The sequence below is a fragment of the Vespula pensylvanica genome, chromosome 17, assembly GCF_014466175.1.
Source record: "Vespula pensylvanica isolate Volc-1 chromosome 17, ASM1446617v1, whole genome shotgun sequence".
In the NCBI taxonomy this organism is placed as follows: Eukaryota; Metazoa; Arthropoda; class Insecta; order Hymenoptera; family Vespidae; genus Vespula; species Vespula pensylvanica.
The window spans coordinates 1501465-1558827 of record NC_057701.1 but is presented as its reverse complement, the minus strand read 5'-3'; the positions used below and the strand labels follow the sequence as shown (position 1 = coordinate 1558827).

The following is a 57363-nucleotide window of genomic DNA, read 5'->3' as shown; positions in this document are numbered from 1 at the left end:
CTCTCTATATATATATATATATATATATATATATATATATATATATATATCTGTCTTTATAGTTCTCTGTGTCAACAATTATAATTACTTCAAATTTTAAATCGATCGATCAATTATGTTAATTCATCTCGTTGATTAATTTGACAGATGATCGATAAACAATTGTTACCGCATGCTATCTACGTTCGTCTGTTAATTACACATTATATATAAGTATGACGTATATTATATTCTCTAATTGGATCATTATAACTTTTTCATCGACAAATTATTATCAACGAAAGAACATAGATTTATTATCTTTATCTCGTTTAATTTCCCATCGTTTGAAAGACCCTACAAAAATAACAATAAAAAAATAAAGATATATAATATTTATATATATATATAATAAAAATAAAAAATCATAGAAATGAATAATACGAATGAGATAATACATTCTAAAGCAATTATCATTTAAAGAAAAAGATGAAAAAAAGAAGAACAAAAAAAAGGGAAAAGAATGAAGAAGAAGAAGAAGAAGAAAAAGACGAAGACGAAAAAGTCTGTAAGTTATGAGAAAGTCAAGTGATATAACCGTCGATGTGTCAGACAGATGGGGGTTGAGATTGAACACGTCGATGTGTCGAGAATGAGTGAAAGCGAATAAGGGCGAGTGGTGGTTGGACGGTCGTTGTCGTCTGCAGCTGCAACCCTCCTAAACCGTTTCTTCCAGCTCATACACACACCCACTTCTGAGGCAAACTCTTTCTCTCTCTCTCTCTCTCTCTCTCTCTCTCTCTCTCTCTCTCTCTCTCACTTTTCTCTCTGTTCTGTATCGTACTCCCTCTCTTTCTCTCTCTCTCTCTCTCTCTCTCTCTCTCTCTCTCTTCCTCTCACTCTTCTTTCACGCCCTTAGGCGTTTGGCACATCACTCTACTTTTCCATCTATCTCTTTCTTTCATTCTCTCTTTCTTTCTTTCTCTACCCTTTCTTCTTAACGGCAGAGACCATTCCCATCTACGTGACTCCAAGGCTCGATTTTCCTCCAAAGCGGTATGCTTTGTAGTCGCTCTCTTCTCACTTATACGTGAAATATATATATATATATATATATATATATATATATATATGAGTGTGGGGGATGGTTAGTATCCGTACGTAAATGTACGTGTACATGTATACGAACGTGTACCAGTCATACATTCGCTCTTAGTCGAATGGAGGCCAGTTCCAGGTCTGCCCCACGGGAAAGCTAGATAAAGGGGTTTGGCGAGTTGGTAAGCGACACTCTCTCTCTCTCTCTCTGTGTCTCTGTGTCTCTGTCTCTCTCTCTCTGTCTCTCTCTCTCTCTCTCTCTCTCTCTCTCTGTCTGTCTGTCTGTCTGTCTGTCTGTCTCTCTCTCTCTGTCTCTCTCGGTCTCTCTATTTGACGAGGAGACAACTACCCTCGAACAAAGGGGCTAACCTGGCCCAAGAACATTGATGTCACCAATGTACTGATCGAACATAATGATATGTCACCACTACACACATATATATATATAGATATATACCTATCCATACATATATACCTATGATCTACGTGTATTTTCTGAGAAAGACAAATAATAGTCGTCATAGCGCATATCTAATTATATTGTACATCTATCCATCCATATATATCTATGATCTACGTGTATTTTCTGAGAAAGACAAATAATAGTCGTCATAGTACGTATCTAATTGTATTGATATTCCTATAATCACTTGAACAAACGGAAGAAGATTATCTAATGTTTCTCTTATTAGTAGCGACAGGACAAATGATTACGTATAAAACAAAAGAAAAGAAAAGAAGAATAATCTCGACGAACGATTAATCAAATTGTAATATTATTTGATTATTCGATTATTTAATAATCTAATATATTCGATTGTGAGATATAATCGCCGTTGGAACATGGATCTTTTGGAGTATTCAAAAATTTTCATAACTATAACAAATTGATCCTAGACTGATCCTAGATATGATATCGTCGACGAGTTTGTACGATCTTCTTTGTTGAAAGTAATCGTGGCTTATCAACGTAAGCTAATCCTTTATTGCCACTCAGGCTAAGCCGTTTCAGGATTTTCTGAATCTCTCTCTCTCTCTCTCTCTCTCTCTCTCTCTCTCTCTCTCTCTCTCTCTCTATCTATCTATCTCTTTCTCTCTCTGTCTCTGTCTGTCTCTCAATCTCTTACCACTACAAATTAATTGCTAGTCGACACTCGTTACCGACGTGAGAGAGAGAGAGAGAGAGAGAGAGAGAGAGAGTTTTAAGCACGCAAATTATTTCGATGACAGAAATTTCAATAGCCTCGTTGCTTGCATAGGCTCTCATATTCTGTCTCTCTCTATCTACCGCACCTGTTCACCACCTCACTCCTCTTTCCAAAAATTCATGCATAAAGATGAAGTCTCGTTACGTAACAAGAACGAGATACGAAGATGAAAATGAAGATCTATCGTTTTGATAGAGAGAGAGAGAAAAAAGAGAGAGAGAGAGAGAGAGAGAGAGAGAGATCAGCTGTTTCTTAATATATAAAAATACCCTATTTTTTGTTTAACGACTCTTCCTTTCGAAAATTTCTCGTTTCTCGACGAAAATTCATATCTTTTAACTATTATTACTTATGCAAATTATTTTACCACTCTTCTTCTTCTTCTTTTACTACTAGAGATTTACTCATCCTTTCTTATCTTTTAGCATACCATCCTCTTCAACCCTCCCACGAAGTTTCGAAGATCTTCGAGAACGTCGGCTGTATAATTTATTCACCGTTTCATGAAATAGAAAGAGAGATAGAAAGAAAGAGTGTGTGAAAGTGAGAGAGAGAGAGAAAGAGAGAGAGAGAAAAGCTTGCTATATATACAGAGTGGGCCCAAAGTTTCAAGGTGAGCCAAAAGTTTCTAGATGATATCAAAAAATCAATTATTCCTTTTTTGGAGACATTTACAAGCTCGTAAATTAGTCCTGCAGTTTAACCATGCTAGAGGTATTATTGAACAATCAGATAAACATAAAATTAATCTAAAAAAAGGGGTAATTGATTTATAAAAAAATCATCTATAAATTTTTGGTCCACCCTATACATATACCCTCTCTTTCTTTCTTTCTCATTCTCTCTCTCCTTCTCTCTCTCTCTCTCTCTCTCTCTCTCTCTCTGTCTCTCTCTCTCTCTCTCTTTCTCTCTCTGTCTTTGTCTCTTTTACAAGCGCCAAAAAATGTTCCTACAACTTTTGTTCGAGTAGAACGAAACAAAAGGGGAGATAACTTTTTACTTTTCGAACTGCTGCTGGCTGTTTGCCGTCGTCAACAACAGTAGAAACTTACTTTTCGTTTCTTGCTTTCTTTTACGAGAATCGTCGATTTCTCTGTCGGTGTTAGTCGTTTGCTTTAAAAATTTTATCGAGCAAGATGACTTATCAATTATTATCGTTTCTACATTGAAAAATATATACCTGTGTGCATTTAACTCTCATAATGGAAATAAGAGATATCGTGTCGTTTTCACGAGAGACTTTATAGTATTTTTTCTTTTTCTTTTCTTTTTTGTTCTTTTCGTTTTTTCTTTCTTCATAGTTGACGCATAGAAATTTTAGAAATACTACTTGCAATCTGGGTGCCGTTAAGTAATAGATATTTAAATTATCAACTGATGATTTTTTGTTTATTTAGAATGTATAAAAAATTTATTAGATAATGAAAAAATGATTAAAATTTATAGATAATGTAAAAAGAATTTACTTACACTATAATTTTATTTAAATCAACTAGCATATTTAGATATTAACATTATTATAATTTACGTATGAGTATTCATATTACGTACATAACGTATACCCTTTTAAAAATAAATTCAAACATTTCCAATAAACCTCGAACAAATATTTCATCTACGACCGAATGAATATAAATTATTGATTTTTTCATCATTAAACGACGTCCGAATGTACTAAAAGAAGCCAAAGAAAATGTATAACTTTTTTTGTTATTACCTCCGTTCTGCATCGTCGATGAAGCATAGTGCAGTCATCGTGAACACACTTTAGCCATTATGTATTTTCATTGTTAGTCGATGCCAAAGCTTATACATAGATGTACATAGGTACATACGTGTAACCAACGCGTTTCGAGTTCTCGTTTAATTGATCCACCCGTAATCTGGGACGAAAGCTTTTCATCCCTTTCTTCCAACCCCCGATCCTTCACACATTCCCGCACTTTCAACAGAAAATTATACAGGGTGGACCGAAAGTGTTACCACATGGTTTTAAATATCTCAATTACTCTTCTTCTTTTTTTTTCTCTATTTTTCTTTCTCGAGACTCTTTTTGAGCTGTTCCTTTTTTGTTCCGTTCTCTTTTTTTCTTTTTTGATTGACATCGTAAAACTATAACGCGAAATCTAATTACGAGATTAAAAAGTTTCGAGAAATACAGCAAACAATTCATTTTTTCAAATAAAATCAACGATTTTATGAAATAAATCAAAAAAAAAAAAAAAAAAAAAAAGAAAAGAAAAAAAAATATTGAAATAGAATCAACCAACGAACGTCGAACGGACCCGATCAAAATACTAAATAACCAAAAGCGGAAAGTCAAACCAAAAAAAAAAGGAATAGAAAAAAAAGAAACAAAAATAAAATATGAATACAAAAAGGAAGGAAGGTACACAAAAAAATATACATATATACATTGCTTTTGCCACAACGTCACGCTACAATAAAAGATATACGTAGATATAATATCCATCTTTTATTAATAAAATGAAATGTGTGATAGTCGTACGTCAGGTTTGCCGTTCGAGCCTATCTAAAAAACTTTTCAACCACCGTGTATCACGACGGCATGGTCATTGAATAATACAAAGCAAGTAGTCAATGAAAAAGAAAGAAAGAAAAAAAAACAGAAAAAAGAAAGAAAGGTACACGAAAAAAAAATTGTTTTTACAATGGAACCCAATAACACATAAATACATATAGATATGTATATATATATATATATCTTTCATTAATAAAAAAAAACGTGTTAAACGTGTAGTCGTCCATTAGGGGTTCGTTAGTCCAGTAGTCACAAACTATTAAAGTCAGATTTTACATAGCCGTAATGTGATAATAATGATTATGTGTGCCTGATTCTTCGTATTCTTTTATTTTTTAATCCCATAAACGAACGAAGAAATAAAAAAAAAAAAAAAAAAAAGAAAAAAAAATGTGCAAGTTGATATAGATTATGATCCTTAGACTTCGTACTTGTCGTCTTCGTTCGTATATAAAGGCCAAATTCATGATTGCAATGTGAAGAAAGTTCAACAAGGACAATGTGGATGAAAGCTTTCCCTTCGTTCTCCGATTCAAGTATATTTTCTATTTCGAAAAGGGTACATACCTCTGAGCGTGTACATACATATATCTGAGTAACATAAAGTAAGAAGAAAGAAAGAAAGAGAGCGAGAAAGAGAGAGAGGAAGAGTGAGAGAGAAAAGAAGAAAGGCTTTCTCAGTATACATATAAGAGAAAGAGAGAGATAGAGAAAGGGTCGACCGATCATCCTCTTCTTTTTTCCTCTCTCTCTCTCTCTCTCTCTCTCTCTCTCTCTCTCTCTCTCTCTCTCTCTCTCTCTCTCTCTGCCTCTGTCTCTGTCTCTGTTCTTCTCTCCTTCTCTCTCAAACGCGAGTATCGTCGAAGAAAGCTTGAAGCTTGCATTATGGATATCTCGACATTATCGTAATGCTGAGAGTTTCAATAGACCGCACTCCATTTTATATAAAATGATCCTTTGAAATAAGAAGATTAAAAAAGAAAAAAAAAAAAAAAGAAAAAAGAAAGAAAGGTGGAAGAAGAGTAAAAAGAAAAAGCAATACAAAAAATAAAAGGAAGAAAGTAACAAACAAAAAAGAAGATGAAAGGAGATTTAAAAAAAAAATAAGGAAAAATGTAATAAAGCGACGATGACAACGACGACGACTACGACGTCGTCGGTGGTACAACGAATTGTCTCTTTGAATTATTAATTTTTCTTTTCCACTTGAATCCTTTTTCATTTTTTTGCCGTGTTTTCTCTTAAAGAGATCTTTCATTAACCCAATCCACCTTGCCTTGCGAAAGAAGTTTAAATATATAAATTATTACAAACTTTTCGGGGGAAAGAAAGAAAAGAAAAAAGAAAGGGAACTAAAGAAAAAAGAATAAATGTAATAAGCAGCTTAAAAAGTTTGATATTTTAATCCTCTCCACGAGGAGAAGAGAATTTCGATCGTTAATTCGAAATCAGCTGATCGACTTGTATACTTCTCTTTCGATCAAGACACGACCGATCGTCCCCATGTCCGACGTATTTTCCATTTAGATCTTTGTGTACCTAAGATTAATTGGATCCTGTTAACTATATATATTTTCGTCTTCCTGACAATATGAGAGAGAAAGAGAGAGAGAGAGATATATATATATATATATATATATATAAAGAGGATGAGAGAGGATAAGAGAGGATAAGACAAAGACTGGATGAGACAGCGATGTCTTAACGTGTTAAAGAGATTAATCTTTTGAACGAAACTTCTACAAGAACTTCTTGATAAATCGAGCTAACATCTTGTTATTATTCTCTTCAATTCTTTTCTTTTATAATCGATATAAAATTTAAGAAGAAAAAGAAAAAAGAAAACAAAAATAAGAAAATATGCATATCATATGATTTCTATCTATATATGTATCCGTCTATATATAGTTTTTTTTTTTTTTTTCATGTCGATCGGTATCTTGTTCTTATTTATTTATTTTTTCTTTCGTTTGTATATAAAATTAAAAAAAAAAAAAGAAAAAAGAAAAGAATAAAGAAATATCTTTTTAATTGGATTAAGAAGAATATCTGTAATATTTCTTTTTCTTCTTTATAAGTTCATATCTTTGAATCTTTGTGTTTTTAATAAAAATTTGTATATATATATATATATATATATATATATATATATATATATACACACACACACACACAATATATCTATCGTGTTTGCGCGTTGATTAATTTTACTTTATATAAAGTAATATTAAAGAAGAAGAAAAAACTGATATTGCATCAACATCGTAACAAATAATTCTCTATATTTTCTTTATATTTGTTTAATAATATCCTTAAGAAAATGAAAAAAAAATAAATAAATAAATGCATATACTTTATAAAAGATTAAATAATAATTGAAAGACAAAGGATCGTCTTATTCTTTTTTCTATTTCTTTTTTTTTGTTTTTCTTTGTATTTCAAATTTTTCTCCACTCTTTTCCATTTATAATATTATACTTGTTATAGATAAGACACACAAAAGAAAATTTCTATATGTTAACGATACTAACTCATAGTTTTCAATATCATAGCGTAAGAAATCGCATTATACATGGAATCGCAAAAGAATTTCAGATTGATAACAGCAAAGGTACCCACAGCGATTTGCATTGGTTTTTGAGCCCTTTGAATGATGAAAATACCATCTTTGTTGGCTCTAATGTTATCAGATTTCCAACAATTGGTATCGATCGCTTTGCTAACGCTTAAGCTTGCACTATAAATCATTTCCCCGCTATAACAATTGATAAATAACACTGGGATCATTGCCATCAATACGACGATCATTTTCATCAAGGTCAATCTGTTTTCTACCTGAAAAAGAAATATCGTTATAATTGTTTTCCTTTCATTTCTATATTCTTTTTTTTTTCTTTTTCTTTTTCTTCCTCTTTTTTTCGTATTCTTTTATTTTCTTTACTTTCTTTTTGTTTCTTTTTTCTTTTCTTTTTTTTTTTTTTTCTTTGTCTTTCAATATTCGTACGAGCCAAGAGAGTTCTCTAATTAAGAAAGAGAACGAGAGCACAATGACTAATCCCGTTTTCTCGTTCGACCCATACCGTGATCCCGTCTAATCTCTTTCGTAATTAGTCGATTGGCTTATACCCTGCCTCTACGAGCACCATTAATTGATTCTAGGAGCCAGTTGAGCTTTCAGCTTTCAGCTTTCAACTATTGAGCTTTCGTCTATTCTTCGAGTATAGTTTTTTATGTTATACCCATTATTTTTTCTGTATTATTTTTCTGTATTATTTTTCTATATTATCATTACTGTATTATTATTACATTCTGATCTTACGATTATTAAGTCTCGCATCATTCTACTATCAATAAAAAATAATTTTTTTCAACCACCTTCTACGGCTCTTCTTAATGTTAATACTTGCAAAATATTTCCGTGTATTATGTATTATCTTTTAATCCTACAAATCACATGTCATTTTGATTATTAATTGAATATTATTTTTCATTAACTATTAATGTTATTATTTTGTAATTAAATAATTTTACGTACATTCATAGCCAGTGTTTTATAATAATAATAATAATAATTATTATTATTATTATTATTATTATAATTATTGCTATTATCTATAAATGTGTATTCGTTAGTTGAAGAAGAGTTCGACAAATAATTTGTCAGACCCTTCTTGATAAATACGTCAGAATGTTGTACGCTTTAATAATTTAATGAAATTCGTTCTGACGAAATCACATCGATCATAAACCTTTTTGGCCAGCTTATAAGCAACCTGGGCACAACCCACAAGTTTATACGTGACCGATTAAACGGGAACAATCTCGGACGACTTAGAGAACCATTTGAAACTTGATGATCAATCAAGATCGTAAAGTAGGAAGAAAATAACGAGCCTTAAGGAAGTTAAGAACGTGTATATGAAACGTACTGTGTCTACTAACGCAAGAAAATTTGTTACCACACGCGTGTGTTGTATTTATAGGTGTGTGTCTGTATGTGTACTGAGAATCGCTCAATAATTCTTCTCTCCCTCCCTCTCTCTCTCTCTCTCTCTCTCTCTCCCTCTCTCTCTCTTTCGCTCGTTAGTCTCTAGAGTACATTCGATTATTTTTCGAGGAGGATAATTAATATAACTGGATCATTAATCGTTTTGAAATATGCATTTTCTACGATTGTATGATCGATGATAAAAGGAATTAAAAAAAAAAAAAAAGGAAAAAGAATTGATTAATTGATTTGAAAAAAAAAAAAAAAAAGAAAAGAAAGAAATAATCGATTTTTGTTCGCGACAGAGATAATCTAAATCGATGATTGCCTTGATACAATATGAACGTTTACGAAATCATCGAGTTGATTTTTAAAAAGAATCAATTTTTTGTTACGCAGCCATAAAGATAAATTATAATACGACGTATGACGAGTTCGAATCTTTAAACGCGAGTTTAAAAGAATATCGAATTAACTCCATTATTAGAAAGATCAAGTTCTTCAACAGATACGCAAAAGAAAAAAAAAAAGAAAAAAAAGAAAGAGAAAAAGAAAAAACAAAAATTTTTCAATCATAACATAATTATCTCTAATCGCTCGATGAAAATTCCACGTATATGCACGACATGCACGCATTTAAAAAAAAAAAAAACGATTAAACGAGTAATTATATTCTGCTTAAAATAATGATCCTACAGTGGTCTCTCTCTTTCTCTTTCTCTCTCCCTCTCTTAATTGATAAACGCATACCGACGAATTAATGGAATTAGCAGCTTGAGATAGAAAAGAAAAAGGAAAAAAAGAGGGGAAAAAATAAAAGAAAGAAGAAAAACATACGGTAAAGAAGACATAGCACGCTAAACAGATCGTCATCGAGCAGATGCAATTCTGACCGAATACCATAACTGACAAGGCTCGGCATACTATCTCTCCATAATTTAGGGACGAGATGTGTTGGTTAATGACATCCCTCAGGCTGCATTCATCGTCTCCATATTGTTGCAACAAGATGGCTGTTCTATGCAAGTCGTTGCATAACTGGCAGACGAAGAGTATTAGTACCACGTCGCAGGCCAATGTATTCGTGACTGCTAATAAGGTCAACATAATCTCGCTGACATATATCAGCTGATACCTTCGAAATGTAACGTTAAAAATTATTTCTTCGATTCTAATTTTCTTATTTTCTTTTGCTTGTTTCTCTTTTTGTTCTTTCTCTTTTTCTATTTATATCGTATAGTTATATTTAATTCGATTATCTCCTTATACGTTCCATCTATTCTATTTAATATTTATTTATTTATTTATTTATTTATTTATTTATTTACTTATTTTCTATATTTTTTATTTCTAATTAAGTTAGTTCTTGTTTTAATTTGTTCTATTTAATATGGATATCGAATATTATAGTGCGAGCTAGATAATAGAAAACACGATCAAATATAAAAATGAAAGAATAAAGAATGATATAGCAAGGGATTGTTTGTAAATCTTGTTTCTTACAAACCGTCTTTGGCTTTGTTCCATTTTGAAGCTTTAATTTTCGAATTGAACTTTCGCTCGAGAGAATTTTGTGACAAGAGTTGACAATGCTCTACTAAACTCGTCGAATGGCAACTCGACAATACATCAAAGTCCAAAACTCGATACAAAAGGATATCGAACAATGGAACATGTGTTGGATCTAATCGAAGTCTTTATAGACTTCCTTTCTAGTTTCTAATGCTACAGTTTAAAATACCGTAAATGTTTTAATTAAGAAATTTTTATATTTTTCTCACGAAAGTTTTTTAATATTTTCGCTTTCGATTAAATCTTCCTTGCTTTTTAAAATTTTATGTGACCTTATATTACGAAAAAAGTACGAGCAACAAAAAAAAAAAGAAAAAAGAAAGAAAAGAGAAGTACACGTCGTAAAAGTTATTGAACGAGCAATATTAAAATTTGATTATGATTATCGAAAATCAAATAGAAATCTTTTCCGGTTATTACGATTAAAAATACATACCAGGGATCTTGAAAGAAAATTGAAGGAAAATTTCCTTGAAAAGGTAAACTTCTTGCTGATAGATACAACGGTGATATTATATAAGTGATAGTTAATATAACATAAACAGCTGTGAGAAATTTCGTTGCCATTTCTCGTCTGGCTAACCAATAATCAACCATCTTTCCTCTTTTCATTTTCACCAATAATATTAATATAGTATCTCTGTGTATATATATATATATATATATATATATATAAAAGAAAAAAAAAGAAAAGAAAATTAAAACGAAAATTAAAAACAAAAGGTATTTATCCATTTAAAATTTTTCGTATCGTAGCAATTATGTCATTATACATTCATATTAACCGAATAAATTTAATTAGAAAAAAAATAATTAAAATGAGAACGAACCTTTTCAAATTAAATGACAAACATTTGGATAACATCAATGACCATCCAACGACATTAACCGAAGATCTGTCCGTTGATTTCCACGAACAAATATAAATGAATGAAAAGAAAAATTATTAAGTATCACGATATGAGATTAGATAAGATAAAGGATTTTAATTAATCTTAAAAACGAAAGAAAGTCAGTAGCTTCTAAATAAAAAGAAAACTCATTATGAGTTATACTGTGTGTGTGTGTGTGTGTGTGTGTGTATTCTTCTATTTGTTGCTACGAAATGATTGCTACGAGTATTTGAAAAAAAATTCACTTATTGGTATTAAGTTCTACATAATGTTCAATTCTCGATAAATCAATAGCACTTACTCTATAAAAACAATAGTATCACCGACAAGAGTAATTTGTGCAAATATTACAAAACTCGTACCAAGAAAAATAAAAAACACTGCGATATATCCCTTCAATCGAGATAACGTGTAATTATATAAATTTTCACTGGGCCAAAAGCCAAAAGTTCGAAGAACGTATTTATTTGGCTTTAAAATTTCTTCGACTTCCATCATATCACTTTTTATTATTATTGTTATCTTTTATTATTATCGTTATTATTATCGTGCACGTTCGTAGGATCTAACAAAACTGACTCTAACTCAATTCCCGTTTTCTTTTCTTTTCTCTTCAGCTCATTTTAAATTCTTTTTGAACCGTCCATGAAAAAGAAATGAAAAGGGAAAAGAAGCGGAAAAAGAAACAAAAAATACAAGACAAAGAAAGTAGAAAATTTTTATATCGTTCCTCCTTAATAATCGATATAACAATCGAGTATACGTTATATTTATTTGATCTATTATCACGAACGATGATTACAAGGAAGAAAGTTAATCTTCTTTTTTTTTTTATAAATCATTTGGATACAGTAAGTATGTGTCTATATATCACAATATGAAAGAAATAAAGTTAAGTGTTTCCAGTACATAATGTAGAGGTATCTTTACATAGAACGTAATAATTCGTACGAATTCTCATTTGATATTCCGTAGGGACAGATGAAACACTTCCGTTTCCTTTTTATCACAACCTATGTTTGTTTGCCGCTTTTGAATTTTTTAGAGAAGGAAACGTAGGGGAAAAGAAAAAAAAAAAGAAAAAGAATATGAGTACGAATTTTCCACCATCGGTATAAACAGAATTTAAGATTAGAAGGAGAACGATGAAGAATTTTTCTCTGAAATGTCTGAATGATAAATGTAACATAAAATATAAAAAGAAATTAAAAGGTGGGAAAGAACGATACGTTTTATCAATTATTTCCTTAATTATTAAAACCACGAATCTTTACGGAATACATTCTTTTTTTTTTTTTTTTTTTTTTTCTTTTACTCAATGAATCACGCGTAACGAACAAAAACGATGCGAGAAGTGATACTGTATGATCAATTACGAATCGTTTGCGAAAATTATTTTCTCGATGAGAATTGTAAGTATTTTTTAATATTTATTTATACGCTTGTGTTGCGTCGATTTAATATTATTTAACTTTCGTTTTCCTTTCCCCCTTTTATAGAAGTATAAATAATATAATTTACTTACAATGACTTTTTACTTCCCTATTTTCTTTTCTTTTCTTTTCTTCCATTTTTCAAATAAGAAATTTTTCAAATACAAACCAGAAAAATAATAGTTCAATACACAAGACGTATATAATTAATTCATAATTGTTCCTCTTAACGAAGGATCGACAAGGGGTGCACCTTTTCATGAATTTACGAGTGTACCTATCAAATTTCCTAACGAACGAGGCACAAAGAAAAAAAAAAACAAACAAAAAGAAAAGAAAAAGAACAAAAAATATTGCGGAAGAGAGGGGGAAAAATATGGGAAGCTTCTCGACCATTCGCGTTGCTCCGGTTTCACCTCTTTCGTTTCTTTTTTCCACATATTCAGCCGTGCGGATACATGAATGTAAAGGGTGGGTGAATGAGAAAGAGAAAAAGAATATATATATATATATAGTCATACATATATATACATAATCCCTCTTGACCCTCTCCCATATCCCTTGAAGCGAATTCACTCTTGTTTACTTTTCACTACTGCGGAAATCTGACACACGCGATTCGTGTTGTTGTAAATTCAAAAAGAGAGAGAGAGAGAGAGAAATGTGATTATAAATAATAATTGTAAGTAATCGTAATGCATTCGTTTTCCTTTTCCTTTTTCTTTCGTAAAGAAAAAGCATGAGATGGATGGAAAAATAGAAAAAAAAAAAAAAGTGGACGCAATGAAAAAACAACTCGACAACACGGAGTCATATCGTTGTGTCGTCGCAACATTTTTTTGTCGGATGACTTTCTTTTCTTCTTTTTCTTTTTTTTTTTTTTCTTTCTTCGTTTCTTTTCAAAATTACAATCGTACGAACAAGTTGGAAAAACTTATGGAAATATATTGTAGAATTGTTGATAATTATTAACGCATGATGTAAGCATTAAATATGAAGCATTTGAAAGTTATATTAAAATGTAACATCATACATATATATACATATATATATATATATATATATATATATCGGATTATTGCGATCATTGATAGATTTTGAACTGAAGATCTGTTTATAGATGATCGCAAATAATTCGTCACGTTTCTAGTCTCTTTTCTTTTCTTTTTTCTTTTTTTTTTTTTTTTCTTTTTAAAAGGAGAAAAGAAAATGAAAAAAAGCTGAGAGTAGAAGAATAGAAACGAAGTCTTGAAAATCGTCGAAAAGATCGATGAGATATAGAGTAAGATGAAAGAAAAAAAAAAAAAAAAAGAAAGAGAAAGAAAAAGATAGAGAAGACTGTAAGATGAAATATGACGAAGTAAAGTTAGCGAGTTTCTCGAAAGATTTATTACAGTATTCCTCATGAATTTTTGTCTGACACGAAAACGTGACGATTTTCACAAGAATCGTCCCATTCATTTTTAATCGTGAAATTTGTTTTTCGTTACTTCTTCTTCTTCTTCTATTTCCTTCTTTTTTATTATTTTTTTTTTTTTCCTTTTCCTTTCTTTTTCTCTTGAAGAGAGATCTCACGAGTCGATTATCCCTAGGGAGATTTTTATTTCGTTCGATTATAAAATTAATAATAAATGTAAACTCATTTCTCACTCGTGTTTCGTATGTTTGGAATCTTTAAATATCGTAAAAAAAAAAAAAAAAAAAATGATAATAAAAATTTTTTTCTTTATAAAGCAACGTTTTTATAAATTATTTGCACTTGTTCAATATATGATGGAATATTGTAAGTTATTGATAATAGAAAATTCTAACGTGAAACAAATTAATTTTAATTCTTTTTAATCATCGTTAGAAATGTTATATATATATATGTGTGTGTGTGTGTATGTATTATCAATGTCAAAATTATTTTAATATATCGAGAAAAAGTTCAGGCACAATTAACGAGAAACAGAAAAAAAAGAGAAAGTCATAAAATATCATCAAAAAGGAACAGCACATGATTTTCTCGAAAAATATTGTATTACTAAACACGTAGTTGACCTAGATTTAGGTACACGTTCCACTTTCGTCTAGGTAAAGTGTTCTTCGTTTCGTTAAATAAAACCCACACACGGATACAGGGATACGTGCAACGAATTTCTCTATCTTTTTTTTTTTTCTTTTCTCTCGAAAATTTCTCCTACACAAAGCATAGGATACGAATGGCGATCATTGTATTAACGAGTCTAATTTTTAACGTAACAGGAATCTATATATATATATATATATACCCTTTGATGTTTTTTTCTATTTCGTTTTGCAAAGAATGAAACGATGCATTACGCTTTTCAACGAGTAATACAATTATTAATAATTTGCTTACTTAATCTTGCATCGCAATTGCTCAAATATTTCGATAAAATTTAATTCGATATTTAATTAAATGTCATTATAAAGAACGTTTCATGAATATTTAAATATACGATTATTTCATTCTTAGAAAAAAATATATATATATCTATATAAAATTGAAAATATTGACGTGCAATAACAATTAACATTTAAAAAAAAAAAAAAAAAAACTGGTGCTTAAAAGAAAGGAAGTGAAAAAAAAAAGAGAGAAAGAAAAATAATACCAAGACCCGAATAAAAAATTTACAATTAGTTTACGAAAGACAGGGAATGATCATTCTCCCTCTCAACGATCTAGAACTTTAGTGACTTCCGTTGTTAAAGAGTATCTAGCTTACGACCTTTTGCAATTAAACTCACTTCCGACCTTAAGCACCGGACAACCCTTTGCGAGTCCTTCGTAAACATGAGACCCGACCGACGATGTCGCTTACTTGAGAACCGGTGCTTCAGTAAATTAAAAGCAATTAAAGCATGACTTTTTTTACCTACTGTGTTTCTACCATGTCAGAATAATATCTCTCTAGTATATCTACATGCATACACATAGAGTTACATGTATCTATGTACATACATATGTATATACATACATATCCTAAAGGCAATTTCTTTCAAAGCGTCGAAATGGAATAAAAAGGAGATTAAAAATTTGACTTTCTTCTCTTTGACGACGATATAAACAATCATAACACTTTTTGCACGAGGAAAAAAAAATGCAAATCTATCTTTGCTTTAAACAAACACATCTATTTATCTATGTATCTATATATCTATCTATTCCTTTTTTATTCGTTCCTTTCGATCCTATTTGATTCTATTCGATCCTATTGCATTCTATTCGGTCCTATTTGGCCCTATTCGATTCTTTTCGATCCATTACGTTCCTATTCGATCCCATATCGGCTGTGTGTGTATTTCAGAACATTTTCAGAGTGAAAGAATAAAGATATTTTTCCAACAGCCGAAAAAGAACAATTCATCTTTCTTTTTACTACTTTCGATGATACCATTCTTCGAAAAAGGACTTAATGTAATATCAGTCTCTTAGGGGAAAAACAATTCATAGTGTTCGTCTTTGGACCGTACCAAAAATAGAAATCTACATCGATCCACTCGGTTATAACAAAGAGAATACCAATCTCAATTTGTTCAATATCATATTTCAATAACTAATTGAAACGAATTCGTTTGTAAATTATTCACAAAACTCTAAAATCGTATTACTCGATGAAAGCTTTGCGAGAAGTATTAAATAAATAAATGTGATAACATTACAACAATGAAAGAGATTCTTTACTCAAGGGAAATGATAATTATCGTTAACAATTTAATAAACAACGATGTAACAATCGACGTTATTCAAAAAAGGATACTAGGAGATGCATAAGAATATACACATAAATGTTTTGCGGTGAAACTTAACCCAATTATACGGGCAACCCTTTGGCGTAAATAGAGGTAACAAGCGTGGTGGTTGTCTCAAGGGGTAGAAGGAAAACAAGAGAAAGAGAGAAAAAGAAAAAAGAAAAAGAAAAAAAAAAAATATATATATATATGAGATATCATAAAAACTCAATTACAATAAACAACATCTTTCTATAAAGAACTACAAACGTTACAAATTTTTTGCGATATGTCTACTTACAAAAAATTCTAATATGTTTTAATAATCGATATTAATAACAGATAAACGAGATGAAACATAATTTGATTATTTGATTCTCTAATAACAAAAATAAAAAAATTAATTAATTGAAAAAAAAAAGAAGAAAAGAAAAGAAGAAAGAGAAAACAAAAAAAAAAAAACAGGGCAGAAAGACGAATCGAAAAATGTTAATGGACGAAAGAGGGAGAGACCTCTTGATGCACTCTTAAAGGTATCTACAGTTTTTCCAATCAACGAGAGACCGGATTTGCCGTTTAAGGGCGCGACGGAGGCTTTTATCGTGAACGACGACGCTTCGGTAAATTCATTTTAAAATCGGCTTAAAGGGACGGCCACCTTAAACGAAAGATTTCGATGGATGTATCAAGGTAATTGAGAAGCATTTTAAGGCTTTCTCTCTCTCTCTTTTTTTTTCTGTCTTTTTTCTTCAGGATTAAGTATATTCACGTGGACTTGAATCAGGCTCACACAGTTCTCTCTCGGTAAGGGATTATACATTCTATCTCTTTCACTCCTTTTCATTCCTTATTCACTCATATATCCAGCCTACTCTTAACCATGGCTGAAAGGCTAAGATGAAAAAGTAGCCCTTTAATATCGTCTTACGGCTTCCTCGAGGGAACGGATGTATTAAAGTAATACGAAAACCAGAAAGAGACACGTATAATTACAGAGAGATTATTTATTCGCCAAGAATGCATTTTAACGAATAATCGAATTTGTTTTTGTACAAACACGAACTGAAAAGTCGATTCATAAATATGTATGTGCCGTTATAATTAAGAATTTTAATACAATGAACATCATTCTTGATAGAAACTCGAATAAAATAAAATTTCTAATATCTCCAAGTACTAATGTAATATAAAAAAATGTCATTGTAAAGTGCACTGTAACAGGAAAAAAAAATTATCGTAATATAAATTATTTATTGTCGATCGATCGATAATACAAAATTAAAAAAGAAAAAAAGAAAGAAAGAAAGAAAGAACGTCATATATATAAAGAAATATATTATTTTTTTTTGTAATCAATCTTTTACACATAATTATTGCCGTAAAATATTCTAATCTTTTTATAACAAATTTCTAACTTATAACGACACTTTATTTATGTTAAGATTTCGACTATATTCCCCGATGATCATTGTCATTATAATCAATGTTATCTCTTTGTAAAACGTCTTGGCAAAGTCAATTCAAAGAGAAGGAGAAACGTTTTTGATATCGAGATAAACTTTGAACGTTCAAAATCAATCTCAAATATCACGTCGTTTCTGTCATCGAAGAATACACACGTACACATACACATGCACGAAAAAAGCACCGGACTTGTCGTCGTATTTTTCTGGCACAAGATAGGACCACAGGGACATCGCACGTCGCCGTCGGCACCGCTCGCAATTTGTCACAGGTTTCTCGATAGCTTACAAAAAGAAAAACGAAAGAATCAGAGAGAGAGAGAGAGAGAGAGAGAGTCGTTGCTACATCACAACAAAACATAATTGAAGATTTTATTGCAAACGTAGATATACACGAGAAAAAAGAACTAATAGAAAAGATAGAAAAATATTAAAAATGAAAAAGCAAAAGTTCCAAAAATACACAAGTAACTTTACGCAATCGAAAAAAAAACGTATTTACTCAAAAGAAAAAAAGACTATATTTATTCAGATTATATTTATTCAAGATTATATGTCGACGAAATTGTAAGTATTGTCCTAGAAAATAGAAACAACCCCTTCCAAGCCCCTGTATATAGAGTATACCTTCTTATATGCATGAAGTAACGGGTTGCATATGACATGGCGCTTAAAAAATGCGACATTACCGACGATGTATGAAGTAAAATCTACTCTCAGGCGTGATACGACTTAATTCTGTAATAATTGAACATGAGTATAAACTTTCTCGATTATTTTCATTTGCTCTAAAAAAAAAAAAGAAAAGAAAAGACAACGAAAAAAAAGCTTCGTCGTACTGTAATGATTAATTAGAGATCAATAAAAAGAAGAATCAAGTATCGATGAAATTGAATCTACTTAACGATAATGAATGAATCCCAGTCGTTAGATCGAATTAAAATATGCTAAAAAGTCACTACTATTACTAACATTGTCAATAAATTGATAGTAGTCGCGAGAAGTAATAGTGAATGGGTTGGACGACGTATATCTCTGGTGTAATACGCGAACAATGAAGAATACGAGATGATTGGGGCTTGCAGCGACAATGCCTTCGTACTAAAGAGACTATAATATTCCTATTATGCCTACTAGTAACCACCAACTCAATCTTCCACCATTCTTTCCTTTTTCAGCTCTCTTCCTTTCTATTCGAGAATTTTATTTGAGATTTCAATATCGTTATTATCATTATCGAAGAAGACCTATTACGATATACGGGTCCCTTAATCCCTTTCGTTCTACTTTCATCGAGTATATTTACGTCGGGATTATACATATCTTTCAGAGAAATATTATCAAAAAAAAAAAAAAAAAAAAAAAAAGAAAAGAAAGAAAAAGGTTCCTCGTTATATGGCTTTGTGTGTAGTACACACACAATTTTCCTTTAACATTTTTATCGAAGCGTGTATACACACATAGAATGACCTACGCTGCACTGACCTTATAAATATGTCAAGGTAATTAAATATATGTAACAATATTGTCATTATAAAATTTCACAGGTATATTAATGAAATTTTATACCGATATATTTTCATAAATTCTACAAATTTTCACGTATCGTCTTGATTAATATTATATAAATTTTTCTTTTTGTCCTTCTTTTTCTCCTTCTTCCCTTTTATATATATATAAAACTTTTATTAACAACTTTCGCTTTCATTTTCATTCTTATTTGCATTTTCTCATTGTTATCGCATCTATAATATTATTAATCGAAAATCCTGTTCGATAGATATTATGTTGATTTTGGATAGAAGCCAAGGTACCGCAGATAACGAATGAAATTCATGTTTCACTATGGAAACTATGCAATGCGCTTAATACTCTTCCATCCAAGTTTATATACTCTCTTGCAAATTTCCATTCGAATTTTTGCGCACGTGCCAATTCGATCCAAGAATTGATAACAATTTTGATTATGATATCAACGCGCACCGTGCTTTCTAATTCATAAAATGAAATTTATGAGAATATTATCAACGAGAGCATATTTTTTGGTAATGTCATTTCCTATATTATCTCCCAATGTTTTAAAGAATTAATATAATTTAAACCGATAATAATTTTTAAATATTATAAATTTTCTATTTTATAATTAATATGAAAATTATTTAACTAACGTTTCCTCTTCTTATTATTATTATTTTTATTGTTATTGTCGTTATAATTAATTTTCAATCACAAATTATTTCCTCTCTACTCTCGTTTTTTTTTCAAACTAGTACTACTTTGATCAATCAGAAAAAGAAAAAAGAGAGAGAGAGAGAGAGAGAGAGAGAGAGAGAGAGAGAGAGAGAGAGAAAGAATTCAACTTAATTTCGTTCATGTTAATTAAAAAAAATTTCTTTTTTAATTTGTTTATATTTTTGGTCCATTCATTCGATCTCTTAGAAAAGGGAGCGCAGACAGATTGTCCTATAGGGGACAGAGGACTGTCTTTAAAAAGACAGACTGGTCGGTGAACGACATATTAGATTAACGATTTAATGGATAACTCGATGAATGACTCTCTATGTACGGTGCGTGTCGGTGCGTAAATTGAACAAATTATAGAAGAATGCCTTTGGTGTTGAGGACACCCTGTATGCCCCTATATGTATGCAACCGTACGTATATAACATGTTAGCGCCATTTTCACGATGCACGGTCCTCCATCTCAAACGATCCAAACGAAATTTTACTCTCTCCCTCTCTCCTCGTTTATTATTTTATCATCTTTGTTATATCGTCGAAGCTATTACTATAATTTAACATCTTATTGCATTATTTCGTTTATCAATTGTTTTTTAAATAATTTCATAATATCATTACATTAATGTTATATTAAAGTCGGAAATTATTATATCGTAATTCCATCATATTTAATAAGAAACTAAATTGCACATTGTATTTATTATATATTAAAGTTATCAACGTATCGTTATTTATTCGTCAAAGACGTTCGATTATTTAATCTAATTAATACGTTTTATAATGTTTCATCATGTCATAATTTTGTTTCATTGAATTTAATAAGAGAAATAAATTGTGTTTTATTTATATTATATATCAAAATTATTATCTTAGAATATTTTAGTAAATCATGTATTTTTTGCGATAATCAGAAACTTTAAATATTAACGAAGTTACTCGATATTATAATGAAAGAAAGAAAGAAAGAAAGAAAGGAAGAAAAAAGAGAAAGAGAAAGGAAGAAAGAAGATGTTATTCTTAACGACGTGTAACATGAGCGTCTCTAAATCGCACAATGAACAAGTGGTCATAATTACAACAGCAACGTAGCCTCTCTAAATTCTCGCGCGCATTTGTGAATGTGTGTGTCTGTGTAAGATTAAGATCGAATGAGAAGGGATCTCCCCATCTTGAAAGGAAGATCAGTGTCCACTGAAAAGTCTCAGAGATCGCACGCGAGATAATATCGATTATTATATAACTCGATTTTTAATTGTTTGTGTATGTGTGTGTGTGTGTGTGTGTACGTTCGTTTCATTTTTATATTAATATCAACGATAAATATCTTCGTTAATTTTTCGATCCATCTTCGAAATCGATATATCGATCGAAGATGACACCTGTTTCTTGGATTATCTACTTGTTTGCAATGGGTATGTTAAAAAAAAAAAATTGAAAAGAAAGAAGAATTATTTTTAAATAATTATATAATATAAGATAAACCTTTTCGTATATTCTATGTTTCTTTGATAGATCTTTTAAATCATTTTAATGATTATATTACATTTTTACCGGATCGAAAAGTGTCGATAATGATTTATATCTTTAAAAAAAAAGAAAGAAAGAAAAAAAAAAGACGGAAGATAGAAACAAATTTGTTATGTATCATATATTAAATCGATTCATAAATCAGTACAATTTTTTTGTATAAAACTCTTAAAAGCTTAAATTTTATTATAATGAATTGAAATAATTTCAATCAAAATTTAAATACCCGATCATATTGCATTCTACATTAAATCATTGATCATCATAATCGAGAAGAATTGAATATCAATGAAATTAAAATGATTGAATATGTGTCTACTAAATAATTAAATCAACGAAATTCATGCAATAACATAAATTAAAAATCAAAATATTATTAATAAAATTTCTATAACATTAATGCGTATACTTCGTATTTAATTAAATGATATATAAAAATAAACTTAAGAAAAAGATAGAAAGAAAGAGATAAAGACTATTAAATTCACTATATAAGATAATAAGAAATTTAATCATGATATTATCACAGGGAGAAGAAGCATATGGTAATAATTTAACAAGTTTGAAATTAACAATACACTCGGGGCAAAGTTAGTTAGTTAGTTAGGTGTCGAGTATTTTGCCTCTACGTATAAAAGTTAATCTAATTATAAGAAGACACCGGTTCTATATAATTACACGATAATGTACAAGATCTTAGAAATTATGTGTGGAAAAAAAAATCGTTTGTTTCGTTAACGTGTTCGCTATGAATCTCAAATAAAAAAATCTTATTGCATAGTATGACTTGGATAAAAAAAATTGATCCATTAGAAATAAAAAAAAATATAAAAATCAGCCGGTTTTTTTTTTTTTTTTTCCCCTAAAAAACGATATATTAAAAAATGTAATTCCTAATAAATATTACGTGAGCATTAAATGAACAAAGAGAAATGAATTGATTAATGATATTTAGAAATAAAAATAAAAAAAATAAGATGATCGATCATCGATTATATTTTTCGTTTCGTTAATTTATTATTAGGAGTTCACGCAGCAATGAATCAAGGTTTTACAAACCATCCGACGGTTGTAAAGGTCTTTAGAAACGACTCGGTTTTGCTACCCTGTGATGTGCAAGATCTCGGTGAGTAATCAGCGTGAAATCGCTCGTTTTAATACAAACCCGCATATCCGGGCAAAACTTTTCGATCGATTTTATTCAAAGACTTTCAAATAATACGAGAATACCAAAAGTATTCTTAATTTATTATATACATATATATATATATATATATATATATATATATATAAAAATTAAATAACTTAATCGCTTTACAAAATTAAAAATCTTATTACTTCCCATAAAATAAATACTGAAATTATTATGTAATAGTTTTGTTAGAAAATTTTTATCGAAGATAAATAAAACTAATTAATTTGTATATATATAACATGTATGTAAATAGATGTAAAATTTAAAGAAAATATTTAGACTCAAAGTTGGGTAAAGGAGTTACATGTTTTATTATGTATTTCAGGGGTGCAAACTAGGGTAAAATGGTGGGGAAAAGGAATTCTTTTGGCTGACAGTGACGATCCTCGTTTGGTAACACCCGAAAGAATTCACCTATGGTATAACGGAAGTTTACTGATTTCTAACCTACAGCCAGAAGATACGGGGGAATATGTATGCCAAGCGTCCCGACCAACTCCTTGGGGATATGTTACGCATGTACACGATATCCAAGTTATGTGTGAGTACACACTATAATACTATCGCAAATAAATAGCTACATGTTACCTTCGATCCCTTAACATCGTCTTATATGTATTATATAGGGTGACTCAAGAATTATTTGTATTATCTTGTTTCCTTTTTTCTTTTGTTTTTCTTCTTTCTTTTTGAAAAGTCAATAATTATTAACAATTTTCAATTTGTTTCGATCAATATTAAACAGTATTTGAATCTAGGTTACATCTCTTACTGTTCGATATTTAAATTTATTATTCAATATTTAAATAACTACTTGCGTATATTGACACACACGACTGGCATTAATAAATCGTCTACGATTTTTTATTACAAATTATCAATCGAATGAATCACGCGTCACAGTTCATCTGTTAAGTAAGTTAATTATTGATTCACCCCATACAACCTTTCCTATCAGTTGTTGATAAATGAACTGAATAAAGAGTAGTCAATATGTAAAAGAAACAAACAAAAAAGTATATGAAATATGTGATTAAAGATATTGGAACGTTCCAACATTTTAGCGATATTTTCATATAAAAAAAAGTCATCCCCTTGGGTAAATCTTCCCTTTCTTTTTTCGTTCTACGCTTGACAATGAGTCAGATCGGAATCATACCGAAAACAAAAAGAAAATAATTTTTAAAGATTGATCGTTCCCTTTACAAATAATATTCACACATCGATGAGAGATTCGAAAACTCCTATCGATCTTCCCCATTTTTTATTTTTCGTTATTATCATATCGTTGTGATCGAGATAAAGAAAGAGAGAGAAAAAAGAGAGAGAGAGAGAGGTCACCAGGGTCCGATCGCTATATTGGTCCAATTGGAAAAAAATAAAATAAATAAAGAATACGAAGATGTGTGCGTGGCATACGCAGGAATTTACAAACCGAAAAAAAAAGCTTCTTTTGTCATGAGTCTCTATGGAATTCCTAGGCTGCTCTGTTGAATTTAGTGATTCCATTTCAGAAGATATATACAGGGTGATCCATAAGAACTAAAACCTATCAATATCCATATGCCAATGAAACGATAACCCTGAATATTATTATATATCGTTGAAAAGTTTGTTTATTTTCCTGTAATAAAATTTTTCCAAGATATAAATTCTTCATACATTTTTAACGAATTAAAAATAACGTCCGATAAAAATAATTAATCCTTCGATATTCAATCTAATGGATCAACGAATTGTTTCTTTTAAAAATATATATATATATATATATATATAAATAGAAGTAAGGGCCAAAAGTTCCTCCGCGATGTTAAAAATTAATTTTGATTGTTTTTTGATTAATCCTTTTTCTTTTTCTTACGTTTACAGATCATAAAACTACAAGCTTGACTTGTAAAAATTAGAATCCTAACTGCAGAAGAGTTGAAAAATCTTTCGAGGAAAGATTAATTGAGATTTAAAAACCAGCTAGAAACTTTTGGCCTATCCTGTATCTTTAGTTTTCACCCTATATGTTTAGTCTCTGCCAGAAATACATTGAAGTATACGCGGCGAATGGTACATAATATATATATATATATATATATATATATATATATATATATACATATATGTAACAAAAAGGAAAGAATAGGGAAAAGAGCTTGCGTAGGTCGAAAAAGCGAGAATAAAATCCATCGAAGGCTTCGAATATTTTCACTCTCCTCAGTGAGCGAAATCGAATTTCGTTTTTCTTACTTTTATAACACCATGACCAAATCCTGTTTTTTCTATGTATTTATCAGTGTTCTTTCTTTTTCTTTCCTTATTTCTTCTCTCTCTCTCTCTCTCTCTCTCTCTCTCTCTCTCTCTCTCTCTCTCTCTCATCTTTTTCATTTCTCTTATTTCTTGTTCTTTTTCTTTCGTTTCTCGCTCTCACTCACTCTTTCTCTCTCTCTCTCTCTCTCTCTATCTCTTTTTTATATCTTTTTCTACGAGTACGCAACGATACGCGAATAGATATCGTCGTCACGCCCTAGAAACTTCAGGGCCTGCCGGCACTTATATTCCCTTTCGCTTCTTTCGTATCTTCTTCCAGATCCACCGAGTATTCGCCCAGTACCGGAATCCGGCGAACTGGAAGTCAATTTAAAAGAGGAAGTCGACATGGAGTGCCTTGCTAACGGAGTTCCTGCGCCCGTCGTATCTTGGTGGACTAAGGTGATTTTTTTTTTAGGAAAACAGTGTTTCTAAACAAGAAAAAGAGAAGAAAAAGAAAAACCGAAAGAAACTTCTTAGATATTTCCTCATTCTTTTTATATTAATAATAACGTTACTTATTTAGATTTTATTTTTATTATTTTATTTAGATATAACATATTGAAAACGCCAACATTATTCTTCCCAAATTCCATAGACTATTTATCAACCAACCACAAACTATACCCCATTGTCATTTATTTACATCTCATTGTTTTTTTACATACACACAAAATATTCTGAACATCCCAACATTACTTATTGAAGCAATCCAATATTTCTTCTCATTTTCCTGCTATTTTAAATCACAAATAATATATTTTTCATTTTTACAGGAAGGCGAGATACCATTGCTGACAAATAGACCACGTTTAAGATTTTATGCAGATCATCGTAATCGTTCAGGAGAATATACTTGCATAGCCAGCAATGGTATCGGTGATTCAGTATCGGCAACGATAGATCTCCGTATAAAATGTAAGTATCAAAAAAAAAAAAAAAAAAAGTATCAAAAGATAATATAATCAAAAATAAAAAAGAAATTGAAACCTTCTCAAATAGTATAATATAACGTTACTATACAATAAATACATATATGTGTGTGTGTATATATATGTATCTTATATATATACGTCTTTTCATTTTCTCTCATAATACTCAAGAAAAGAATAAAAAAGATACAATCGGCCAATTTTCAAAAGCTCTTTGCTTATTTCGTTGCTTTGTAAATTTATAGTATAAAAGAAGAGAAAAAAAAAGAAAAATTACATGATAGGTGGGAGAGGGGGTGACGGTGGGATAGAGTAGTGGGGATCAGACAAAGAGTAAAGGGTATTACGAAATTCCACGCTGAGATGCACAACGGTGTTGTACATCCCTTTCGCATCTATTTCTCTTTCTCTCTCTCTCTCTCTCTCGCTCTTTATGTCTTTCTATTTCTATCTCATTCTTTTTCTATTTCTATCTCACTTTACGTCTACCTCTATCCTCGAGAATCGGGGCTACTTTAATTATATCCTTGCCTTGTGCGCTCTACGCGGATGCAATCATGCAAAATTATATTCGACTCTTATGAGTGCGTCGTAAAACGATTATAATTAAATTAGCAAATTGCTGAACAGCGCATTGGTCTCCTTAATATTCCATTCAAACGTATTTACGTATAATACATACATAGATACATATGTATGTGTACGAACAGGGCAATTGCTCTCATTACGGATGACATTTAATGCCATTATGCAAATACCAATTGTTTACACATGTGATCAAAAGAAGATCTACTTTATCGATCGAGTCTTATCATTACGTACCTCCGTTCTAATCAAACGTAATGTACATATAATAACAAGTATGTCAAAGCGTTTATGTGCATATGTGATTACAGATAAGCCAGAAATTATTGTACATAAACCGTGGGTTCATGCATCCCCTGGAATTCGAACCCAATTGGATTGCAGAGTTATTGCTTGGCCCGAGGCTGAGGTGAGTCTTTTGAAAAAGTATTATTTTACTTTTTTTTTTTTCCTATCTTATTTTATTTCTCTATGAGAGCTTTTCTTTTTCTTTTCTTTTTTTTTCTTTTTTCTTTTTTACGTTGCGACGTCATATCGTCGAAAGATCAAAGTATTTGCGAGATTAAGTTGAAGGCTTTTTCGTTCCTCTCTCTCTCTCTCTCTCTCTCTCTCTCTCTCTCTCTCTCTCTCTCTCTCGCTCTCTCTCAATTTTTCTTGTGAAGAAGAAGAAGAAGAAAAAGAAGAAGAAAACGAAGAAGAAGAAAAAGAAAAAGAAGAAGAAAACGAAGAAGAAGAAAAAGAAAAAGAAACTGTATTCGCAGTGAGGTATATAACTAAATGAAAAGCTTCGTTCGAGCCGCAAAGCAATTTCTCAAAGTTATCCCTTAAAGCCGCTAATACGTGACAAATCGATTCGTTGGAAACGTGACTCATGATAGTTCTACCTTAGGAAAAATAGTCCGAGAGGATTACGCTTGGCTTTTTATACAAAAGAGAGAGGGAGAGAGAGAGAGAGTGTGTGTATCTTTTTTGGAGTTTATGTCCTACGAAATAAAGTCGCAATCTGTTTTATCGACCTTCAAAATAAAAACTTAGAAATACAAAAAAAAAAAAGAGAAGAAAAACAAAAAAATATATATTCGCTTTTATCTCATTTAATACGATAATCTCTACGATATATATTAGAAACGATTTAGAAGAGATCTAATTATAAATACATCCGTTATATTTTTCAGGTCGAGTGGTACTTTATGAACAAGACGGTATCCTATTCGAGTAGAATAGTGAAACATAGTATAGGACATAATCACAGTTTAGTAATAAGGAATGTGATAACGAAAGATTATGGATTTTACTTATGTAGAGCATCGAATTCCTTGGGAATAACCGAAGCTGCGATCGAATTATCAGGAGTAGCAAATCCTGCGGTTTTCAAAGAAGCTAAGAGTATATCAAAAACTGCGTATAATTTCATTTGGGAGGTCGATTGCTATACTCCTATCGTCGAATATCAATTCTCCTTTCGTCAGTACAGGGTAAGCATATATACATATATATGAATGTGTTTGTGCGTACATGCATACATTTATGAAACTTAATAAGAAAATTCTAACCTAAATATATACGTTCGTGCGTAGGTATGTACCTATGTAAAACAAAACGTTTTTTGACTACAACAATATTTATATCGAACTTTATATCTTATTTATATTAAATATAATTTATGTTGTATTAAAAAATATTTATATTTTTATGTTATAGAATTTTCTTATCGAGTCACGTGATCATCCAATCGCGATAGATCTAATCGAAATTATTGTCGTTCTAAGCTACAGATTTAAATATACGAATAATTTATATATCGATCGTAATTAATATCGAATATCGTCGTGATAATATTTTCTTTTAGTTTAGAATGTAATAAATAGTTTTGTTTTTTGTTACATGTCAAAAAGAAATCTATATAAAATATGACTAACCTTGAAATTGGAAGTCGTCGTATATTAACGTTCGTTCAGAAAATGTAGTTATATCATATCACACGAAGGTTTTATCGTTTGCTATAACCATAATAGACTATCCCCTATCCAATTTATGTAATTGATATTCACTTGATGAATACAGAAGTACGTTCACGAAGGTCCGCTTAGAGCAAGCACAACGACGACACATAAGTGGCACAAACTTTACATACCGAGCGGAAGCAATGCGATTGGTCCGGTACATGCTCGATCCTTCAATTTAACTGGATTGGCTGAAGCTACTCACTATGAAGCTTTCGTAGTATCGAGAAATCGTTACGGTTCGAGCAGACCATCGAAAGTCATACGATTTGCTACGGAAGGTGCTCGTAAGTAAAAAAAAAATAAATCATTTTTTTTTTTTTTTTTTTTTTTTTGTTTTTTTTTTTTTTTTCTTTCTTTACTTTTTTGACATCGAAGTTTAAGTATAACGTTGTTCTTTATCCTTTTCTATAGCTCCTGATGCCGAAGATTATTACAAAACGATCGATGTAGTACCGGATGAAAAGATTAATACTGGTATAATAATAATAATAATTATTATTATTATTATTTTAAAAAGTAATATATTATTTTCATATATCATAAATTGTAAAATAATTTATCTTTGTTTTAATCTATATAGTCATACAAATGGCCTCGATGTCTCAACAATCCAGCACGGAAAACAATGGATGCTCTTGTGTGATGAAAAAAAACATAGCTTTTGTCCTTTCTTTTTCCTTGTTTTTCTCGAGTATGAGATTATAGACTGTCCTTCTTTAAGGACTATTCTATAAGGAAACTTACTATGTCGTTATAAAATGAAAAAAGAAAATGGTCAAAACGCATAGTTCGTAACGAGGAAAACAAAATAAAAATAAAAAGAAAAGGAGAAAAGAAACATAATCTTATGCAAGTTTGACCGATCTTCATCCTATATTAGGATAGATACGCGAGGAAATTTTAATGTATATTTTTTCTTAGTTCTGTTGCACTGTATGTACAAATTAAAATCACATTTTATATATATATATATGTACATGTATGTATGTATACGCGTAACCTATATACCTGATTTAATTAGAGTGTATAAGAGAGACATAAGCACGTTCATTCGTTTGCATAGAACGATACTCTGCTAATTACGAATTAATACGATGCATAGCTAATTTCAGACGATTTCGATTGATATTCTAATTTGTAAATAGCGACGAATATTAATTTCTTTTATGGACGAAGACTTGTAATGAAAATCACTTGTATGTCGCTAAAAATAAATGAAAATTATTTTATATAAAAATGTATTATAATTTTTCTTTATAATTAAAAAAAGTATTATTATGCTTCTTCAGTAATAATTCGAATTTATATTGTGTAAAGAACAATGTTACCAACCGTAAATTTGTACGATGTCTCTACATTATCTCTACCTTACCATCGGTAGTACAAAAGTCAATTACCAACTAAATTAATAGTTCCGTTAATATTTCTGCAGATAGCAGCTTAATGCAAAAAATTAAAAAAAAGGAAGATAAAAGAAAAAAAATTCTAATGAAATCTCATAATTAAGATTATTCATCATCTTTTGTTCGTAGCATATATAACTTAAACCATAGATAGAAATATCAACCATGCCGATAAAACAGAAATTTACTACCATCGACATTATCTCGGTCGAAAACAGAAATTCATTGTTACCAACCGGCTAAAACAAAAATTCCAGAAAAACAATCAATCAAAAAATATTTGTTTCTTCTTTAATTGTAATAATGAAAATATTTTTCATGAACTCTTCAAGATGATCAAAATCTGATAAAAATCATGACCATGAGAAATTGATTTACGATATCAGTGCGAAACGCACCTGTTAATTCTAAATTTAATCATCCTAATTTTGATTCATCAACGAACATATAACTCGTATCAAGCATAAAACTGTATCTATTAATGATCCAGAAGATCTCTAAAAGGAAACAGGAATGACGTTTGAAGATCTCTCGTCGAAAAGAATAAAATCATTATGAAATGAATTTAATTTAAACATTATACATCCTGTGACAAAAATGTAATGCTTTCATCCTTACTGCTTGTTGTTGACTGTTGGTTGTAAACTGTTCTTATTCTTTTACAGCGATTACCTTACAATTATTATTATTATAATAGTATAATATTAATATTATCATATCAGAGAAATTCACACAACCGTCCGCAGTAGTACGAAAAGGGCGAATTTTTTTCTTTTTTTTTTTTTCTTTTTTTTTTAATATTATTATTCCTTTTTCTTTTTTCGTTTTGAATTTAGATTCTCGTTTATGTTAAATATTTACGCTCTTTCACTCGATGACTAAAACACACGTAATAAGCAGTACGTGTTTTAGCGCAAACATTCGACGACATTTGGGCGTCACTTAAAAGTGAAAAATCTGTAAAAACGTGAATCTTCGATTCGACGACAATAAAGAGCACTGTACTGTACTGTACTGTTGTTGTTGTTGCCGCTGCTGTTGCTGCTGCTGATGCTGCTGCTGGTGCTGCTACTGATGCTGCTGCTGCTTGGTGTTGACTTATTTTTCTTTTCTTTTCTTTTCTTTTTTTTTATGTTTTGTTTTTGTTTAGGGAAGGGAGATTGTGTTTTTCTTTTATCGCTTGATTTCTCTCAATAATAGCAATAGTTTTGGATTCGCTGGAGTTACTCCTAATTCCTGTCGGTAGCTCGAAGCTTTTCTTCGACAGCTTCTTCGGAAGCCTCCGAAAGGTCTGTCGCCTGTATATACTTTTGCACACCTACTAAGGACTTCTTCAGAGCGTCGAACGAACTCGAGTACAACATCTTCTTCTTAACTTTGGCCGTGTCAGGACACCACGACATCAAGAAGAGTTTCTGTTTTTTGGAAGCCTACAAATATATATACACACACATATATATATATATATACACACGTAAATACATTATGAATTAGAAAAAAAAGAACAAAATTAAAAAATATATTATATCTCATCATTCACATAATAAACGAAGAACAATGATAAAGTTGATTCAACAATGTCTCATTGACAGAGAATGATAAACCTGATAACGACTCAAAGTAACTAATCTCTTTCTCTCTAATCATAATTAAATATCAGACACATACGTAGTAATTCTCATTATCAACCTCTTTTTCATTTATTTTTTTCTAGTCTACTCTTAAAGTTCTTCTTCCTTTTAAGGATATGAAACATTTTATTATTTTCTCTCTCTCTCTCTCTCTCCCTCTCTCTCTCTCTCTCTCTCTCTCTCTCTCTCTCTCTCTCTCTCCCTCTCTCTCTGACATCAAGATATGTTGACTCAAATTTTCACTGACATTTTCTTACACATATAACATAGACAGATTTAGATAACAATAATTCGTATGAGTCATCGTTTCTTTTCTACTACGTTGCATTATATGTATAATTTATATATCATATATTATATGTTATTATAAGAAAAAAATAGTGATGAAAATATTATTTCTTTTTTCTTTTTACATAAAAATTCCTTTCTCTTACTTCGGAAGTACCCTGACACTGGTGGGTATATTCGAAGTCGAATAGACCATAACGACATTCGCCACTTCCACCTTTCTGCAAGTCTTCCAGGAAAGCATCGTAGGCCGCGTCACGAGGTCCAATGACTTCCACGTCGATCTGTTTTTCATCTTTAATGTAAAAGATCACGTATCGGTGCTTTTTGTCCTTCTTTATTTCTTCGTACGTCGTCTTGCAGACGTCCGCCACGGTTACTCCTGACGCCTAGAAAAAAGTTTTTTCATTTTTGAAGATTTCATTCCATTTTTTTCTAACAAATAATAAACGTACATATATATATATATATATATATATATATATTCTAATGTAGATAATAAATACAATTCGTTTATAATCCTGTAAAATTCAACATATTGGCAGAAAAAAAATCTACGAGTAAAAGACTGCAAGAGTTGCAGTTGCATAACTGACTAAGAGAGACATGAAAACGTTTATATAAATGAAGCGCACCTGTTGGTGTCGATATCTATCCTGAACACACCACTAAAGAGAAACTTGTTTTCGAATCGAAATTGCTAAATCGTTTCAGTTCGCGATTATATTACTGAAAAATAATATGGCAAAAGAAGAATCTAGCACAAAAGTATTAGCAATAATAATATGACATTTTGAAATGCAAAAAGAACGAATACATGTTTTATGTTTATTATAACAAATTAAATGTAGAAGAAACGTCATTGACAAAAAAAGGAAAAGATATTAACAGAATATCCATCATCTACTGTAATAAAATTTGGCGAAGATCGAACAATTTTCAAGCTCGATCTCGGTTGAAAAACGTGGTCGAACGTTACAGGAATAAATACTTCCCACGCACGGAATCATCCAACTCTAAAAGAGAGATTCAAGAGATAGAGAAGATCAGTTTCTAAAGTTATACCCTCGCGTTCTCGCGAGAACACGTGCCACGAATCGACAAGAAGAAGACGATGAGAGGAAAGAGAAAACTTAGAAGTGAACAATATTACATGCGTGAAAATTTGTATGAATCGATGCCAAGGAAAAAAAAAAAGAAAAAAGATAAATAAATAAAAAATAATAAAAATTCAAAAAATAGTTCCTCGTTTTTTACGTCAGCGTTTATCATTGGTCGATAAGGCAGATAAGTACACTTATCGACGATTAAATTGTTTTTTCGCACATTTGAAATTTTTATTACAAAATGATATTCCCACGACTTTAATAAGCAAATAAATATATAAATACATTTATTTATTTATTTATTTATTTATTTATATATATACAAAAAATATAGAGTGAAAGGTTCGAATTCTTTTCGATCCTGATCAAGTAACTAGATAACAGAATGAATGCAAAAATCATCGATTTGGAAATAAGCTTTCTCGAATTATCGTAGAAACGATCGAGAAATGTTAATGCAAAGCCTTAATGCTTTCTCGTTTCTAATCTAACCTATACATACACGGACGCGCGCACGAACATATACACACCTTCCTTTTATTTTATTTTAATTTTATCTTAATTTAATTTAATGATAACTGTTTAAAAAAAATAATGAAATCTATTCTCGAATAAACGTTAGCGTTTCATCGACGTTGAGTATCTCTATCGCTATCTCTCTCTCTCTCTCTCTCTCTCTCTCTCTCTCTCTCTCTCTCTCTCTCATCTCTCTCTTTTGACTGCTAACGTGTGTCATTTAGTAGCAATGAGTCACAACCGACGTACTAAACAGAGAGAGAGAGAGAGAGAGAGAGAGAGAAAGAGAGACAATAAAAGCTTGCATTGTTTCCTCACGCCACAAGCAAGCAGCAACTAACCAAGTCTGACATTGCAATACAAAGATAGATATTACTGTATATCGGTTCTTTGAATCAAAGAAACTAACTTATTGATCCTCGAAAGGCATCGACGGAATGATTTTGACTAACGTTGTCTTGACTACGCGCCCGCGTACTATTCTCCTTTACAACGTATTACATTCGCTATATGTATATATGCATATATATGTATATACGTATGTATATATCACATTATTCGTTCACGTATTTATATATTTAAGATATTATTTTTGATAAAATAAATTTCAAAGTTTAATTCTACGTTTATATTTTATTCGAAGTTTTGTGACGAACATCTTCAAGAATTCGATGACATCGTTGTTCTTTTCTGTCGATATTATTCTGAAATGAAATTGGTGTATAAATGTTTGGAGAAAAAAACTTGTTAATAATATGATCCAATATAGAAATTAAAAAAACGGATAAGTTGAATGACGAAAACAATACTACTTCACCTATAAGAAACGTATTAATGAAATATTGAATAATTCTAAATATAACCTAGCAACAATTAAATGAATAACCTCTTCATCTGTTACAAATGAAAAATAGAACTAAACATACGTCACGAGAAATCACGAGATAAGATTAGAACGAGTAATTTGTGTAGGTTATGTATGTACATCTACGAACAAGAATAATATCTGTATAGAAAAGGAAAAAATAAAAAAATTATGAAGAAATACAGGAAGTGTTTTGATTATGATGAGTAATAAATGCATAGTACACTGATCATAGATTATGCACTACTTAATATACTAACGAGGAGAATATCTATCTACAAAAAAAAAAAAAGGAAAAAGAATGTTTTACAGTATATTGATGATATAGGTTATGTACTGACTTATAAATTAACAAGAATAATATTTGTCTTGCAAAGATACGAAATACATATACAAAATGAAATAAAAACAAGTAAAAGAAAGTGTGTGTCGACTATGGTGGTGTGACCAAAAGGATAATAAACGCACGTTCGAAGGACACACATACACCATACATACACATGTCGTGCACGCTGGGATGCAGTTCCTCGGTCGATATTTCGTGCTACGGCTACGGTTAGGAATACACTTGGCTCCCTCTAGGACGTACTGTAAACGCCCTTTACGTGAACAACTGTCCTCGTGTCGTCGTCGTCGTGTCTTTTCCCTTATGTACCGACTTATATACATATATACATATATATACAATCAACGAAGAGAGTAACGTGTTTGTAAGAGTGCGTGTACGACGCAAGGTCAAACGGAAGATGATTCACCACGCTCAAAGCAGAGGCGTGCGCGTCGTTAGATGTTCTTTCTCTTTCTCTTTCTCTCTAATCACATGCATAAATTGTGTGTGTGTGTATATATATATATACACATCATTCATCATACATTCGCTTGCACTCTGTCTATTTTCTATTTCTTTTTGTCTTCCTTTTCCTATTCATAATCTTTCAATCTCTTCTAACGTGCATCCCATTTTCTTCCTTTCTCCACCATCTTCCTTTCTATCCCTTCTCCGTTTCTACCGGCATAACGAATTCGACCGAAGATAGCCGATAACGGAACAAGGACAATGTCACGGATCAAAACTCATATCTCTAATACCAAAAATATCTCGAATACCGATGCATCTATTTTACTTAATCCTTCTTTTTTTCGACGATATCACCGTACGTATATATGTGGGTACATGCGCACGCGTGTATACATGTATGTATGAATGTGTGTACTATAGGTTCGATATTTATTCAAATAGAAAATTAATTGCATTCAATATAGCTATATTCTCATTACCGTCTCATGAAATTCTATCGGTCTCTATCTGTCATATGTTGCTAGAGAATATACCAGTTTTGCTATGCTATGAAAGACATGGTTAAATAACGTTCATGAATCGTGTCATTTAAACATCTATTTCGTGTGTCACTAAGCAAAGAAAAGAACAGAACGAATAAAAGCGATCTAATAAAACGATTGATCTATCTGGGTGTGTATGTTGCTATTTCTCTCTTTCTCTTTAACGACCAAGTTCGATCGTTCGACTCGAATATATTTACGATTTTATGAGCCATCTTTTAACAACTTGACGAGCGTAGTATGAACATAGTATTATTTTAAAGAACCATTCATCAAATGTGTTTAAAAATTTTACACGAAACTCTTCCAAGTCGTGACTCGTCACGTATTCCATTTAGAAGATAACATTGGACGTCATTCATCCTAGAAACTATTTCAATTTCATAGATCGTTGCAACGATATCTTGACATACTCTTTCTAAAATCATTTAAAAAAAAAAAAAAAAAAAAAATGAGACGTACGAAATAGGTTAAATTTTCACTAGAAAATTACGAAATGTTTTTTCTGATGTTTTATAAAAAAAAAAGAATTTCTAAATGAAAATAAGATCTAATTAAAAATTCGAAATAATTGAGAGGTTAAAATGGTGAAAGAAAATTCGCAGTTCATTAAATTAATACGAGAAGCACAATTGAGCAATGAACTAATCAACCGTTGGTTGGAGGACGTCAGTGAACTTTGAGAGTCACTGTCCGGCACAAACGAGAGAGAGAGAAAGATACAGTCGACCTCCTTATACACGGTGGTGCCGTAGACGAATTTTTCCTTCCCTCTATCCAACTTTTCTAGTTCATTGTCACGTCATTCAACGTGAGTAATAAGAAAATAAATACACATTCCGCGACCATGAAATTCGTTCGAAGAAACAAGTTTTTATATAGCAACCAATACGCGCCCTTTTTTCTCCATTGTGACCAACTTCATTGTGGTTTGTCGCTCGTCTTTCGTCGTGTCGTCACTAAATGACAAAATTTCTTCTCTTCTCGATAATTTAGAAAATAAAAAAAAATCCATCATTCATACGTCTTTTACAGGTTGCTTTTCAATGTCAATCGTCGTCGAATAAATTCAATATTTTTCTTTCTCTTTCTCTTACACAGAGATAAAAAAGAGAGGACACACGACATTCACTAGCCACAAAATATCGCGAGTGAACGCGAGAGAGAGAGAGAGAGAGAGAGAGAGAGAGAGAGAGAGAGAGAACACGGCGCGGCGACAGAGAAAAATAGATTTTGGCGGAGCAAGAATTTCTTGGAATAGGAATACGATAATAATAGTAGTGTAGTACCAGTGTGCGTTACGATCCAAATTGAAACTCTCTCTCTCTCTCCCTCTTTCACTCTTTTTCTCTCAAAGTTTTTCAAACTAATAAATTAAAAAAAAAAAAAGAAGAAATAACGAGACGTCTCCAATAACCTTTCGTTTTAACATCATTCAAATATCCCGCCATTTCCTTCATACCTTTTTCAATTCTATATTATCGACCGTAACGGAGTTTTCAAATCCCACATAACAAACTTCTTGATTTTCCCGGAGAAAAAAAGTTTCACGATATCTAAACAAACAGACATTGATAAGAAACGAAATGAAACGAAACGAAACGAAATAAAGTTTCTATATATCGATGAAAGCGTAATTTCCAAATGTCAAAACGCGTCGAGCATCTCTCTCTCTCTCTCTCTCTCTCTCTCTCTCTCTCTCTCTCTCTCTCTCTCTCATTCCCTCCCTCTCTTCATCCCACCTTTGTTCCATCTCTTTCTCTTTCTTTCTCTTTTTCTCGAACGGCTCTATTCGCCGCGTCTCGTACGCGTCTGAAAATATCCAGGCTACCATAAGAGCAGGAGGAGGGGGAGGAGCAGGAGGGGGGAGGAGGAGGAGCATCAGAGGAAGCGAAGGGAAAATGGTCGCGCGAAACGTTCGGCAATACTGAATACTTCTCTCTCTCTCTCTCTCTCTTTCTCTCTCTCTCTCTCTCTCGCTCTCCCTCCCTCCTTCTCTTCTACACCCACAGTGTATTCTCCTCATCGTCTTACAAACTCGTCCAACACAACCGATCGCATTTCGATTCGTTTGAGGCTTGCATATCGTTAACGGTACGACATCCATCTTTTTTTGTGTTGATATTTCGCATCTGTTCTTTCTTTCTTTCTTTCTTTCCCTCTCTCTCTCTCTCTCTCTCTCTCTCTCTCTCTTTCCGTTTCTTTATCGAGCGATATCATCTTGGCTCAAGTAGTAACGAAGGAAGGATAATAAAGTCATCGCGAAAGATTTTTATCGTGAATAACTCGAAGACGTATATAACAATAAATGCCGATACAGTCGATGACTCGTCCTCGACGATTCGTTGAATCGCTCCAGCGAACTCAATGACAGCTCTCGGCTTGCCTAGTACGTAACAAAAATCAACTAGAGAGAGAGAGAGAGAGAGAGAGAGAGAGAGAGAGAGAGAGAGAGGAGAGAGAGAGAAAGAGAGGGGGAATATCACAAGAGATGGCAACGAACGCGAATCACGAAGAACGAATTAACGATAGAAACGTAGAAAGAAGCAATGAAATTTGACGAGAATTCACAAGTACGTGATATATAATTCTAAAGTAATTGGTTAAAAAGTATTGAAGAAATCTGACGAATTCGATTGGTCGATCGTACCATCGTTGGAAAGATTCGTTCGACACTTATTTCAAGGAGAATCAATGATCGTTCTAAAAGAAGAAAAAAAAAGATATTTTCTTTCTTAAGAGAGAAAGACGAAGAAAGGATCTTGAGAGAGAAAGGGAGAGAGAGAAAGAAAAGAAAGGTAATAGAGACAAAAAAGGGAGGAGAAGAGAACCCCCGCCTGGACCACGACCGGCAGAAGAGGCGAGCCTCCCCTAACCTCCCAATGTCGAAGTAGAGCTATAAGAAAGTTTACAAATCAATCGAATATATCCTCCTTCTCTTATGAAAACGGACGAGAGAGAAAGAGAGAGAAAGATTAATCGCGTTCGAATAAGGAGTGAACAATCGAGTGAATGGTTTTGTGCCGCGGCATATCCGCCGGTTGCAGAAATGGCGACCGGCGGCGGCGCGTCCGCCGCGGCCATAACCACAAAAGCGAATCGGTGTACGACGATGACGAAGAGAAGAGGAGTCTACGTTTGACGAAAATACGGTTGAACTTCTCGGACGAACTCGATAAATGTATCGCGAGTCTTCTAAAATTATTATTATTATTATTATTATTATTATTATTATTTTTCTATATTTGTAGATAATATTTACCATTTTTTCGTGATGTCGTGTAGAAGTGAAGCGGTGGGTTAGGAATCGCGCAACGAAGGACTCGAACTCGACCCGACTCGAAAGTAACACTCGCGGTGGCCTCGGCTCCGGGTAGAACTGGATAAGGCGCAGTGTGTCCAGTCGCCGGGGGTCGCGACACACGAAGGAACGAGAAGGGAGGAGGCCTCCCTTCCCTCTCCCTCCCTCTCCCACTCTCGTGCAAACGAGCGAGTGAGCGAGCAAAGCGCGTTCTTCCTTCGTCTTCTTTCTCTCTCTCTCTCTCTCCCTCCCTCTCCCTCTATCTCTCTCTTTCCCACTCCAGCCGCGGCTCTTTGCCTCTCCACGAATCCTGTATTCCTACGCCTGCGCGCGCGCACTCCAATTGGCGAATAAGTCTCGATTGGCCCGTTGCGTCTACTTCTCGTGCAACTGCGAAATCTCTCTCTCTCTTTCTATCTACCTATCTATCTCTCTACCTTTTTCTCTCTCTCTCTCCCTTTACATCCTATCTTTTCTCACCTTCTCCCTTCTTCTACCTTCCAATTTGACAAGAAAAATCGCGATCGACTGTTCGTAAGAATGGCAGCACCGCATCATCTTGAGAAAATATCGTTAAAAGTGTGAATATATGTCGAATATTTCATTCGTTCGATGAAAACTCCTAAGTCATAAAACTTCTTTTTGATTAATTTTGTAAATGTAAGCCTCGCTGCTATTACGTTCCTGGATCTCGCGTGGAGATCGATCTGTGAACGAGGTAAACGTATGTATATATTCGGGTTGCCTCGTCGTCTCGTCGGATCGATCGCGCAGCGCGGCCGATGACACGGAATTCATTGGAATTAGTCATCGGTAGGACGTACCACTCGTACTAACCAATCGCTGCATGGGACGTGGGGAAATTACCTTATATGGGCAGCGCCGTGCAAACGACCCGTACGCACGACTCTATCGCATCTTCTCGATTGCGCAGCTTTTCGCCATCTTTGCGCGCGCATTTACGCGGGAAAGTCGATACCGCGAAATTTGAACTTCGCACTTCTGCTAAAGAAGCCTCTGTAACATAATATATTAATATATATATTATAATGGCAAGTATGGCTATTATTATTATTACTATTATTAGTATTATTATTATTTTGGCAAATAAAGAATGAACAGATAATATTTATATGCTGTTTTTCTTTTGGATTATATTAATATAATACTGACGCCAATTTCATAGAGGTTATCGATAATGGTATTTAACAATATGATTATAAAGTCAAACAGCATTTTACAATCCAAATGAAAATCATCCATTATTAATTATGTTAAAACAATTACATAAATCTGAATAACATGTCTTGTAACAAATGTATCATTTCTAAATAAAGTAATAAACATACAGATAATTCAAGACTCTATAAAGATTTCTTTAAGTTGTACAAGAGTAAATTGCAATAGCAATTGCAAATTCTTCAAATTTCACTATTTAAAGTTATTACTTAAATGTAAAATTCTATGAACAAGTAGATCATATCTTTCTAACAGATCTATAACTTAAACTTATTTTACAGCATTGTGTATATAGCATTATATCTTGGAGTATGTTTTAAAGAATTATTCAAGATCTTCTAATCACTTTCCTGTGATCTTTCCCTCTCTACAAATATTTATATATATATATATATATATATATATATATATATATATATATATATTTACAAAATTATATTTGATAATCATCAAATATTCATTCCTATATATATGTATATGAATTTTATTGCTCCCTACAAAAATTATACAGGTAAGAAATCACTCCTTCCAAAACGATAAGATAGAAGTGTTTCTAAAAATTTGTCTATATAATGTTAATCCTTTAACTGTATGAATATAATTATTTTTTTATATTTTTTAATACTGTGCTATGTTCAAAACATAGCATAAATATTCGTAACCTTCTGAGAAAATGTTCACTTGTCTGTATATCAATTTTAATCTTACTAACTTTGTGTTGAGTGCTATTTGTTATTATAAAAATAACAAAAGAAAAATAAATAGACTTCAATCACATACACGTATTACTAACAGTTAAAGAATTAATTACACAGCCGTTAATTATATATGCACATATATAGTTGCGTATGTCTATACATATACAAGAGTGGATATTTTTGTAGATAAACAAAGTTTTTTACAATAAATCAGTTACATTTGATATTTGTAATAATACAATATCATTATCCTTAAATTGATACGCATTTGCAATGTGTCATGTGTTTTAATGATCATATAGATAAACTTTTTCATTTCAATTCATGAAATATAGTTTGGAAATGTTTAAATAATTATAAAACTTCTGTCATTTCCAAGGTATTTACAAATTTCATTAATGGCATTGAGCGCTGGTATAGTTATATTTCGACGAGGTACAAAACTTTAATTGAAGATATGAGAATTTTTCTTTATTAAAGATACCATGTTCCTTTGAATATAGTTACATATTAAAAAGATATTAATCGTTATATTCTTGTATAGATAATGTGATAAAAATAATTTTCTTCAATAATACAATTTTTTTTTTTTTATAAGTAATTCCTAATAGCAACAATTTTCGGTTATTACGGTATTTCATCAATCTCGATTATCTTAAGCATTTCATATACTTAAAAAAGAAAAAGTCCAAAATGTTACCATTGCTATTGATAAAAAATTGTCAAGATGGCATAATACTTTGAATAAAAATTTGAATTAAAAACTTATTTACAAAATCTTTTAAAAAATATGTCATTTTTTAATCATTTCATTAATTATTAACGTTAATAACATCGGTATATCAATACCACATTCACAAAAAAAAAGATAACAACTAGAATTATACAAAATCTTCATTGGAAGATTATACAATTAATAGCATGGTAGCACTATTAAATTTAATAGTTATTTATACTAAAGTTTCATATGTAGTATCTCGTAGTGGAATAATTACAAATTCTATTATGAATAATATAAAAATTTCATGAGAAAACGAGAGAAAGTGAGAGAGAAAGAGAGAGAGAGAGAGAGAGAGAGAGAGAGAGAGAGAGAGAGAGAGAGAGAGAGAGAGAGAAAAAGAGAGGGAAATTATATATGAATATGAAATATATAATTAATCGGTAGTAGATAATACGTATGAGTACTTACAAGAAAAATATTAGGACACGTGATCCTATATATCTTTATTATAAAATATCTTGTCACTTTTTCTATCGTTTTCATTTTAATTTGTCTAGTTATAGAAATGAATATGCGTGTCTGTGTGTGTGTATATGAGCTAAAACTTTTCTAGATTCATTATGCGACACCTAAAAACGAAAAAGTGGAACCAAGAATTTTTTCCGACATCCAAGTGGTAATGCTATCTACCATTTTCTTTAAGTACTTCTTATAAGTTTATTATTTAAGAAAATTATTCTTATGATAATACCGACAACCTCTCTTCACGTTTACTAAGAAATCTTTCTCTCGAAAATAAACAAATAAAGATAATCTCTCTCTACGATCATTTAAAAAGATAATAATCATTATAATGAGCAGCTAGCAATACTATAATTTTGTCCTTCGTTCAATAATGACAAAAATAGCTAAGATATTTATATCGGTTATTACAACATAACGTTGATAAATTAACTTCAGCATTATTCAGTCTAAGGTAAATAAACTGTTAGATAAGTCCACGTTTCTTCTTATAATCTTCTAAATTTAAGGAACGACGAGGCCCCGTGTCTTTGATATTACTGACAGGTTTAGGTAAAACGCTAACAGGATTATCTGAAAAGAAAAAACTTTACATATAATTTCTAGGAATTAATGAAAGATAATGAAATTTATTGTTTACTTACTTGGAATTGGTACCTCTAAATCTATTGTAATATCAAAATCATGAGCATTGAACAAATCTTCAGTACTTTGTTTTTTCTTTACTTCTTGACCATTTTCTTTTTCATTGGTAGTTGAAATAGAATCACCAATTTGTTGGGAACCTGATTTTTCATTTGTTGCAGTCGCAGCAGGAGTATCTTCATCGTCGGGTTTATAAACCATTCTTGGTTTTGTACTACGCCTAGTGAACGGATCGTCTACTTTCTTCCCCTTATTAGCTTTTATTTCTTCCTAATAAATTCAGAATATTACGTAATATAAAAGTAGAATTTCTTATAAAAAATCTTAGTTACAAAGATGCTATCGTAATATTACCATAATAGCTTTTTCTGCCTCTTCAACATTCTTTTTTCTATTACGATCATTGATGTACGAGATACTAGATATCGTTGCTGTTCGCATTTTATCAAGTTCAGAAGCACGTTCTTCCAGTTCACTCAATTCTTGATTAAGACGACTTGCAGTTTCATCATCTCCTCTACAATTGGCTGCATCCCTTTCTCGCATTAATTGTGCTTTTTTCATCGCGTAATTATACGGAGTCTGTTTAAATCTTTCCTTTTCTCTTACTATTTTCTCGATATCCTCTTCTTTGAATTCGTATACTAAGGCCTCTTTAATATCCTTCAATTTTTGTTCTACCTCATCAAACGTAGGCATTGATATCCCTTGCAATGCACATGTTTCTTTCCATTTAAAGAATTCAGATTCTGTAAATTCTTGATTCGATACGAATTCCAATCTAAATACACGTTCCTGAGCACCATGTCTTAATTTCAATCCTTTGTTTGTTCTTGTACCACCCAATTGGTAGATTTTACCAGTCTCACAAACTCCACTGATCTCTGCTACTCTATAAACCGCCTTCCCATTATTATTTCCAATCCCAATTCTAACAAAGCAACCTTGTACCACTCGATCGAAAAATGGAAGATGAACAAATCTTTCCATTTTATGACGAGACAATCGAATTTTGTTCAATTCTTCTTTAGTACTGACATATAAAGGTTTTTTCGGTTTAGCTTTGTTACTGGTCACAGATCTAAAGGTTACAAAGAAGTTTAATTAGAATAATTTCCTTTGAAATGTTTCGTAGATATAACAATACTAACTTTTTGTCATTATCAGAATCAGAATCTCTACTTTCACTGGAAGATGACCTTTGATGAGATGCTGGCTTACTTGTTTCCTCTTCTCCGCTATCCGAAGAGCCACTGTCATCAGAATAAATATCTGAAGCTTTCAACTTTGTTTTATTGGCACCTCCTTTATGATCATCTTCCAATTCCTCCTCTTCTATATCTTTTGATTGTTGTTGTTGCTGCTCTATTCGTTGCTTTTCTTTTTCTTCTACAAAATAAATTACATTTCTTTTTTAATTTTAAAGAACTTTTTTTAATTCACTATATACAATTAGACTCAGTTACATTGTCATGTATTTTATTAGATGATAGAATTTACCTCTTTCTTTCTTTTCTTCGCGTCTTGCCTTCAGCAAAGACATTGCATGAAACTTTTTATCTTGTTTCTCTTCTATTGTCTTCTTACGATCTTTACTTCTCTCCTTAGGATCTGGTGCTCTATCTATCTTTTTATCTTCTACACCCTTTTCTTTTTTCTTTGATTCCTTCTGCTTCTTAAGTTCTTGTTTCTTTGCCATTCTCAATTTTTTCTCTATTTCAAATCTAGTTTTCATGATCTCTCTTTGCTCTATTCGTTTAAAAATTTCTTGCTCTCTCTCTTTTTCAGTCATTTGAGCTAGTCTGGCTTGATCTTCAGCATCTCCCATTAATTTATCATCATAACCGTCATTAAATTCTTCTTGACTAGAATCGGAAACGCTTGCATCAGAATCTGAGACTTCACCTATCATAACAAAAAATTTTTATTAAAACATAAACAAAACTTGTTTTCTTAAAAATATATAATTAATTTAAATAATGTAACATACCTTCCTCTGGTTCAGAAACTTTTGCAGATTCCTTTTCACTTCCACTATCTTCACTACTAGATTTTGTCATCTTCCGTTTACTTCTTTTAGTTGGTGCTTTTTTCTTTTTAGTCTTTCCTGTTTTTGCTCCCCAATCGTCATCGGAATCCGATGTATCAGAATCATGCCTGACATCTTTCTTAGCAACATTGTTGTCTTCATTGGATTGAGAGTCATCTTGAGATTTACCTTTCTTCTTCTTGGCAAGTGATAGTAGATCCTATATTTATAAAAATATCTATCAAACGGACATTCTGTACACTCTTCGTTTAAATATTAGTATCTCACATATTTGGTTTAAAAATAGATTAAAATACACAGTGGTCATGCCGTATATTGTCAATAATAAGTGTTGCCAATAATAAGTACATATATATGTATGGAAGAAAACATATATGAAAAACTAAAATCTAACATATACGAAGATCTAAAATCATATAATCTATAAAACAATAAAATATAAAATGGTTGCTTGCCTTAAATCGACATTGGAATAAGAAGCATTAGTTTATTTCATAATTGGTAGGAGACTTTAAAGAAAAAGAAAAGTGATACTAGCATATCGTGAAGTAGGTTATGAGAAACCATTCGATGTATCGCATTGTTCCTTGGTCAAAAAAATTAGAAATGCATTAACAATTTGGCTATGGGTTAAATTATCAGAAGTTAATAAATTTGCATTTTCAATAGATGAAAATAAAAACGTTTCCTTTTGTAACAGAATGACAGAATATCGATAAGATAGTGTGTATGATTTGTATATAAGGTTATATTATTTACATTATCCAAATCCGAGCCACTTTCCGATGCGCTGCCACTACTTTCAGAATCTATTAGTGCTTGATTCTTTCTTTTCGGCATCGTCACGTTAATATTCGCACGAATATCGTGGAAAACTCACGCCCTCCCGACAAAGAAGAATCTAACTTCATGCAAGGAGAATAAATAAGCTAGGAAGAGACCAGCGCGGGAATGTCGATGCTAAACGACGAGGCTGTTTATCGGTACTACAGGTCTTGCAGGTAGTAGAAACACACGAGACACATATTACTATATGTACCCCTGGCGGAATTATTTTTATACATCAAAAATTTCAATAATATATTATATTATTAATATATATATTTTTAAATAATATTGTATAATATTGCATCAATAATATATATTCAAATGTTTCATTTCTTCTATTATTATTTTTTTTTTTTTTTTTACTTTATATATCGAAGAAAAATACTTTGACACTATTGTGAGCTTGAATATTGCTTTTATCGTTTAAAAAATATTTTAATAATAATTTGTTTACCTTTAAACAAATTAATTAATTAATAGATTATTAGAATTATATTATTAATATTTTTTGTTTTTCAAGTAGTGATTTAAGAAAGTTGTAAGGTTAAATCTGATTGGTCTAAAATTCTAACCAATGAGAAGAGAGCCTATAATATCCCCTCCGTGACAGGTTATATACATGAGGAGAATAAATAATCATATACGTCATATCTTTGTAGTATGTAGGGTTTGGTTTCCTCTTCTTAAGTTTCTATTTCCTTTTTAGATCATTTTAGAATTTTAAAGAGATACGTTTAATAAGGAGTAACGGAGATTATATAAATTTAAATTTTCTCACAGATTTCTTATATCATTGAAAGGACTGAGTGTAAGTTTTCTATTGGAATTGGTCTTTTTAAAAATTGCAATGAAAAGTTTACTTACAGCATTATTTAAATGCTATTTCTTATTTTTACAGTATTTCAATATTATCGAAATCACATCCATTTAACTTATTTGGATATAGCTGTTATGGACATGGTGATTACAAATCTACAACAACAACGTATGATCACGGAGCAATTGCGCCGTGAAGCTGCAATCAAACGTATAATGGTGAGCAAAGCCATTGAAGATATTATGAAGTACATTACTGAACATGAACAAGAGGATTGTCTTTTGGTTGGTTTCTCATCACAGAAGTCTAATCCCTTTCGTGAAAAAAGCTCATGCTCCATTCTGTAATATTCCATGTTTATAATTGAAGTTTTCAATTGTGTTTAAGCTCTAATTTCATTTAAATTATTCATGAAAATATTAAAAATTCTATGTTTGATATAACTAAGTGTTTATAATACAGATTAATATGGCTTCCAAATTATATCATAATTACTATAAATATTCAGGAATTCATATACAGAGCTATAATATATTAAATTAAAAAACTGTTGTATAAAATGATAACTACAATATTTTTCTTCTGTTTTAAAGTACACATACAAATTAAAAAAAAAAAAAAATGTTATAGATATGTCTAATAATACCTAAATTTTCATATATTTCACATATCAATATTTTCATGTAAATAACTGAAGAAAATATGCAATTATATCGATGTTACTGCCGTCTTTCGAAAAACAACGATTTTTTATAATATTGAAAAATGTTCCATGCTTGTAACAATAAGTACAAATAATTTTGAAAAAAGCCTATGATGTATGAGGTTCTAATGACAATAAATCATTTATAAAAAAACGTTTCTTTTTTCGCACTTAGAATATAAGATATCAAATTTATTATAATGGATTTTCAAGTTCTTCTATAAATGTCTTACATTTTGATTTTAATATTTTGACTGCTTCTGTAAATAATATAGCTGATGGTAATGCACCAACAGATTCTATAGTAACTGTAAATAACATAAAATACATAAAATATAAAAAATAAATAAATGAGAAATTTTTTACTAATTTAAGATAGAGTAATGAACTTACAGATAAAATGATTCGTTATTCTACTTAGTTGCACACAATCCTTTAAATCGTCGTGACGAAAAACATTGCGAGAACAGCTATCATAGCGAGCATTTTTTACTACAGCTTCTCGTGAATTTGGATCGCCTTTCTGGCGTTCTACAATTTCTATAACACCAGGACTAAAGCAACTTTTTAAACGTTGAGCCATTTCTCCTCTTACAGTTTTTGTTATCTGAATATCTGGTAATAACCTATATGTAGCAGTAGCTATATGGAATAAAAATATATTTACTTTCTACATAAACACTCATGATTTGAATATATCAAAATTACATAAGAAATTTTCAAGAAGAGGGTACATACCTACTGGAGAGAACTTTGCATGATCTCTACCAATACCTTTCACTGCATGCATAAATGCATGAATTTCTTGCCCTGGCCTCATTTTACAAACTAAAATATCTCCTTCTAAAACACCCAATTGTTCTGTACCTCTAGGATATAGTTCTGCTTGCCGCCCGATCGGTATCCATTTAATGTCTCTACTATAAACTAAAACAAAAATATGAAACTTCTGTTCTCTAACGTTATATTATGAAAACTTTTAAAAATTCTATTGGTAAATGATACCATTATTATTTCTATATATGTCATTAGGCCGTCTAGAGTCTTTTGGGGGCTGTGGATTCCAAGTACATGTCACTTTCATCTCGTACCTTAGTGTGTCCTGATCACTAACTTCATTTTCATCTTTCTCATTAGTAGATGGATATTCAAATAATCTAGGATCAGCTTTTAGAGGTATAAGTCCAAGCCTATATATATTTGATAAATTTATATTAATGCACTTTATTTTGACTTTGATTTTAATATATATTTATTTATTACCTATGTGCCAATACCTCATCTTGAATTAAACTGGTATTATTTAATATAAAAACTTTTTCAATAGCCATAGTTGGTACTTCACTTAAAAGTATCCTACGCAAAGCATTTGCCAGCGAGGAATGACAACCAATCAGATCAAATTCTAACTCTTTTTCATCTTTAGACTCTTTTACAATCTCTATTCTAAAAGTCTGTAAAAAATTATGAATTAATAATTATATATTGAAATTTCATTTGAGATATATTGGTATATATAATGTATTCATATTACTTCTTTAAATTTTTGTAAGCTCCACGGTTCGTAAGAATATTCTGCCATCTGAAAAAAAGAAACATAATATATAATAACAGTTCAATAACAATAATTCATATTTCTAAACTTACGTTTGGTATGCCATACTCTTCTAATAATACACGTGGTTTCCGATCCTTCTCCATATTTTATTGTACAATATTAAACTAATTATATTTATGAGTAGACTAATTCTCTAAACACTATTATTTCTGTCTCTTTATTTTACACAATTAATAAAATGATCAAAAAATTGACTATGCTTATATATTATCTCTTATAGGTTATGTAGCAGCACACACATCAACGCGAGCAGACATTTGACTGAATGTGTAACTGTCGCGCAGACGCATATACTCACTACCATGAATAGTATCGTATAGTAAAGTTATCGAAACTCGAAATATCGAAGTACATATACGTACGACTTATACGAGTTATTATATCTAAATAAAGTGAACGATTGGCGCGTTTCTTAAAATGGTATTCATCGGTAGATTTTTGTACTGCCACCCAACGAAAGAAAAATACAACTACGGCATTGTTACACGAATTAAAAATTATTATAGAAGAAATAAAAAATATCTTAAAGCTTTTTTTAAAATGAAACAATTTATACTAACTTTATCAATTAGTGTATGAGGTTATACCTTTTGAATGTTTGTCGTAAGATTGATGACAAATCTTTTCCTTTCTTGGTTATACCGGAATACGCGCCAATTAACGTTCATACATTTCCTTGAAACATGAGAAAGTGAAACAATGCATTTAACTGTATAAGAGTGATAAGAAATTTATGGTTTTATCAAAAACGTAGATATATAATAAAGTTAAGTAAGTATGTGTTAATTTTATCAGAGTATTATTATTTATTTTTCAATCATTAAGAAATTAATTAATCTTTACAGTCAAGAATCAACTTGTGCATGGTGTCATCTTAGAACATCATAAACATATGGATCTTTAAAATAGGTATAAAAATAATGTCTATATATTTGCAATCTTTATGGATACGCTTACACATTGGTAAGTTAATATTCATAAAATTATATATATGCATACAAAATTTTTTTTATCCGTAATTTTATATTCCAGTATTTGTAGAGAATAAATTCAGATAATGGGGTTATGCAGTTTTCGATGGAAAGTATTGCTGATTGTTATTACAATCATACTTCTATGGCAATCTTCGAAAATATTGTTATCGTTTACACAAGATCATGTTGCAGAAGGTAGAAAACTATTTTAACTTAATAATTACGTGTAATATGAAGTTAATTATTTTAATCATTGTTCTTAATTATTTTTCTTAAATTTAAGCAGAAGAATTTTTGGAAAGCAAATCAATGTTAATAGAGCAAAAAGCTAATCCAAAAGAAATAATTCATATAACTGTATATTATGAAACATTGTGTCCTGATTCTCGAAGTTTCTTTGTAAAGCATTTATTGCCAACATATATGAAACTGAAAGAAAATGTAGAGGTCACATTGATACCATATGGGAAAGCTATGGTAAAGCAATATATTTAAATGTTATAATTGTATAAAATAAAACGTTTCATAATAGCAATAACTAATATTAAAAAATGTTTATATTCTAGACTACACAAAATGATTATACTTATGAATTTAAATGTCAACACGGACCAATTGAATGCCAAGGGAATATGATACATGCATGCGCCATTGATCTTATAAAAGATCAATCACTTCTATTGAATTACTTATCTTGCATGATAAAAAATAATATAGAACCAGTAAATATAATGGAAGTTTGTGCACAGAAAATGAATGTGGACTTTAATGTTATTTTGAAATGTTATTCTGGAGCAAAAGGAAAAGAACTTTTAGCTAGATATGGAGAAAGGACAAGTGCTCTTAAGCCACGAATTTCTTTTATACCTACAATCTCTCTTAATAATGTAAGTATATAATGATGTAACTATGTACTATATACATTATATTTATTTTCTATCTATCTAAACATAATATAATTATTTTAGAGTGTTAAGGACCAGGCTAAAATCTTGAGAAATTTATTACAAGAAGTATGTTTACTGTTTAAAATCAAACCTGAAGGTTGTCTATGATCAAAGTATATTATATGTTAAATGATGATTTTAATTGATGAGCTTCTTTATTTGAATCTGATGAATTCGAAATATATTTTTGAAAACACTTACTCATGTGTTTTTCATTACTTTTTACAAACGTATCTAGAACATAGGTAAACCAATTTTTATACTGATTTTCTCTCTGCATTGTTTTTCTGATAATGTTCTTTTGTATGATCGCTTAATTGCAAAAGTAACAAGTAACATAAAGCAGGAATACAGATATATGCACATTTTTATACATTGGAACAATTTATTAACTCAACATTAACATTTTATACAAACTGTGCTGCTTCCTTATGTACGATAAGAAGTGTTAAGAAACATCCATGATTAATTTTTACTATCTGAAAGATTAAACGCTGATTGCAACCATTTTTGACATGATGCATTGAAAATAGATAAGTACTTTTGCCATATCGTTTATATAATAATCAATAATCAATGTAAAAGGCGAGCAATTCTAATCTTACAATCAAATTAATATCCTCAGATCTAAGATCAGGAATAACATAATAATCGAATAACAAAAAATTTTCAATAATAAATTAATCAAACATCTATATATTTGACAACAGAAAGAAACACATTAGTTTATTTCAGAGAAATCTCTTAAAAAGTAAAAACAATCACTGATTCTTAATGGAACGATTAAATCGTTAAAACAGCATTAATAACATACAAATGATAACCCTATCGCAACTGAAGCATTTTCTTCGAATGAAAGAAAAAACGTAAATTGCAAAGGTTGACGCAATTAATAAAAACATTTCCTTGGTTAAACGATAAATCAGAAAATGAAGCATGATAAAAGAGAGGAACTTAAAAATTACGAATCGTATCAAGCAATGCACGATTTCTATATATATATATATTTTTTTTAGGATGAAATTGAAAAATGAATTTTATAAAGTGAAAATATATCGACATATATCGCTTAGACTAATTTTACCGAGAGACAAGTTTATGTTCACAAATGACATCACACGTATGAAGCAATTACCAATTGCGTAAATGCATATTCATCATCAATGTCCTGCGCTGCGATCTATAATATCTAATTCACGAGGAGGAAGATTTTACAAGCGAGAGATTTTATTTAATTACACGCAGATATGTATGTAAAATACGTTTTGTCACGAATAACGAAACGCGTTATTTCTTAGCAAAGGAATCTGAGTGCCATTCATGAAATGCTAAAAAAAGATGAGAGAGCTGAAATGAGAGGTCTATTGGTAATTAAAAAAGGACAAGTAATAAATATTTGTGACCTAAAAATGAGGATACATTTATTTTGTCTTTTTATAATCAATGCAATCTAGGTCACCAGAAATACAAGTAGTAGTTCACTCTTTTTTTTTTTTCATTCTGTTTTTCACTTCAATATTAAATAATAATAATAAAGGACTGTGGAGGAATTGTTTCTTTTTTTTTCTCTTCATTTTGTCGCAAATTAATTTTATGTATATATAATATATATTACATATATATTATGTCTGAACAACCTCGGATACACACACACGCATTTAGATGTGTTTACGCGTCGTGTTTACCGTGTGTTGTTCTTTACTCTCAAGTTTTTAAGTAACATTATCGCGTACGGATCGCACAAATTTACACCAGTTTTCCCCGTTCTGGTTGTGATCTCTCTCTCTCTTTTTCTTTCTTTCGTTTTTTCTTTCTTTCTTTCTCCGCTTAACGAGACTGACACGACGCACCCATGGGCGAAGAAAAGCAATGCACCGATCACTTGTGTAGCTTGACTTCCTTTTAACACCCCATCATCCCCTGTTTATCCATTTAAACATTTTTTTTCCTTTTTTATCCAACAAAAGTGGTGTCGACGTGAGATGGTTTTTGCGCACGAGTGTTATGAGGTTTCCTCGATGGAAGGCAAGATAAAAACAGGAGATTACACGGAACCGGAGATAAAACACACTTTGTTATTAAATGTTGTATAATGTGTTGTTGTTATTGTTTTGTTTTACTGTAATTTATTTTTCTATATGTTTTTTCTTTTCTATATAAGTGTGTGTATATGTATGGAAATTGTTTCTCTCTCTCTCTCTCTCTCTCTCTCTCAATCTCTCGTTCTCTCACTCCCTGGTTCTCTTACTCTCTCAATCTCTCACAATTTCTCTCTCTCTCTCTCTCTCTGTGTTTTGTAATGTATATGTGTCGTATATGTTGTATGTGTATATGTACGTGCACGCGCGACTTGTAAACGCGTTACAAATGCGAAACGAGACGCAACGTGAAAAAGCACAGGGAAAAGAAGCTTATCCATAGGAACGCAGAGATCTCGATCTGGAGCTTTCTAACTAATCCGCGATACAAGTAATGTTCTCTCTTTACTTCTTCATCTTTTTTTTTTATAATTTCTTTATTATTATTATTATTATATTTTTTTCCCTTATTAACACGATTCCTCGCGTGACGTAGACAATTAATCAATTTCGAAGGAGACAAGGTGCCAAAAAATGTATCATTATTGGAGATCTATAAGAAGTGCTGCTTGCCATTTTCCACTGCTATGTATATATTTTCATTTTTCTTATATAAATTATCATAATCTAGAGTGACGCGCAAGCTAAAGGTGTTTAGTACACGACGTGCCACTACTTATCGGCGGATGTCCTTTCTTTCTTTTTTCTTTCTTTCTTTTCTTTTCTTTTTCTTTCTTTCTTTTTTTTTTTTTTTTTTAAGATAATCTACATACAACTCAGATTTCTTCGCTGTCTTTTATATTATACTCTCTTTTTCTCTCTCCCTAGAAAATGAGGTCCAGACCGAAGTCTCCTTATTAAAAGATATAGTTATGCTATTCATACATATTCGTAGTGGGATTTACCACACTGCAGGATATTATCCCGCAATTCTCTCAGTCACTACACACTTCGTTAATTAAAGGAAAATCGATAGATGTACACGCGGTAAGTAAAACTGCGATGCAATATAACGCTACGTAGCGTTTCTTCCTTTTTCTTTCTATCTCTTTTTCTTCTGGTTCATTTCCTCTGGGCGCATTTCTCTCCTTCATTTTACCAAAATTTTTCACTATTCCGACGTGCATTTTTATTGATGTGACAATGAAAATGAAGATGAGTAGTAGAAGGTAAAAGGCTTATAGGAGAAGGAAAATATATGTGACACAGATATAATAATAAGATTTACAATTTAAAGAGTAAAGAGGAAGAGATGAGAAGAGATAGATAGAACGAGTGTGGAAAACGGATAGAGATGAAAAGGAAATGCACTTCTCTTTCTCTCTTCATAAGTTTCTTTCTTTTATAATTAGAGAACATAAGCGCACAACTATGCATCTTACGTTTAAATGTATATCACTTTTTAATATTTTTTTTTTCTTTCTTGTTTTTTTTTTTCTTGTGTTGTTGTTGAACAGAAATAAAACGACTGTGCGGGTGTATTTGTGTATATGTGTGTTATATGCGTATGTTTTTTTTTCTAATTGTTTTTACGTATTGTGTGTGTGTGTGTGTGTGTGTGTGTGTGTGTCATGTATTTTGTAAGTATATATGCTCGACAGAGATAATGATTTTAGCAGTATAGCTCTTTAATTAAACAGTTAATTTGCCCTGTATTTTTTACTTATCGACAACGAGATGATTAACGCGTATCGGGCGTTGACCTTCCGCGCGGATTTTTTTTAATATATATATATGTAGACTTCACATCCGGATACAAGGTTTTGTTTTTCACTTTCTGGTTGGTTCGCATTTTGTGTTTTACATATATTTTATACTCTGCATCTTGATTTTTTTTTTTATTAGTACGTCAACACCACTTCAAGTCGCAAGTTCTTCCATTATACAGGTTGCATTCACTTTGATGTCATCATTGTGACGAATTCTGGATAAAGAAATAAGAATATCACAAAAAATATACATTTCATCATTATTAGGAGAATTAATTCCAAATTTATAGTCATTGTATATTCGTATAAAGACAATTGGTAAAATGATAATATGGTACACACACATACACAAGAGAGGATGTAATAAACTGATACAGAATGTGCTAAAAATTTCTAAATGATTTTAAAAAACAATTACTTTTTCTTTTTTTAGAGATTTTTTAGGCTAATATATATATTTTTTTTCTTTAGATTGTAAACAAGCTTAGCTTGTAGCTTTACAATCCTACATCTGAGAACTTTTTTAAAAGGATTAATATGAAATTTATAGTCATTGTATATTTGACATCAAAAATAACTACCTTCATATGGTGTACACACACAGGAGGGAGGATGCAATAAAATTAACACACAATGTGAACCAAAAGTTCCTAAGTGATTTTAAAAATTAATTAATCTTTTTCGTGAGATAATATTCCTTTTCCCTTCAAACAGTAAACCAGCCTAACTTCTTAGTTTTACAATACTACAGATCTAGGAACTTTTGCTTCACTCTGTGAATGAGAATCTCTTGTATCTTTGAATTTGAACAAAAATTCATCTGCAAATGACACTATCTCTACTAGAGAGAGAGAGAACTTTAGCACAATATAATAATAATAATAATAATAATAATAATAATAATAATAATAATAATAATAATAATAATACATAGATAAATAAATAAATAAATAAATACAAACCTTCGTAATTAACTTGGCCATCACCATCGATGTCGGCCTCTCGAATCATTTCGTCGACTTCTTCGTCGGTAAGCTTTTCTCCAAGATTTGTCATGACGTGTCTAAGTTCTGCCGCGGATATGAAACCATTACCATCTTTATCAAACACTCTGAACGCCTCCCTTATCTCCTCTTCACTGTCAGTATCCTTCATTTTACGTGCCATCATGGTCAAAAATTCCGGGAAATCGATTGTGCCGTTACCTGAAATCCGTCGCATGATGTATACGAGGGAAATAAGAGCTCCAGGGGTAAACTAAAAAATGGCAAAAAAATACGATAATGTGGATAGGAAAGAGAGAAAGAGAGAAAGTGAGAAAGAAAGAAAGAGGAAGGAAGGAAGGAAGGAAGGAAGGAGAGAGAGAGAGAGAGAGAGAGAGAGAGAGAGAGAGAGAGAGAGAGAGAGAGAGAGAAGATGAAGGAAAATGATGTATATTTTATAAAAATATAACGTGCTTTTAACGGTATAGCATTACTTCGTTTAAATAAAACACGTCTAAACTTATGTGTATATATATGTATATAATATGTTATATATATATATTATATATATACACCTATATAATTACGAACTAAAGAGATGTATACTTAAGTCACATGAATCGATAAAACTATCGTGAACACATAGTGTTCCAGAAAAAGAAAATAAAAATCATCGGGTATTATCTATAAAGAAAATTTAATAATATTACTTTTTCGTAGTTTTTTTTTTTCTCAGGACAAGCTCTAATCGAGAATTTATTAACGTAATTATTTATTTACTTATAATAACAATATCAAAGAGATTTAATGCATATTGTTTTATATACCATCTGCATCCACTTCGTTAATCATATCTTGAAGTTCAGCTTCCGTCGGATTTTGACCAAGAGATCGCATAACGGTGCCCAATTCTTTGGTAGTTATAGTACCATCACCATCTTTGTCAAATAGCGAAAATGCCTCCTTGAATTCTGCGATCTGTTCCTCCGTTAGTTGGTCGGCCTACCGACAAAAATACAAGCTTTTTTATTTTGTAATAATATCTTTCTTTCTTTTAGATAAAGAGAAGTTATATTAAATTTTTTTAATATATATATAATTTCATAAAAAAAAAAGAAAGATATATACACAAATTTCTAACCTATAAAATATTTCTCTGTTTCAATTAATTTGCGATTTTGAACGACAATGAAAATTGTTCTAGAGCATCAATTTTCTTTTTTTCCCCTTTAAGAATAAAGATTAGAAAAATAATAAAGTTTATATAACATTTGTAGGTTTTGTAAAAAACAACTAGATGATACAAGTTATCGTTTGAATGATTCACGCAAAGATAAGAGATACGATGAAGACAAGAGTTAGAAATAGCGTAAATGCAGAAAAAGAATCAATTCTCTAATCTTATCAATTGTATGTGTATTCTTTTCTTAATCCCCAACTGATTCATACAAGATCTAATTCTTTTTTATTTTTATTATTTTTTTTTTCTTTTTTAATTACATTACTCGGTCTACGTGATAGTTATTATTCTTGATTTATCTTGATTAATCTCGATCAATCTACAATAATTAACAAAAAACATTTTCTTTAGATTATTACAACATTTTGTTACACATTTCTCTATGTTGTTTTATCTTCCCTTAGGAAGTGTCATACAAGCACAAGGTCCGTTAAAATAGTAT

At 31.0% G+C, this 57363-nt stretch overlaps 8 protein-coding genes across 13 annotated transcripts in view; 3 read left to right on the top strand and 5 right to left on the bottom strand.

Moving 5' to 3' along the window:
- Nucleotides 1-7250: 7250 nt before the first annotated feature.
- On the bottom strand, nucleotides 7251-11293 carry LOC122635146. Its single transcript, XM_043825003.1, has 4 exons — nucleotides 11218-11293; nucleotides 10824-11027; nucleotides 9653-9950; nucleotides 7251-7662 (listed from the first exon to the last, which is right to left on the bottom strand). Exons 1-4 carry the CDS (start codon nucleotides 11250-11252, stop codon nucleotides 7354-7356), a joined length of 846 nt encoding a protein of 281 aa, XP_043680938.1. The 5' UTR covers nucleotides 11253-11293; the 3' UTR covers nucleotides 7251-7353.
- A 10101-nt stretch (nucleotides 11294-21394) lies between these two features.
- On the top strand, nucleotides 21395-29935 carry LOC122635144 (limbic system-associated membrane protein-like). Its single transcript, XM_043825001.1, has 10 exons — nucleotides 21395-21567; nucleotides 22707-22808; nucleotides 23203-23418; nucleotides 25456-25577; nucleotides 25952-26093; nucleotides 27004-27101; nucleotides 27868-28167; nucleotides 28757-28982; nucleotides 29110-29172; nucleotides 29279-29935. The coding sequence occupies exons 1-10, from the start codon at nucleotides 21528-21530 to the stop codon at nucleotides 29401-29403; spliced, it is 1434 nt and encodes a 477-aa protein (XP_043680936.1). The 5' UTR covers nucleotides 21395-21527; the 3' UTR covers nucleotides 29404-29935.
- Nucleotides 29936-30650: 715 nt separating this feature from the next.
- Nucleotides 30651-39348, bottom strand: LOC122635149 (cofilin/actin-depolymerizing factor homolog). Of its 2 annotated transcripts, none has more exons than XM_043825016.1 (3): nucleotides 39111-39348; nucleotides 32167-32409; nucleotides 30651-31531 (listed from the first exon to the last, which is right to left on the bottom strand). In XM_043825016.1, the coding sequence occupies exons 1-3, from the start codon at nucleotides 39111-39113 to the stop codon at nucleotides 31331-31333; spliced, it is 447 nt and encodes a 148-aa protein (XP_043680951.1). In that variant the 5' UTR covers nucleotides 39114-39348; the 3' UTR covers nucleotides 30651-31330. The 2 variants fall into 2 exon arrangements, with proteins under 2 accessions (XP_043680951.1, XP_043680949.1); XM_043825014.1 differs by lacking the exon at nucleotides 39111-39348 and adding an exon at nucleotides 35006-35191.
- Nucleotides 39349-41535: 2187 nt separating this feature from the next.
- LOC122635143 (RNA polymerase-associated protein RTF1 homolog) lies at nucleotides 41536-45998 on the bottom strand. The gene is made up of 7 exons (XM_043825000.1): nucleotides 45784-45998; nucleotides 44965-45223; nucleotides 44475-44879; nucleotides 44126-44363; nucleotides 43329-44055; nucleotides 42974-43244; nucleotides 41536-42902 (listed from the first exon to the last, which is right to left on the bottom strand). The coding sequence occupies exons 1-7, from the start codon at nucleotides 45862-45864 to the stop codon at nucleotides 42796-42798; spliced, it is 2088 nt and encodes a 695-aa protein (XP_043680935.1). The 5' UTR covers nucleotides 45865-45998; the 3' UTR covers nucleotides 41536-42795.
- A 485-nt stretch (nucleotides 45999-46483) lies between these two features.
- Nucleotides 46484-47112, top strand: LOC122635151 (guanine nucleotide-binding protein subunit gamma-1). The gene is made up of 2 exons (XM_043825018.1): nucleotides 46484-46660; nucleotides 46751-47112. Exon 2 carries the CDS (start codon nucleotides 46804-46806, stop codon nucleotides 47014-47016), a length of 213 nt encoding a protein of 70 aa, XP_043680953.1. The 5' UTR covers nucleotides 46484-46660; nucleotides 46751-46803; the 3' UTR covers nucleotides 47017-47112.
- Nucleotides 47113-47528: 416 nt separating this feature from the next.
- LOC122635145 (DNA-directed RNA polymerases I and III subunit RPAC1) lies at nucleotides 47529-49231 on the bottom strand. The gene is made up of 7 exons (XM_043825002.1): nucleotides 49020-49231; nucleotides 48907-48954; nucleotides 48636-48826; nucleotides 48378-48562; nucleotides 48111-48299; nucleotides 47766-48014; nucleotides 47529-47680 (listed from the first exon to the last, which is right to left on the bottom strand). Exons 1-7 carry the CDS (start codon nucleotides 49071-49073, stop codon nucleotides 47568-47570), a joined length of 1029 nt encoding a protein of 342 aa, XP_043680937.1. The 5' UTR covers nucleotides 49074-49231; the 3' UTR covers nucleotides 47529-47567.
- Nucleotides 49232-49369: 138 nt separating this feature from the next.
- LOC122635148 (gamma-interferon-inducible lysosomal thiol reductase-like) lies at nucleotides 49370-51111 on the top strand. 5 transcript variants are annotated; one of them, XM_043825011.1, is made up of 6 exons: nucleotides 49370-49761; nucleotides 49836-49899; nucleotides 50023-50159; nucleotides 50248-50441; nucleotides 50531-50851; nucleotides 50933-51111. In XM_043825011.1, the coding sequence occupies exons 3-6, from the start codon at nucleotides 50048-50050 to the stop codon at nucleotides 51017-51019; spliced, it is 714 nt and encodes a 237-aa protein (XP_043680946.1). In that variant the 5' UTR covers nucleotides 49370-49761; nucleotides 49836-49899; nucleotides 50023-50047; the 3' UTR covers nucleotides 51020-51111. The 5 variants fall into 5 exon arrangements, with proteins under 5 accessions (XP_043680946.1, XP_043680947.1, XP_043680944.1 ...); XM_043825012.1 differs by having other exon boundaries at nucleotides 49370-49765; XM_043825009.1 differs by having other exon boundaries at nucleotides 49373-49761; nucleotides 49836-49953.
- A 3719-nt stretch (nucleotides 51112-54830) lies between these two features.
- The window catches only part of LOC122635150 (calmodulin), a 5745-nt gene continuing 3212 nt past the window's right edge, over nucleotides 54831-57363 (bottom strand). The window contains exons 2-4 of the mRNA XM_043825017.1: nucleotides 56509-56683; nucleotides 55661-55903; nucleotides 54831-54913 (exon numbers count right to left, since the gene is read on the bottom strand). Coding sequence (XP_043680952.1) covers nucleotides 54885-54913; nucleotides 55661-55903; nucleotides 56509-56683 — 447 coding nt within the window. The 3' untranslated portion in view covers nucleotides 54831-54884. The remainder of the gene's footprint in view (nucleotides 54914-55660; nucleotides 55904-56508; nucleotides 56684-57363) is intronic.

Coding starts and splice junctions, on each gene's coding strand:
- LOC122635143 (XM_043825000.1), bottom strand. CDS start 45,864: ATGCCGAAAAGAAAGAATCAAGCACTAATAGATTCTGAAAGTAGTGGC. Junction 44,364..44,474: donor CGAAGAAAAGAAAGAAAGAG/GTAAATTCTATC, acceptor TTTATTTTGTAG/AAGAAAAAGAAAAGCAACGA. Junction 44,056..44,125: donor GATTCTGATAATGACAAAAA/GTTAGTATTGTT, acceptor TGTAACCTTTAG/ATCTGTGACCAGTAACAAAG.
- LOC122635151 (XM_043825018.1), top strand. CDS start 46,804: ATGGACATGGTGATTACAAATCTACAACAACAACGTATGATCACGGAG.
- LOC122635146 (XM_043825003.1), bottom strand. CDS start 11,252: ATGTTATCCAAATGTTTGTCATTTAATTTGAAAAG. Junction 9,951..10,823: donor ATTTTCTTTCAAGATCCCTG/GTATGTATTTTT, acceptor TACATTTCGAAG/GTATCAGCTGATATATGTCA. Junction 7,663..9,652: donor CGTGCTATGTCTTCTTTACC/GTATGTTTTTCT, acceptor TTTCTTTTTCAG/GTAGAAAACAGATTGACCTT.
- LOC122635144 (XM_043825001.1), top strand. CDS start 21,528: ATGACACCTGTTTCTTGGATTATCTACTTGTTTGCAATGG. Junction 22,809..23,202: donor CTGTGATGTGCAAGATCTCG/GTGAGTAATCAG, acceptor TATGTATTTCAG/GGGTGCAAACTAGGGTAAAA. Junction 23,419..25,455: donor ACACGATATCCAAGTTATGT/GTGAGTACACAC, acceptor ATCTTCTTCCAG/ATCCACCGAGTATTCGCCCA.
- LOC122635149 (XM_043825014.1), bottom strand. CDS start 35,176: ATGTATATAAGTCGGTACATAAGGGAAAAGACACGACGACGACGACAC. Junction 32,410..35,005: donor TCCCAGCGTGCACGACATGT/GTATGTATGGTG, acceptor ACTTTTTTCTAG/GCGTCAGGAGTAACCGTGGC. Junction 31,532..32,166: donor AGTGTCAGGGTACTTCCGAA/GTAAGAGAAAGG, acceptor ATATATTTGTAG/GCTTCCAAAAAACAGAAACT.
- LOC122635148 (XM_043825011.1), top strand. CDS start 50,048: ATGGGGTTATGCAGTTTTCGATGGAAAGTATTGCTGATTGTTATTACA. Junction 50,160..50,247: donor ACAAGATCATGTTGCAGAAG/GTAGAAAACTAT, acceptor CTTAAATTTAAG/CAGAAGAATTTTTGGAAAGC. Junction 50,442..50,530: donor TACCATATGGGAAAGCTATG/GTAAAGCAATAT, acceptor TTTATATTCTAG/ACTACACAAAATGATTATAC.
- LOC122635145 (XM_043825002.1), bottom strand. CDS start 49,073: ATGGAGAAGGATCGGAAACCACGTGTATTATTAGAAGAGTATGGCATA. Junction 48,827..48,906: donor GCTTACAAAAATTTAAAGAA/GTAATATGAATA, acceptor AATTTTTTACAG/ACTTTTAGAATAGAGATTGT. Junction 48,015..48,110: donor TGCAAAGTTCTCTCCAGTAG/GTATGTACCCTC, acceptor TATTCCATATAG/CTACTGCTACATATAGGTTA.